Here is a 71,884-nt window from a genome sequence, read left to right as displayed (position 1 = left end):
AGTTAAATTAAAAATGGAAAAGTGATGATTCTGTGAGAGGTGTATTGATTCTTTCTTTTTTTTTTTTTTGTCAACAAGTTACGTGAGCGCATTGAAACTATTGTGAAATCCAGCAGGAATTTCTCATTGCAACAGCAGACAGATTAGTCTCACTGAGCTCTCATTCTCCCCCTCCCTCCCTCGTTCTCTCCCCCTCTCTCTCTTGCTAACATGCAGTTCAGTTCTCCATCAGGGAATATAGACCTTCAGATCAACATATGGTCATGTCACTCTTTCGTGATGGGATACTCGAACATGTGTACCCGGCCTTCTTCAGGGCCTTGAGTCACCCAGACCACATCGGCATTGCTCTGAGCATTTCCATGGCCGGCTATGTGCTAGGAGGCAGCTCCTACTTCCAAGCTTTACTCTTTGGCAGCGCATGGGCTGGCCTCATTTATTACTGCTGCTACGACATCTACGAAGGCTACATGTTGAGGCGTCTGAGCACAGACATGGCCGACATTCAAGCCAACTACCTGGAAAACCCAGATAATGGTTTCTGGGTGGCAGAGGCAGACATTAACGGCCAGCCCAAGGTGGTGGGGGTGGCGGCGGTGATGGGGAAGAGGGGGGAGGAAGAAGCTGAGAGGTTTGACGACTGGAACGGAGGAGTGATGGGAGAAAGCTCGGAGTTTGTCCAAGATGCCGGAGATGGGAGTTACGCTGAGATGTCCCACATGGTTGTGGTGTTTCCATGGCGCCGCAAATGCCTGGGCTCACAGCTGACGCGGAAGGCCCTGGACTTCTGCAAAGAGCAAGGCTACGCCCGCCTGGTTCTGGACGTCAGCTCGCCACAGACGGCGGCCGTTTCCCTCTACCAAAAATTCGGCTTTGTTCAAACTGCATCCCACAGTAACACACACGCTAATCGCTGGTTCTCCAAGCTGGCCCGAATAAATGTGATGCGAATGGAGAAGTTCATTTAACCCTAAATGGACTTTGTACCTCGGCACCTGATTCAACCTCAACTGTACAGCACACGAAGAGTATTTCAGTTAATTTATGCTTCTCGGCTCATTCAATGCAAACACCTCTCTGCTGAGTGACACCTGGTCACTTACGTCTCCAGCTTGCTGTTATGGTAGTTTGAAAAAAAAAAAAAGAGAAAAAAAACATTAAATTTCATGTTTTTTCCACAAAGCAGCATTAATGATCTCAGTTTCCTTGTATTTCTTCTTGCCTTGATCTATTATGTATTCACCCCTGACAGTCCATTGCCCACAACCACAGAGAACAATGAGATTAGTCAACTTCTCAGTTTGGTCAAGCTTATTTATAATTTGCATATGGAAGAAAAAGTAAATCTTGATAAGATATTTTATTAAATTAATCATTGGACCTTAAACAGAACAAACTATATTCACATTCAATTATCTATTGTTCTCCCGTCCACTGAAGAATATAAAATTACATGTGAGAAAGGAGAAATTTTGTCATTTGGAAGCAGGAGAACTTTCTTTTAAGCCTCTTTCCAGGGAGAAGTTGAATCCCTCTGCCTCAGAGGAATTAATGCCAGCTGACTTCTAAGACCTCACAACTCTTTGCTTAAAATACCAATGAAAAATGCAATAGTATCAGGACATTGGGTGGTTTAAAATTCTTTGGAGCTAAAAGAGCCGTGTGCGTGTGTGTGTGTGTGTGTGTGGCATAAAAAGAGGATAAAGAGTTCAGTATACTGCAATGCATTCAGGTCATCATTCACAAGGCAAATACTGAGATTATCGACACCAAACAATGGAGAAAAGGCTAAGTGTTTCCATATTGGTGGTCTTATGATATGTGTGAGGAAAGACTGGACAAAACAGGGGTGAAAGGGCCATGGGAATTGTCTGCCAACTATACTGCCTGATGCCAGCAGTATATTTCCTTAATAAACCTATTGTCAGCCACGAGCATTGTGCAGCATCAGCTGAACAATGTAGATTTACAGATTTTTTTTAACCTACACTGCCTCTGAAATTCCCCAAAGGTGATTACAATTTCCAAAATATTATCAGCACCGCGCAGTACCTGCTTATCTTGAAAGAGTGTGTGCCCATGGACTGTAAGCCTATAAGGGAAAACATCAAGCATCCAATGTGTGCAGTGACAGGTGTGGCCTAAATGAGTTTCAAGAGGGAGTACTGTATGGATAGAGCAGCTTGGCACTGAGACACACACACCATCAGCGGCCTTCAGGCATCAATCATTCCTGCAGAGGCTGTCAGAGAAAAATTAGGCTGGTGGCCAGCAGGCAGGTGCTGAACTAGCCAGAGGAAGATGAGCCTTAATGCTGGCCAACCTGTTGTCATCCTCTCACAATTACCAGTACAACTGGCCTCAAGGTAATGACAGCTCGATTGTAATTCCTGTCATACACATGCTGCACGACTGAGTCGGCTGCAGATTTTTGGGTATGTTAGACAAAAAACCTTTGCAAATACTCTCACAGAAGTCGGAATTGCTGTAGCCACAGTTCCAAGAAAAGGTGCTCACCTACTTAAAAGTTTTCATCTTTTATTTTCTTACAATATTGAATGAAAGTAGGTTTATTATGGCTTTTTTTTTAAACACTAATCAACAAAATAAGAGCCCTTCTATTCAAAGTGAAATCTAAATTAACTGCAAATATGAAATGCAAAGTATAGATTTTTATAAGAACTCAGCCCCTGCAAGCCAGTACTTAAAACTGTAGATACATTTCAGGCAGGAAGTGCAGCTTTGACTCTGTGTGGATAGATGTCTGTCATCTTTGCACATCTGGTGCAAGTTTCACAACAACAGTCAAACACTGTGTCAGACTTCAGATAGACGTCTACATTCACTGCACAAGGCTGTCTACTTCTTTACTTTCTTGTGTAGGAATAATTTGCCATGAATTCTCAATAAATTAATCCTTTTTTTTTTTCAAATTAAAAGACACGACTGAATCAGACCGCTCTGCTCAGTTTACTCCAACAAAGAAATCTTTTCCTTCTAGAAGAATTCAAGAATTCAAGTATTTTGAGGACTGGCAGCTGCCATCCTGAGTTGTCCGATGACTTGAACACACACAAGTCGAAAACACAGGAATCTTTCCCATCATTACCTTCCTTCCCACAGGATGTGCATGCAGCTTGCACTGCAGACCAGTCCATCATATCTGTAAAACTGCTCAAGATCTGACTGGTTGTATTGGGATTGTGACTGAACAGACGTTATTAAGTCTAGCCACAAACCAGACATGAACATTATTGTTTTTAACCCCTTCCTGTGTGGCTTTAAAAGTTGTACTTTCCAGATACAGGTGTATTTATGCGACAGGTGCATCAACCGAAAGCCCTCAGATCCACACAAGTGATCTCCATTTATGTGACTGCTAAAACCAGCTGGCTACACCCGTGATGATTCAGCTGTGTCCTATTAAAGAAGATAAATATGTACTTGTAAATATTTGCTCACCAGGAAGTAGACATGGACTTTTATATTTAATATTTGTAATTTATTTAGATCACTTTGCAGAGATGTTTCAGAAGGGTTTTAAATCTCCTTTGATTCAGTGATGTAAAACAATAAAACATGAAAACTTTCAAGTGGGGTGAACTATAGTGTGAAATTTCATTTTTCATGGATGCATGGATGCAACAGCTGAGAGATAATTGGATTTATTAGCATACGTAATGAGAGTGCTGACTTCAGAGAGTAGCTGCACAGGTTTGTCGTGCAACTTTACTCAAATTTTCTTTATTTTTTTATTTGTGCCTTTCTTTCTTTCTTTCTTTCTTTTTTTTAGGCTGTGGGTTATACATAACAAAATCCAAAGGGACTTTCCATCCATCTGTCATTATTGGACTGGAGGTCTTCCCAGTTTTGTGGTAACGTGAGATCAATGAAAAAGGCAGACTCTCATCAAAGGATGAGCTCGAGAAATCCAATTGGAAAACATTTCTTTGTCCACTGTTTTTAGGGTGGGGTGGTGAGTGTGTGTTAATACGAGTCTATGTGTGTGTGTGTGCGTGTGTGAGTGTACTTGTTTGTGTGTGTGGGCAGGGATTATCATGACCATTCCTGTGCGCATGCATTCTCACCATAAGCTATTTCTTGTGGTATCTTACTAATCTGCCGCGCATCATGCTTGAAGCCGTCTGGCTTATCACAGGAGAAGAGTTAATATATCTTAAAGCAAACTTTGGTGATACTTTCAGAGTAATAACAAAGCAAGTAATCAACATTACAGGCAGTGTCTGTGAGTCTCTTTTTCTATATTACCACCCTTATTGAATGGGCAAAGATTGTGGAGATTAATTGCATCAGGATACCAGTCGCCTGTGTGTTGTTGTCTGAGAGCCAGAGGTAGATTTGTTTGGATCATACATCATCATACGCTCCTCACCACCGCCTTGCATAATCACTTTTCATCTTCTTTGTTGCACCACAGGAAGTTTCTTTTTGGCCGTGCCACCGAACGAAGACAACACCTGGCCAATTACTTTAGGTATTAAATCACAAGTAACAAAGGCATACCACGCACTTACACAAACAGATAGCTTATCCCACACTGTCAATTTGCTGCATTTTAGGAACCTGACATTATGCAGAATCTGCACTTCCTTTTACTGAATAATTGGTCAATTATTCGCTGCATGGTTCAAGAATGATAAATATGTTTTTCTATAAAAGCAGAATATTAGACCACAGTGCACACTCTGAGACAATAACAGGTAAAGAATGAGAAACAGGGGAGACGTGTTAACTGGATCCTTTAAATTACCACTTACAGTACGACACTGGAACATGTATGGAAGCTTAATTAGTGTCTCATTATCATTCAAAACTGGCAATCAAATTGTGGGGATGAAATATGGGGATTAGGTGTAGATTAAATGTTTGCACCGCAGTGAACCTCTACACTGTGGATAAATGTTCCAGACAATATTAGGCAGTGGCTTGTTTGCTGAGCTCCAGCTCCAGAGCAAGAGGACTGTGGGGATTTGGTCAAGGAAGTAATTGGACACAACAACAAGCGAAAAATTGATCACAGATGTTGTAATTAGGAGAAATGTGGGACAATCAATTTTTTTCATGTTTCATGCTCAATGCTGAGTTACTCACAATAACTGCATTCCAATATACAATATACAAACATTGTGCAATAATCCTCATTGTGTGATCCTCTTACGGAAAGCCGTGCTTAACTGATTCTGTAGTATTTTAGGATAATGAACCAAGAGACACGTCTCAATTAAAGCAAGATTTTTAATAAGAGAGACTGTAGAACTGAAATTCAAGTTTAAAAGGAAAACCTTTGAGGGACTCTAAAATTATTGGGTTGGGGAAGGGGCATGGGTCTTATCTTTTATTTAATTAAAAAAAAAAAAAAGAAAAAGGGAAAAAAAAAGCAAGACCATCCACAATGGCACTAACATTTTCTGGACCCACTGCTTCATGTCAGGTGAATCTTAGCCCCCAAATCATCTATTACAATCATGAAACATACAACTTGATGGATGTTATTGCCTGAATAAGCAGCTGTTTGTGTAAGAAAATGGTTGTTACTGTCAGTGAGTGAAAGCGCCAGCTCTGTGGTTGACTGACTGGAGAACCACAACGTTTTTTGTCCCACTCTAGATTCCAAATATTGGAAATAAATATGAGTTAAATCAGGTGGTGTTATAGCCTGAGATCAGACGTCTGAAGTCTGTTTGTCACGATCCAACTTTTGTAATAATGGTGCCGAGCTGTATTGTCAGGTATGTTGGAGATGTTTCCTCGGAACAGCTGAGGAAACAAACAAACAGCACAGTGTTAAATATCAAAACACACTAAAGAACAAGAGCTGCATTAATGACTTGATCACACTGACGTTCCAAACTGTAAACAGCCACAGTCAGCATGTTTCATTTACACTCACCCACTGGTTGAAAAAGTTGGTGACGTGTGATGCTGAATTTAAATTATATCATGGGTTGAAACTGTTTTCCCAAGAAGAAAGACAGAATAAGCCATTTCAGTTTGAGTTTCAGGTTTACCAAACTTAACCAAAGTGGTCGGTTTAACCCAAACCACCATGTTTCCCTAAACCTAACCAAACCTTAACCACAGTGTTCTCATGTCATAAAATAGATTTTATTTTTTTCAGCAGTGGTTTGTAACAGTTTTTTTGGAGGACAAAGACAAATGTTGTCCCATCGAGAGTGATGTCAGATCAGAAAATGCTTGTGTGTGTCATTGTAAAGGGCAGGGACAAACAACGTCTTTTGTCATTTGATTTGAGGGACTTATTGATTGAATTGGTTGGTTAATATTATATGACACGTTTTACTTTGCTGTACTTCTGCTGTCTGTTATGATGCAGCATGAAATAAAGCTCGGAGGCTCTGTCGTAAAGTGAAAAATGACGCACTCTGTTGAGAGATAATGTCCAATCATTAATAACTATGAAGACTCACATCTGCCTCTATACAGTAAAGACCCGATACAGACACAGAATTGTTGTCCTCTCTGCTGGGCCAAATACACATTTGTTACCTGTCTTTACTGTGTTAAATTTACGATTAAAGAGTTGTGTTTGTTAATAACACTATTTTACTATTTGATACTATTTTGTATTTTACCGTAAATCTCATAAGGACAGACTGAAAGAAAATCTGAATCTACCCCCTAATCAACTCCATCCCCTAATACTTTTCGGACGGTCTCTAATTAACAGCATTTGACAAGCATAAGTCATGATCCAATATATCTTTAGAAATCATTAATTTCCAAAGATATATGGCATAATTTCATCATATCTCTGCATTTCCAGACGTATTGAAGGAAGTGAAGAAAATAATCCCCATCACAAATGGCCAGCAGAAACCATTAAAATCCAGCTTTGATTGATCTCTATATTAACTAAAGACTTCTGAAGTTATTTGACAAGGAAGTTGGAAGACAGTCCTTTATCACGCACATTCAGTGAGTCATGGATTAAGTTGTGCTGCAGTGAGGATATCTGGCACGTGTCACAGTATTGAAGTGAGGAAAGGATAATGTCTCAGACTCGCTTGATGAGATTTGTGTTTCAAGCAAGAGAAATAGACCTGTTATGGTCTTCGATTTCTCCTGGAGGAAACGACTGCGAGGATACGCAGCCGTCGCCCGGTTATAGAGCGCTTGCCGCCATCTGTTATGTAACTCCATACATGCCAGCTGTCATATCAAGACAGATTACATATTCGTTAGCTGTGGTGCTGTTTGTATTAGGTGCTACAACACCTGATATCTCAGCATAAGCTTCCTGTTGTGTCTTCGAGGCTGCAACTCTACCCCTTGTTCTCATTTTAGCCGGTTTACACGTATGAACAATACTTACACCTAGTGCATATTTCAAAAAGACTATTAAAATGTCAAATTAAAGCTATTACTGTCTGGGGTGTTGACATTTTGTAAATTATTGCTTTGAAGAGAGCACAGTGGGATGTTTATAAATCCTAAAAGCTGTCTGTTGGAAAGCTTTGTGTTTTCCTCATTCGAGTGTCACTGTCTGCACTGAGCATCAAGACAAAACGCAGTGTGACTGGAGAGTGTGCAGATGTGCAAGGTGAGATGTGATCTCTAAAGTGAATCAAATGGTTCAGACGCTGGGTATTGACCGCCTTTGGAAGCTTAATAGGAGATTTAATAGGCGCAGGCAGAGAAACAACTTACATTTTTCATGATGCTATTTCTCAGGGGCATTAATGTTTGGACAAGCTGACAAGCCTGTGCGATATTTATAAACAATCTGTTGTGGACGCTACAAGTCAAGTGTCTCTGAGGATCATTTTGGGTTGGATTCTTACTTCTCGAACAGAGGGCCGAAATGGATTTCTCTCAAAATGAAACACAGACATACCTGCTTGAGGAAAATAGGCTCTACAGTACAGTGCCTTGAAAATGCAGCTCTATGGATAAATACCTTTTGAAGAGTTTATCGTAAAGAGCCTCCGAAGGTTGATCACAGGTTCAGTACAATTCCCATAAGTCAGTCAAATAAGAAAAGACGAGACGCAGTCAGAGCTCAATGCAGTGTGGAGGATGGATGGATTCATACATAGACACACAGACTTCTTTTAAATTTAGAGGCAGGTTTTCTTGCTGTCTTAGTGAAGGTTTGATGGAGTGTTGACATCAGTCTGTGGTTGGACCTGTCCAGGGCCTGAAGGCGTGACAACCCTGTCTCCCAGACATTAGGTTTTAAATGCTTCCAATTTGCAGCAGTAAAGATGTTTTGAAAGAAACTTGATGACGTTTTCGACTTAATAAGGAAACATTGCTAAGTAACATGTAGCAAAGTCACTTGAAGGACGAGACAAGACATGTTGACTTTATTGACACTTAACAGAAACCATAAGCTTTCTCAAACCTTAAAGACCTTGACAAAATATTTTGCCATTTTGTTTTTTTCACACGAGAAGTTTCTGCTTGTTTCTTTCTTTCTTTCTTTCTTTCTTTTTCTTTCATTCTTTCTTTCTTTTTCTTTCATTCTTTCTTTCTTTCATGTGTTCTTAGTGGATGCAAGTGGGAGGGTTTCAGGTTGGGAAGAAGGTGATGCCTCATATGTTTCTGAGCACCAATCAGAATTTTGCATCGTTTGAATCAAACTGTGACTGCGATAGCTGTGGGGCAGTCAGCTGATGATGTGTAGATAGATAGATAGATAGATAGATAGATAGATAGATAGATGTCCTGAGAATTGTTCAATGACAGGTCAAGCAGGCTTTCACAAGGTTCGTGTCACAGAAAATGAAATGCATCCCGCCTGCAGACTCTCATCTCTCTGGCTGGGCTGGCAGCAGTCTCAGCCATCCGATGCACTCTCTCCTGCGGGAACGGATTTAGTTGGATTTTTAATTATCCGACTGATTTCTAAATTAGTTTTTTATGCCAAAACTAATAATAACAATAGACAGCAATGGATCTTGAGAGACTTGGATATGCTTATGAAGAGACAGATTGTTCTCTACCCAAGCCGTCAGAGATTACCACCCCCACTTAGAGGGATATAAGCAAATAAAAACACTTGTAAGACAATTAAATGACACAATCACCACCAAGGTCTTAATTATTATTCTTGATGGCATGAGCATAAGAATCACATCTATTCACATCTTATTGATACTCTCTTTGCTTTATAGTTATTTTTGGTGTTTGAAGCACCTTGACTTTTCCTGCTACACTCTAATTGTTGGATGAAAATCACAAAAAAAATGTTTTTATAGTAACTAGGCTGTAAGCTCACAAAGCAAGCAAACACGCTGATGTGATGCAGAAAAATAAACATGACGATTTTTAGAAATGTAGCACCGGGGTCTGCAAGTGAAGCAATCCTGGATGGTAGAGACAGTGTCTTCAAATCACAGCAATAAGTCTTCCTCTCCAACTGGCCCACCCACCTGTCCACCCACACACAGACTCACTGTCACCATTGTTTTGTACACATACACACACAAACACACACAGACTTCTAGACAAACCTTCATCCTTCATTTACCGGCGCCGTCTCCATCTGTGTCCCACTGTACAGCTGAACCACCACACCAATATCACTAAATTTGTCCAAGCTACACCTGGAGGCTGCCTCCACCGGCACTCCGAGGTGAAAACACATGATTATCATCCAAATACAACACACTGTATCCCAGCAGCTCGGACACCAGCTACAGAGCAGGATAGACAGATGGATGTTTGCTAATTCTGTGTCCTGCACAGAGACCGAGCAGCCTGCTTTGGATCTCTTGGTGTGTATCATCTCCGGGTTTGGCAGCAGAGTCCTTGCCGAGACCCTCTGAATAAGCACATCCTCCTGCTCTCTTCTCTGGAGACTTAATTGTTGCTGGACATTGTTTGTGATTCCTGCCAAGTTGCCAGAAAGTTTCCCCTCTCTTGCAGCTTTTTTGTAACCCCAACACAGCAGGGTCCCTGTGCTGTTATTCTCAGCCCATCATCTGATTCATGTCTGTGGAAAAAGCTGATGAGACCAAAATTACCACCGTCCGAGGGGCATCATCAGTCATGTTACCTCCTCAGGGTCAAACAATCAAACCACGATGTCCTGATCGTGTTGTGTCTTAAATTTGCTTCAATCTGCATGTCTGACTGGATGTTTTGTACAGTTCATGAGCAGGCGAAACTTGGATGAACTATGCAGTGAGATGTATGATATTTCAGATCTTGCTGTTCTTTAGGATTAGGCTGATCAGGCTGGTTTGCTAAGATGAAAAATATCCTCTATATTAGGTTCAGACACAAAAAAAAAGCTTTTAATCATTTAGTAAGAACAACACAATATAAAATATATCTCAAGTATAATCTCAAAGGTTCACAGTGTCACTGAGGCACTGCTGCGAAAAAGTGCCAATTATCCATATAACTATTAACAAGATTAAAAGTTTATCTTTGTCAGATACGATGTTTACCGCGGTAACACAAAGTACGGCTGAGTTCATCTGACCTGCTTTGCTGGTCATGAAGTATTGATCAAAAAGATGATGCTGCCAGATGAATGTCTGTACAAAACTTCACAGCTGTACATCCAGTAGGTGCTAATATATTTCATATCTTAACATTTTTCATGCCACTATTAGAATAAGAACCTGAAAGAAAAAACTGCAGTGCTGTGAAAAAGCTTCAAATATCCATGTTGGGGTAAACAGAAATTTTGGAGGCACACCATCACAAACTCATTCAGTGGGATAAGAGAAGTGAGGCAAAGCCCGTGAAAGCATTTCAGCTGCTGGAATTGATCTTGATCAGTGTTTCAGTTATGCAGTGACATTGGAAATACATGAAGAATCATTGTGGCACAGAGTGAAACCGACACACACTTTTATCTAGTCTCATAAATATCTCTGTGCAGAGACACAGGGAAATGAACTCTTAACAGTGCAGTAAATAACAGCGTTCAGAGTCAGACCCGACCTGCGTGCACGCTGCTCTGCTCTCAACACTGAGCCAGACCTTGAGGAGTTTCTTCTGTTTACACTGGTACATCATACAATATCACTAAATCAGATAATGTTTCTCTTTTATTGTACAATTTAAAATGTCTCACCAAGAACATGATTACTGAATATTAGCTATAATATTAGGTTATTGTGGTCCCATACGGTAACAGCCCAAAAACCTTCTCTTGTTATCTATTCTGCACTCCAGTCACAATGTCATACTGCAGCTGTGTCAGTGAAAGCTGAGCCACTGCCTTCACAATGAAGCCATCCAAGTGTTACTGACATTATGCTTTGTATTGTACAAGTCAAATCCCACTTGGGTCGCCGATTATAATAATAATGATCTGATGATGTGTTATTGGTCTCGGTGGGAAGGTTCTCTTTCTGGTTGCCCACTCTACTGGGAAATATGAGTTTAGGATGCAGTGTGTTGCTGAAGGACACTTCAGCAGGGCCGATGATTGTTAATAAAGGAGTCTGAACCCAGATGCCCAAGATGATAAAGCTCCCTGCTTGCTAAGCTAACATGCTGCTCTTGGTGTGGTGTACAGATAGGGGATGCTGTGTTTTCTGTGCTGCTTCCTGCACTGTGAGAGATAAGGTGGCTGTGGCCCCATTAAATTTATTTCTCGATTAAACGCAGAATTTGTTTACTCGCACTTGTAATTCAGTTCATGGCAACCCTAAGCAGGTGAGAGAAAGACACTGCAAACTTATTTACCAAATAACAAATGGATATCAACCTATTTTAAGAGTCACCCAGGCGACGTCTCAGATAGTCATCCCAAGGGTGTTTTAGATTGAGATACTGTCTTGAATGGAGGGAGGAATTCATGTGGGAAAGCCGTCGGCGAGATGAATAAACCCTCCCAGTTTGGGGATTTAATTGTTGTGGCATGCCCGTCTCAGTAAGGGTTTACAGAGACAGCTATGTGGGTGCTGATAATTATTCACATCACATTCGCATTATTCTCATTTACATTTATATTTTGTCAAACACTTAGCAAGAAGATCCACAGTAAAGTAAGACAGGGTGAAACTTGAATGCAGATTCTGATAAGTTTTTACTCAACAGGAGGTACAGTATAATTAGGCTGAATGTTACAGCGCTAAAGCCTGATTTTTTTTAGCCCCCACTTGAAAATATGTGAGGCTAACACCACAGGAAGCAGTGAAAACCTTTGGAAGCAGATGTTAGTGGCTAATTGAGAATGAAAAGCAATGGGAAAATGTGCACCGCAAGTGGACGCCTGTGGTGAAGCGTTTCTTTACTTACCATCGAGATGAATGGCCTCCAGGAGAAAGGTGATCAAAAGCCATGAACTCTGCTTCATTCAACATCACTGGAGGCCATTTTACAACAGACTTATCATTATAATCATTTAACAATGTATTTTTAAGCTGCTTATACCATTTAAGTCTGAAGCCCTAATCTTTGAATTACATTTCTTGTTAATTTTACCTAACTTTTCCACATATAGCCAGGTTTAAAAAGTTCCTTATTTATAAGTGAGCAAGAACAGCTCTCTTTGAAAAGATTTAAGCCATCTCTCAAACTAACATTTGAAAGTTATTTGAAAGGTTACTAGCATTTTTGAGCAAGTTATTTGGACTATCCTGTTCTGATACTCAGCTACTCATACGGTCAAACGTGGCACTTTAAAGCCTGTTTTGTTTAAACACTTAGGCTAAAGTCAAAACTGAATCACAATTCATTTTTGCTTAGAAATACTGTGCCTGTATGTTGGTGCTCTCTGGCTGACGATGCTAGTACTCTCACTTACCTCAATGCAGTTTCTCATTCAGTATTTCTTTCGTAAGTGTGTTTGAAAAATCATGAGGCATGTTATGTGAAATGGTGTTCGTTAAAGGCCGCTAACCGAGATAGCAAAAGCTGCTGTGGCTACGCTGGCAGTTAATCAGCTAGTTTAAGCGATGTTGGAAATTGTTAACTGTTACGTAGTCACATTTATGACTTAAGCACCTCAGTGACTTCACAGAGTTTTGACCTGGTCAAAACTCCCGGTCATTTGCCGTCACCACGTGTAGACCCGATGCTAGCTAGGCCACCCTCAGTGCGAACACAGAAAACTGAACTGTGTGGGAGCTGCCAATGAAATAACATCAGCAAAACGTAGCGTCCATTGGGAACCAGTGCTAATACAAACAAGGCTAACTAACACCCACCTGGAAAATGGAAGGCAGTTAGCCTAGCTTGCTAGCCTCCACTTTAGCAGAATATTGGTTCTCCCAAATGTTGATCGTTATAAAGGCGCAGAGAGCTGTAACAGAACATGACCAACACTATGTGGGCTTGTTGAAAGATGAAGAAGCATTGCCTCCTGGTATGAGATGCTTAAATGCTATTTCCACAAATATGTCTGAAAACGTTTTTATCCTGGATGTATTATCGCTGCAGTGGTAGATAATTCAAATTTCAGTTCAACCTTAATATTAGTAACTAGGTTTAGGTGTAAAATTGGCTCCGTGTTTGTAGAGTTCAGAAAACAAGGCGAGAGACACTTAGCTGAACATTTGTGCGAGCATCAACACCGGACTGTTCAAATAAAGCATTATGAAGCAGAGCTGTTTTGACAGGACACGATCGAGCTCAGTGTCTTTCAGATTGAACACGATTCCCCTTAATGAGGCATTGAGATTTCCCCGGAGACTGAAAAATAAGTCAAAATCAACAACTAAAGCTGTTTACAAAAATGCGGTTTCCTCTGTTCTATTCAAAGCAGATATGAATACACATGATGAGTCAAATCAGACGGTTTGAAAAACAGAAGCACTGTTCTTTTGCTAAACTCTTAAACAGATCAAATGACATGAACTGAACTTCAGTTCCTTTCCTTGATTGAATTCTTCGTGGGGGAAAAAATGATTAATTGCTGGATTTGAGAAATGTCACAGCAATCCACGTATGACTGCTTTTGAACATTTCTCATTGATTTTCAGACTGATTAAGAGGCACTTTGAGCCCTCAAACACAAGTGTGGGTAATTGCAGAGCACATGAGAACGAGCAATCTGTTATTCAAATCCAAAGAATACTTTCCTTTAGATAGGAGTTTTGCAAATTGACATCAGGGTTTCAGGTGTGTAGTTGCACTATTTTATTATTCTAAAGTCATATCATTAAAACATCACAAGCCATGCTGACCCATCTGACTCTCATATAAGTGCTGTGTGACGCCACAAAAATAAGTGAAGCCCATTTTGCTGCAGTGACATGTAAATACGTCAAAGGTAGACTTGAAGAGCTCTCAGTTTTGAGTGATCTCTTTTCATCAAAGCAAAGGTGTTTGTTCAGCCTGTAAAGGAATCTGTGAATTTAGCACAGATGACTTTGATGTCTGTCAAGTTCCATAGCAACATCGGCTAAATAAATGAGTCACAGCTAGAAGTCTAGATGGCATGCTTTTTTCAGTCATTTAAAAAAACATGATTTCAAATATTCTGGAGTGAAATTAAAGCATGTTTATGTAAGTACATCACTGCCACATTAATTTTATAAAAAGAAACAGTGATTCACTTACAAAAACAAAACTACAGAATTAGTATATCAGTACACTGCATCAGTATATCCAGCCAGGTGAGATTTCATCGACAGGTTTCTTTATGCCGCTGAGTTCTGCGTTAGATTTAGGTAACAAAAACACTTTTGCTATGGTTTGAGAAAGATTGTTGTTTCAGCAGAAACAACTGTCTCTGTTGACTTTTTCAATATTAAACCACAATCTTTCCCTAACCTTAATTAAGTGATTTGCGTGTCTAATCATAACCAGAATTATATAATGCTTTTGTTTTTTTGTCACATTTTGCAGATATGTGTGTGAATATTGGCAGATATGGTCTTTATAAATGTTTCCTCATTATGTTGATTTTTTTTTTTAAATATATTCAGATGATATTACATTTCTTGCTAAACTTATTTGAGGTTGAAAATGAGTAGCATACAGCAGTATAAATATTTCTAGGAAACAGGGTGGAACACACAGCACCTGCATTGGCTAAAGTTTTGCTCCCAGAGACCAGAGAGGACATGTTTTAACTCTGAGAAGTTCAAATTATTCTTTCTTTATGACACTTTAGGCCACTGAAGTCAAACAATGTGCTCACGGTGTCACATACTCTAATTGTCAGCTTGTTCTTGCTAAAACCTATGAGAGCACAAAACTGAATCATGTGATATGTATGAAATTATAAAGTTACTTAAGATCTGATCAGTGCAATCAGCTGAAGTTGAACAAGTGGTCTAAGAGTTGTCAAGGTGCTGAATGTGTCTGTAAACTCCAAACTCATCATGTCAAGGACCATCAAGTCAACGCACTGCAATTACGTCTGTGAAACCATGTTGGAACACACAGATTTCACTTCTTCTGTTAGGGCTTCATATTTTAGCATAACAGCTCTTTGAAATGTAGATTTGACTTTAAATACGTCTCAGTTTTGGTAGTTTGCCATGGTATTTATCGGTGATCTACCGCACCATAGGAGAAGAACAGCAGGAATCAGTTGTTAAACCTTCACCTGGGTTGATAAAGTTCACTGTTTAAGAGCACACATCAAACTCTGCGTCTACTCAGCTTCATCCTAGCTTCAGGAAATTTTTAAAGGTCACCGGCTGATTGGTTGATGCTATTGCTATTTGCTTATAAATCCACCTTCAGGCTGTCTCCATATTGGTCTGTCTTTTCTGGCTGGGAGATGCTTTATATATTCATCCCCCTTCACAACTTACATGCTTATTGTCCATCAAAACCACTAATGCACTTTTGATTTGAGTCATTCTTGAGCTGCCATGCCAGTAAGTAGCCGCCTCCCCCTCTTTTTCCTTGCTTCTGGGTTTCACAGGAGACAGATGACGAGACAATGGCAATTCATCTTCATCATGCCGTCCGAATTAACATTAACGTGCTGCTCTTTTCCTTACATAATGCAGCTCGCCTCACTCACAAATGCATTCAGAGGAAAAGTACAATAACCTGAGAGGTGGGCATGTCATGTGTGGTTAATATCATCAAGACATTGAGGAGGAGTCGAGAGGAAGATGATCGGGCTGAATTTCCACAAATCCTCCGCATATGTTTTTAATATGAAATTACCTGCTATATCTATCAAATCAGGTTTCAAAAGCAGATTTAGAATGATAATTTAAAAATAACCCATATGGAGCATATGGTTTATTTCTCAGGTGTAAAATGTAATAACAGAACATAGAATATTGATTTATTCTATGAGGAAAGCCTTCTGTGACTGCTCCCCTCCCACACTATTTCAGATACCTTACAGCGTGCCAGCGTGGTGCACAGCCTTGAATTGAGATTAATTTAAAGGATAGAATTTTTTAATCAATAGATGGAGGGAGTAAGATTTTTATGTGTGGGATAGTTTTAGTTTCCATTTGTTTTGGGGGTTTTTTTCTCTCTATTTTAATGGGCGTTTTGGATGTAGAGGATGTGAGACAAATGCAGGATGCCTCATGTGTAAGGGATGTATTTTGTGCACCTTTGTGAAACACGGTAAAGCTGAAGCATGAGAAACAATGGAGGATAATCCAATACATGCTACAATGCTCTGCACATGCCATAGTCACTGACCAGGTAAATTACACTATTATTGTACAGACTTTACTTCTTCAGACAAAAATAAATGCCTCTCTGTAAGCTCCACCGCGGATTGATGGACATATTGTGATTTAGCTCCTCTATTCTTGCCTTTTCTCTTCCTGAGAAATGCTTTGCCAAAAATATCTAGCTTCCTCTCCCCAGCACTCAGTCCCTCTGGGTACTGACAGCTGCCTGAATTACAAAGGTAGCAATGTAAGTAATGAACCAACTGAAATCTCATCATATAGAGTGACTTTGAGTTACTCTGAGCAGCCCCCTCGACCCGAACCCCAGCCTCTGAGCCTCACAAAATGAGCTTTTCATTTACTATTCAGAAATCACAATGAGGCATGTTGCAGGCACAGAGGTGCTCTGAAGAACTGCGCTGCATGCAAACGTGGTTTTGCAATCCTTAAGCCCAACAAATCAGCAATTCTGTTCCAAGCCTATTTGCATACAGTCTTCACATATTCTGCCTATGTGCACGGCATGAAAGTACAAATTTCACAGCAGTCCTGTTTGATGCTCATGAAATTGTTTGGAACTTAGTTTAAAGTGAAGTGAAGATACGTGCTTTCATGAATATCTTTTCTGGATTTCTGTGAAGCAAAACATGTTATTATTTAATGACCAATGCTTTGATCCGACTGATGTATAATGCACCAGCATTAAAGACCAAGTTTAGCAGGGCCGATAAAGAGTTGTCTGGAAACACCATTAAATTCAGGTTTGGATACAAAATGACAGCATTTTATTGTAGCAGGGACCAGAAAAGATGCCAAATAAAATGACTAACAGCATGAAGCATGATATTATTTGCAGTTTGAGCAAATGAAAAACATTCTTTTAAAAAAGAAGACTTCAGAATTACTATAACCTACACAGCAGTTGTGGAAATGCATGATCAAAGATTAAATGATGATACATATCATGGACATGGACATCACGTTGACACATACGCTTAGCGACTGAAGTTGTTTATATTAAACAACTACTGAAGTTGTTTATATTAAAGCTCACAGAGGAGGGAGCATGGTCTTTGACAGTTTGAGGCTGAAATCCAACAATTGGTTTCCAAACAATTCAGCAGTAACCGATTTTTGGCCACTTGGGGGCAACAGAAACAAGCTGTAAACACAACATGGACATATTATTACTTTTTAAGTAATAATATTAACTTCTTAGCAAGCAGTATTCTGTTTACACGTCAAACAGAAATGAGAAAGAGTTGTTTTTCAGCCACCTGATAAATTATGTACAATATTTGGTCTTTTTTTTTGCTTTAGTTTTGGTCTCCACTCCAAAGAAAAATATCTGGCGCTTTAGCTTGTAAATGTTCCACTGTCTTCCACTGTCCCCTAGCACATTAAAGTAGTAATGTGATCCTGTGTTAAGGTACAATTGTTGATTGTAGCTACTTTAAATCTGGCTGGCCAGTCTTCAGTATTCATAATCAAGAGGACAAACTATTCATCTAAAAATCTTGTTATGACAAATGCCCTTTAAGTGCATCATTATCCCTGCGGCTGCATTGCTATTAAAGAGAAAATCTTCAAGGCATTGTGGCGCAGCGCTGAAGGTCAGGAGGAAGTGAGGTTAAAACTGTGATTATCCTCTATTGTCCTATCCTTTTGTGTTATGTCGTGTTTCATGTCTCTTGTGTAATGAAGCATCTTCCCTCAAGTCAGGTATCCTACAGGTTGATGCCATAACAACAGCTGCGTGGCGGCGTTTTTTTCTTACTCCGCTAAGGATGAAATCAAAGGTTTCAAATCTCACAAGTAGCCTGGCACTTTCTCTAACAATGCCTGCTGGAAGGCTGGCTGCCACTTTTTTTTTTTTTTGGTTTTATTTGAAAACAGGTCATTTCTTGTCTGAAGGTGCTCAAAATTTCAACTCTTTCTTTCTTTGAGACAAGCGATTAGATAGACAGATAGGTGAGTAAATTCTGACTGCGGGGCTGTGTAAGGGGTGTTCACAATAACAGGAACACCTCTACAATATGATGCCATCCATCACTAACGTTACTCTAGAAGTGGATCAACTTCTTTCTCACATAGTGTCAACACAGACTGAGCAATGGAAGCTTGATCACAAAGTCTGTTGTTCATTGTGGAGCTCTTATACTAGATTGCATTAAAATGTTTAAAAGATTTAGATCCTACTCATGAGTCATGCAACTCTCATCTTCATCTTTTGCTACCTGAAGCACGTAGCCATCTTATCTGCAAAGTTGTTTACTTATTCAAGACCTGACTGCTGCCTCCAGTCATACAAAGAGGAAGATTATGAGGAATTAACACTTTTTTTTAAAAACACCACTGGCATTGTCGTTTTTTTGGATTCAGTCACTGTGCTTGAAGATATAACCTAAAGAGAAAGCAACTGCCACTAAAAAAAACAAACAAAAAAACAAAACAAACAATAAACACATTTCAAAGCTAATGTCTCACCCACTGTAAAGCCAGACAGTAATGTGCTATGTCTCATGACAGTGGAAGAAGGATGGGGGACAGATATGAAAGGTTATTTTTTTTTAAATAAAGGTGCCTTTACTGTTAATAAGTGTCTGTGGCATCAAGAACATGCTAATTGTCTGTTTGCTTTACGTCAAGCCCCTCGTTTACTGTTGTTATTGGCTGGCCACTCACAGCGTGAAGCCTGCGAATGTTGGATCGTCAGATTTGGTAAAGTTAGTGTAGTGTACATTAGAGCAGATAAATCAATTCTTTATACTTTTGTCTCAGTATTTTTGGTTTTGGAAAGGGTAAAAAAAAAACAAGAAAACCCGACAGGTCTGCACTGCCTGTTTACAGTTGCTTAGCTGTGATTGAGCAGTTGCTGTTCATGTGCAGGGTTTAGCCAACCGTTGGCTAAATTCTTTTGATTTAAAGACAAATATCAACGGAAATGTAAAGTACAAAAAGTGCTTAGCAACATCTGCACTTTTTAGATAAAAATCAAGATTTTCTTGCAGCTGACATGAATGTTTTATATATACATGACCTTTTTTGGTGTTGCGTAAAGCTATGAGAGCAGAGCTGCACAGTACTAATACAGTATGCAGTATCCACCTAACAGGATTTTTTTTTTTTAAAGCAGAGCAAATCCATAATGTAATACAGCACATGCAAAATAATGTATTTCTTAGTGTGTATTGTAAACACTTTTTGCCACATCTGCAATGATTTTTTATTTATTTATTTATTTATTTGCTTAGTTTAGAGAAGGCTCATGTTTTGTTTTACTTGGATTGCTGAGTTATAATTCAGTTCAGGGGTTATGTGTCCCACCGGATGCAATCAAAGTGAACGGTGCTCTGCATATCTCAAACCAAGTGCTGGAAACAATCTGCGCAAAGTGCTACACTGTTTAGAGACAATATATTCAATCACACCTCGCTATTGTCCTCTGAAATGCCAGCAGAAAGGTCAGAATTAAGTTAGAAACTCTACGCAGCACACCTGGCACCATGGAACTTTGAGGACAGTAGAAACCCGCTTTTTGCTGCACAGTTTTGTGCCACAGCTGCATGTCCATAAACTCGCAGAGTGTAAAGTTCTCCAGACAACCTTCTGTGTGCTGTCTAATGAAATTCATGTAAAGTCGAGGGATGTGCACTTTACTTAAAATGACTTTCTGGCAGGCTCTTTCTTATCTCGTAAACAGTCATTCTGACAGCCTGAACGCAACTGGAAACAAATCAAGCTGCAATGGCAGATAATCTCTCTGTAAATGATTTTAGGATCAGATTCATTAACAGAGGGTATTATTGCTTTTTCAAGACAGAGCATGACACAACAAATCGAGATTCAACACAGATAACGCCGATTCAGTTCCAAAGAAATACAACGTCAGAAAAAAAGGCCATTAGAAACCTCTGTTCACCCATTAATGGTACCATGTAAGACTTACTAATGACACTGTCAGCATGGTTTTTTATTCAAAATGTTTGTTATTCATGGAAGAGGAGCATTTGTATGTAGTTATTTGTGAATTTTGGTGATACAATTCCATGGATAACCAGCCAATCAGCTGTGTTATATCAGTTCAGGCTGTTTGCTCGGGACTTGCCCTCATGGATTTTGAGCTTTTTTTTTGTGAGTGATCAATTCCCAAAATTCTGTTTGGTTTTGATGATTTTTGTTGAAAATGATCATCAGACTCATCGTACTGTAAATGAATCAACGTCAACATCATTTGGGAGCCACAACATAAAACTGTAAATATTTAATATTCACTTTATATTTACAGCATTCGGTGCATTTCAAACACTCAGTCTCTTTCCCAAAACAATAAGGAACATCTGCACAAGGAAAAATCAACCCAAAAAATAATTTTAGGCTCATATTTACGGCCTCATGATAAAATCAGCAATATCTGATGTGAATATAATTTAAGTACAAATAACAGTTTCCACAACAGGTTCCACAGAGGGTGGGCACCCACTCAGTAAATTCTGCAATGATTTAGGAAATGTCCCATATCCCCATGTCTACTCATCACTGACTTATTTACAAGGAGACAGAAATCAAACAGCCAAAATGAAAAATAAAGAGTTTCAGTCTTTAGGGTTTAGGATAAGTGTTACAGGATCTGAAAATCTGAGGCAACGACACGTAAATACAAACCAACCTGTTGTTCTCGGTGCTCTGGCCTTCTTTGACACCTTCTTTCAAGACACTGATATTCTCACACTAATCCTGTTACAAGTGAAATTGTACCAGGAAGACTGTTAAAATGTGGATTCAGCTGCACAGATATGGATAGTCAGTGTAATGAGGAGACAAAACAGGGCAAAACAAATGACCTTGGTCAAAGTATAAAGTTTTATCCAAGTTTATCCAATTTAGATAGCAGAATTTAAAAGGGAGGAAGCATGAATCTTAAGCAGCGCAACACATTACAATTCTGAAACATTATATGAACAGAAGGAGAAGAAAAACAAAATTTTGCTGTAATAGCAGCAGCAGATATGACTGACGATACTGAAGTGACTTGATGCAGCTGATAAATATGGGCTCTAGAGTCACATTTATTCACAATGCAGAATTCCCAGTCTGTTTTGTACTACAATAAATGAATGACCTATATGTTCATACAGCATGGTGGCCATGACAAATGGACCATACAATAACTTACCCAGAATTAGAGTCTACTTGTTCAAAACTGTAAACAGCTGAAATAAAAACTTTCTGCAACCTTGACATTCTAGTAAATGCCATGTTTATATATCAGATACTGACATTTGTGGAGGCTGGAGTGTACTATAAAGGAAAATTATTTAACTTCTTATTAATTTATCCATTATAACAATTTATGAAATTAACTATGAATTTTATGTTTACATAATATAATTAATCAATTGATCAATTGTGTAAAAAAATCTTTTAAATGGTCATTAATCGATGGTTAATACATCCATAAAAATAAAATCATTCACAAAATGTTAAATTTTTGTTGGTTTATTTACTAATGAGTGCTCTTGTCTCTTTAAATGGAGGAAATTCAGTTCGTTTGTGCTAACCTGAAAACCAAATCATGCCCATCCCAATGAACAACAGCAGCTCTGATTGGCCAAATGAAAAGTGAATTTTGTTGTCAAAGTGTAAATGATGACTAGCCAATGAAAACTGAAAAATAAAAAAAAAAAAACGTTTAGGAATCCTTTTTAAAAATCACAATTTTTATTCATCATTAAAAGCCAGAATTCTCCAGTACATTAATTAATTGGAACATCTTCACGTTAAAAGTTTGACCCCATAGATTTACATTTGCATCATTTGAATACAAAATGAACTACTGAAACTACAATCATTTCAGTGACACTGTCCAGCTTCCTCATTATGAGTCAACCAGTGTGAGCACAGACACACGCAAGGTAATGTAAACACAAAAAAAAAAAAAACATTTCAGTTTAGCAAAAGAAATACAGAATGTCATAAAAAAATAGCAGGGTGATTTAATACAGAACGCCATTCGTGTTCTCTTAATTTAAACAATACTGCAATATTAATATCAGTGGGTACATTCGCAACCCTGTTTCCTTGTGCAGCTGTTGCAATGAAGTGTGACACATCTGTAGCTGTAAATCTTCAGAAGGCTTATTCAGCTGCGCAGTGATTTCATTGCTTCTCTCACCTCTTTATTCACAACCGAAAGCTGAAAAATCGATTCCCTCAAACATTGTCCTGGTTACAAAAAAAAATGACAGTGATGCCAAGGGCAACTTATCAGTCACTGACAAAAATTTCAGCAAACAACACGTAGCAACTTAAATTTGATAAGTGAGAGTGAACGCACAAAACACTTCAGAGAGGAAGCTGATGAGGGAGCAGATTATTATTATTTCGGGTCGAAATAATGTTTTAAAATAAGCCATGAAGAAAAGCCTCTGCAAGCTTCTAGGCTGACTTTTTAACAATGCAGCTGCACACTGCACCAGCAGCACAGACTGCAGTAAGGTCAACAGTAACTCTGCTGTGGACCTGAAGGGGACAGCCATCACCCACTGTAAGCACACATTGAGCTCAAGAGCAACAATTACGAGATTTATTAATTCATCAGTTATCCCAGGCCGCCTAGTGAAAGCTATTTATGCTCACCAACTGTGACAGGAATCTGTTTATTATCAGCCTGTTAACCAATTATGGTTCTCAGATGCCCATTAAACTTTATTAAGATCCATAAACCATGAGTTGACTTGTGCAAGATTTATTATAAATACACAGGTTGAAATTACATTTATATACCACACATTTTCAACAGCAGATACGTTTTAAGAGAAATGTAATGCTGCCCGAACTAATTGTAAAATGTTCCAATAACAGCATATTTTATTTGTTTTTGCTATAATATCCACTCTTGCAAAACAATATCCACTTGTACTGTAGCAAATAAAGCATCATTAACATTTTTTTCTTTTTTTTTTGTTATGTTTAGGCACAAGGTCAGGGAAAGATTATCGTCTTATGGTTAAATATTCAAAAAGGCAACAGTGACTCGAAACAGCAACTTTAGAAACATATGACCAAAATGATTATCTTTCCCTAACCTTATACCTGCAATTACTGATTTTTTTTCTGGCCACTTGGAGGCATCAGAAACACAATGTAAACACAACACTGACATATATTTTCACCTTTTAAATTGTTAGGGTGAGCTTGTTAGCAAACATTTGTCTATTTACACATCCGGCAATGATACGGAGCAACACTAGCATTCATTTGGACATTAGCATTCATTTGGACTTGTGTTTCTGGCCACCTGACAAATGTAAGTCCAATATTCACTCTCCTTTTTGCTCCGGTTTTGGTCTCCACCAAGTCTTGCCGGAAATATCTGGCTCTTCAGCTGCTAAACGCTCCACTATGCTCACCAGCTGTTGGTTTATTTTATAGATCACTTTATGCTTTTTTTCCTCAGGTTTGTTGAAAGAATAGAAATAAGTTAATTAATGGTATCTACAGTACATATACAGTATTGTTTTCTGTTCCTTAATTTAGAACAGGAACTACATTATATGGTGCACCTTATTAAGAAAGGATTGAGTTTATAGTCAACACTAAGAGTAAGCAGCTTTACACCAACATTGTGCTATTTGGTGCCAATGAGAGCAGAACTTAAAGTGAAAGGCCATAATACAAAAACAATGAGCTGAAAGACACTAAAACGTTGAGCTGAGTGGAACTGCATAGCTGTGGGTTCACCACTATGAGCAACACATGCAGTCATGTGATCAGCAGGCAAGAATTACATTTCCCTTGATATGTATTTGGCAAAACTAATTGGTGGAATATAAATGTAACTTCAAAGAGTCAAGGTGGACAGGTAAGATAAACTGACCAGTCAAAAGCAAAACATCAGCATCAGCTACGAGGCTAAGTGATCAGAAACATGATGAAATCTGACCTCTGATCATGGACACAGTATGACACAACGGGCCCCTGGGCACAGACATGTACAAGGCCCCTGAACAACCCCCAGACTGAAAGAAACACAGAATGGCGACAGTCATTTTGTATCTCTTAGTGGTTGTTTGGCATCTTGGTGTCTCTTTGTAGTTATTTGGCGTCTCCTTGAAGTTGTTCTGCCGGTCTCTGTGTTTACTTTGTGTCTCTTTGTAGTCATTAAATGTCTGTCTGTGATCATTTTGCATCAGTGTGTGGTAGTTGATCGTCTCTTTGTCATCATTTGGCGTCTCTGCCTCTATCTCTGTTTTGCGTGTCCCTTTGTAGTTCTTTTGTATTTCTTTGTAGTTATTTGAGGTCTCTCTGTGGTTGTTTGGTGTCTCTGTAGTTGTTTTGCGTCTCTTTGCAGTTGTTTACATCTGTCTGCCATCATTTGGCATCTCTTTGTGGTCATTTTGTGTCTCTTTCAGTGACATTTTGCCCCTCCATACCGAGCAATGTGAAAACTGTGGTGATGACAAGTCACACGAGTAACACAGGCATATATAATTCACATCCAGATGTACTAGAATGCAACAGTTGCCATGAAAAAAAAAATCAGTATGCTAAACATATTCCAACAAGTCAAAGTTTGAAAGGTACTTTTGGGATGTTTTAGTGTTCCTCTCTGTGGCTGCTTGAGTGACAGGAACATAGAGTAGGGATAGAGAACATTTCAAGTCTCTTTCATCTGGACAGGGACTCAGCACTTCAGAGAATGTGAACGATTTCCAAAGTCTTATTTCCCCTCTCTGATGTTATCCATTTCCATCTATCATTTTTCAACGATCTGGCAGGATCCACCCGATGCAGCGGCAATGTTTTGATTATACAGTGACAACACGTTATGAAGAAGTCAGTAAGCCTACAATCTTCTTTTCTTTACAGAGGGAACACGAGAAAGCCAGAAAATGTTGAGTACTGCCATCCACCAACTAGGTTTCCCTTCTCCAGCTTTAGGTAGACTTTGTCCTCCTTTTCAAGATAAAGCAGAACTCCATTGGTGGCTGCCTCACGAGTTACATCTTTGTCTCCTGCAAAGGCAGAGATGACTGGTTTCCCATTCAACATCAGGTTCACCTGGACAATCCAGAAACAAAAAAACATAACCATCAGCAACAGTAATGCAAAGGGAACAGTTTAGAAGATGTGTTTACTGTTATTTGCAATATCTTAACTTGAATTCTTGTTACATTTAAATAGTGTTAAACCCGTCATATAACTACCAGAGTTTATTTGAAGAGCCAAACTACTTGTCACTTTCTTTCCCCAAGTATCTTTGCTATGCTTGTTATTATCAATTGGCATTTGTATTTTGTATTTTTGTTATTGTTGGCAAATACACTGGTTATTCCAATTTTTTTTTTTCTATTTTCTTCAGCATTTTGTGCTACCAATACATTTTGATTTTAGGTGTTATTGGTTTTCTGTTCCATTTGGTGAGACGTTTTCATAAGCTCCATTTTTGTTTCTTTAGATCTTACAAGCACAATCGTTTTTACTCGTTTAATGCATTGTCGGGGTTTTTGTACATCCGTTGTGTTAGTTGTGCAAAGAAAAATATGAAACTAACCTAAAACAAACGAGGGCATACCCTCTTAATTTTTTAAGCTGTGTCTCTTTTAGTGGTGAATAGAGTTGTACCAATACAGTTATCTTATTTTGAGATACTGGTGGGAGGGTATAGCAATAGAAGGGAGGGTCCAGATAAAATAATAGCTTAAAGAGATGATTCAACGCCCCAGCATATATTTTGCCCCAGTCCAATACTAAAACAGGTTTACTACTGAATCAACTGTACAGCCGTGTGAAATCAACAAAAACAATACCTGTATGGTCTGACTCTGGTACACTTTAATGACATGGAAGTTAAAACTGTAGATTCCTTTTCTTGGGGACAAGAATACTGACTCAAATGTGAAGTAGTTTCCTATATTCACAAGAACCTACGAGAGAAAGGAAAAAACACATTGTGACAAAGGCGTTTAGATAGTCAGCAGTTCAACAACAGCTTTAATTTAAATGAGGCTTTATAGGATTATGTATGTAAATAAGGAATCAGCCATGCACACAGGATTCACTGTTGTGACTACCAGGCTTCCCTCCTGTTCACACACAGACAAGTGAGCGAAAAATATTTAATTCAACCTTTCTTCTCAAATGGACTGAACCCAGTATTTAACACAAATATAAAATGATTCCTGACCATAATAATTAGATGAGAAATGGATCTTGTCGGTAGATTTTAGAGACAAACTCTACTTTGAGGTGAAATGAAGGATTTTTTTCCCACAGGTCACACTGACAAGACAGTGAAGAATCAGAAGCTTTCTTCAGGCTGTGACACGTGCAGAATATCATGATGCAAATTATAGACTTGATTAATATAAATACGTTTTCTTACTTTTGCTTGCTAGAAATGATGCACCCTGAATATGTCAGTCAGAATATACAGCACTGCACTTAACACCGTCTCCTGAGGCTCACTTTCTAATTCTCTCAAGTCACATTAGACATACAGTGTTTACAGTAACAGAAAATGAACTTCTTTAGGTGACGATTGACGGAGGCAGCAGAAGCTCTTCTCACTACCTGCAGTGCCTCTAACACTTGAATCCCACCTGTTCAAGACACCTCTGCAGGCTCAGCCAGAACCTTTGACAAATGTTGCTTTCATAGCAACAGCATGCACAGCGTCCACACCAATCAGATCACTTGCAGTGCGTTATGACAGCAAAATACCATGTTATGTAATTGAAATGAGAGGGCAGAGGATCAGTTGAGTGATGTCGTTACAAACACCTTACACTGCCCACCGCTGTATGACTAATCACATTCTTGTTGTTTGTGCTGTTGCTTGATTTGTTTGGGTGTATCATGTAGGTGACTGTCTGCGCGCGCGCGTGCGCGCGGTGGGGGGGGTGTAGCTCAAGGCAAACTGGTGAGTGCGTGTGCGGGCTCTGCAGGATGCGCGCCATCAGACATAATCCAGTCACTTTCAAACCTGCTCGCATGTGATACGTGAACTTGTACAGTGTCTGCATGCTCAAACCGAACTCTGGGGTTCAGCTGCACTCAAAACTGCAACGACACTTCACTGTTCTGCAATAAAAACTCAAGGGCTCCAGAGCTAAAACTGACCACTAAAGACAGTGTAAGGTTTTTGGCAAAGAGGCAAAACATGAATGAACTGCAAAATTATATCACAGGCGAATTTAACCACTTTTTTGTATGGTTTAATAAAATTGTCTTAACCTGGTCGAAGTAGATTATTCTTGTTTTGTTGCTCATCTCCGAGGGCTCATGGTTGTTGCTCCGGACTGCAGAGAAAGCCACCTTTGAGTTGGCGGCGCGCACTGAGATGCCGAGCGGAGAGGACGAGGTCTTCCAGTCCGTGGCCGGGTTGGAGTCGCAGACCACAAGGCATTTGCCCTCCAGGACGATCGGCTCCGTGTCGTTCTGAGCTCTGGCCACCTCAGAGATCACAGTCCAGCTGAGTATCAGTATGAGGGAGTTCACCATGGCTCGCTCTCTGTGATAGCTGTGACAGCAGCGCCGATTCGAGAAGAGAGACCGTCTCCTGCACCACACAAGTTTCCGAGTCCCTCCACTGGTCTCTCCCGCCGCAGACGCGTCTGACACTGTGGAATTCTCTTATTGGATCCACAGATGTCCCATATCCGAGTGAGGCATTAACAAAAAAACGAACCCTTATTAAGTCAACCGGTAAACAGAGAAATCACCGATTGTTGTCTATGCGTCTCATTTTCAGAAAGACTTTATTCAAAGCTCGTGGATGAGACAAAAGTAGACCATATGAAATGTTGTAGAGAAAACTGCTCCAATCTGAGAGGCGAGTCAGTCCACGAATCGTCCATAGCCCTCAGTCCCACTCCGAATAACGCGTCTGACAGCTGCTGTTCCCCGCAGTGATGTGCTGCACGTGTGCGCGCCCAGCCATCCACTTTACGCACGCACGTGGTAATAGTTATAATCAACTCTCCCCCCCGTAATTTGCCAAAGGCTTCCTCTAATTCTCTATAAAATAGCCTCGGACCAAAGTATACATTCATTATGTGGCTGTAATTGTGTGACTATAGATGACACACTGCGCATGTAATCTGACGGTTCATTTCTGAGATCCTGGAGCAAACCCATGAAATAATTATCCCCAAACACATTTCTGATGATTTTTCGGTTTTGAGTGACTCAGTAATCTATAAGTACAGAACTGAATCTGCCCTCAAGCAAGAGTTCTACTTTTTTTTTTTTTTTTTTTCCCGGTCCACTGTGCCTCAAAGTTTCACTGTAACGCAGTGACTCATCATAATCTCACTGCACAGGTGGGCTGAAAATTTCAGGTTTGACTTACAGTTACACAGCACAGGGGTGTTCCACAGAAGTCACCCCTGAATCCAGCGCTGTCAAAACATCAGGTGTGTACAGCTTATCTGACTGAAACTGGACGGCAAAGACTTTTGTCACCTAGTTAAGGAGAGCTTCGCATCAAATTCGTTATCAATCAATCAAACTTGATTTGTACAGCACTTTTCATACAGATAGGTTGTAGCACCCCCACCCACCATACACTCATGCACAGGGCCTAAGTCCATTAATAATCACAGAGTAAAAGTAAAACAGGGAAAACTGGATAAAAATCTTACAGAGACACAACCAGTGGCTCATCATTAATCTCACCTGTAATTTCCCCAGTGATCTGGAAGAACATGAATCTCTGATGTGGCAGCTGTTTCACTCTAACCTTACTGGTTCAGTGGGTTGTTGGATTCATGAATTCATCAGCTACTGTAAAATGTACTTGTCTGTCCTTTTATGGTGCATTAAATCAACACGTCATCCAAAGTGCCCTATACCAGAATATTGACAAGAGATTAGAAATGTGAGCACATCACCTCTGTCCTTGTGTCACTACAGGCTTCCCATAAAACAGCAGATCAATTTTAATGCCCTTTCTCTGACTTACAAACTGCCACGTCCTCTGGCTCCATCAGGTTTTAACCCAAAGGAGTCCACTGCAGCTTTAAAGTCCAGGTAGATAGACAGATAGGTAGGTCTGTAAGTTCCAAGTCTCTTAGAAATAATTGCATAAATCAGGACTAATTGTAGGTAAGTAGAGGAAAGTGTTTCAACATGTGGCGGGGTTGTTAGATAGTAGATCGATCAACTGATAGAAACCAGAAGCTTTGTTTTAATTATTGTCATTGTAAAGTGTGCCTTGTACTGTTAAACTTAAAAAAAATTACACAGTACAGCTTGTCATCAACAGATTTCAGGTGGTGCCCTGTGCATGAAAAAAGTTGATATCAGTAAAGTCAGAGTGACTGCCAACATCTCTGTCATGGAAAAAAAATCAGAACACCATTCAGCAGGTTTTTAAAATACAAAACAAAGCTGACACACCGTCTATCTAACTAACTATCCTATACATCCAATATTTGCCATTTGCACTGGGTGTTTTAGATCCTTGAATGCAGCTGTACAAATATGTCTTCACATGTCAGACACTGTGTTGTGTTTTTTTGCCATCAGTCCGTCTGCAAACACTAGACAATCTGAGTATATCACCTCCCCTACCTGAATAGCTGCCATTTTGTGAGATTTGTGTCATCACCCAGCTCTGACAAATGGTTCGGTGCCTAATGTCGTGCATGTCAATATGTTTCCATGGCAATAAGAGTTTTCAGAGCTGAGAGGCGCGGGCGATGGTAATGTGCCAAGAAACACTTTCCTTGGAAATTTTACACAGGAAAACAAAGTTGTCTAACTTTTATTTGAAGAGCGTTGCCTGTTAACTGACCTAAGGCCTCATCACTGAGAAAACCTCAGCCACTGATGCCTGAGGGGTGTTTGATTATCTGAATAATCCTAGGAGCTTTAGGTCACATTAACTTTTTTTTAACAGACTAATTTAATGAGATAAAGAAAAAATAAATCCTGGAAAAAAAAACCTAAATCTGTCGTGATGAGTCTAACATGGAAAAAAGTTCTTCAAACAGACACAATTGCCACCAACTCCCATTTGGTCAGATTTGGTTGGGATCCATGTTGGAAATGTCTGTGTCACTGACTCAGAATTGAATCATACAGCTATTTGTGCAGTGCAACATTATACTGGCAAGAGTGCAGCCTGTGATTACTGTCATAATCTTTCATTTACTTTCTCACAGAGATGATTTCCAAATTGTTTGTGAGAATTTAAACGCATTGCTTATTTAACTGAAATCCCATTAAAAAAAAAAAAAACCTTTCAAGGCTGATGGAGCAGCATAACCAGGACTTCTGAGGTCACATATGACCTTTTCTCATATGCTGTTATTTTGACTGAAAAATGATCTTAGTAGTAATATCACAGCAGCCTTTATCTTTTAGTCAGTGTCTTTGGTGTAAGAAAAGCACCAGCAGTTGTTAAAAAATACCTTGGACGTTGCCTTGTTGTTGTGACGGCGGTGCTCCTCAGGGTCCCTGCGCTGAAAGCTACTTCACCGTGGATCACACAAAACATTATCTCAAGTATTTGTGTGTCACAGTGTCAGGCTTAGCTGAAGTTCAGTAATTCAATGATTAGAAATCCAGTCAAAGCAAAAATCCTTTCATTAGATTGTGTGTGTGTACAGCAATCTGTGTTGCTACCAAACCCACCCTCCAGGTGAGAAGATGCCTCTAAAAATATTTTCACTTCTTATCTGATAGGAAACAAATCGCATTAATATTATACCTGCTGCCTCCAGCAATTATTTCCTTCTAAAACGCAGTCCATAGGGGACTTGGATCATGTTATCATCCGCTAAGGACAAATGAAAAGAAAGGAAAAATAAAATAAGACCCACCGCTGAGTCCTGAGAAAAAGAACAAGTGTCTGAGCGATTTAATTAGTCGTCAAAAGGAGAGTTTGCACTCTGCATATAACACGCTGACCATGTCGAACAGCCCTGTCGCACATAATGAGCGACTTTGGTAATCTTCAAAAAGGCGCGGGCTCATTTTGACACTGTCATTGTATATACTTAAACACTAATTAAACATAGATCCACAGTGGTGCTTGTACCACTTCTCAAAGCAATAAAATATGCAATAGACCAAAGTTAATCAGAGATGAACTGTCAGTCACTGACTGAGGCACCTGCTGTTCTTCATAGTTAACATTTTGTGTGAGTGGAGATTTTCCAAGTTTGGCTCAACAATTTGGGAGTCTCCAAATCAACATCTCCCAGACTCTCTGTTCAATTTACATTTCAGTGTTGAGCCTTGTAGATGGAAAAGGTTGCAAAATGTTCTCAGATTTGCTCCTTCATGGAGATCGGAGGCTGCGATCAGCCTGGATTCAACCATTGTCTGTATGCTCAGTTTATTCCAATCACTGACATTTTCACCAAAATAGGATTCAATTTACAGCTTCTGTCTCAATCACCTCACTTGCTGAACTCATAAGAAGGCGTTTACTTGGGTTTTTGCACGTCAGAGAGCCTCACTTTTGCTCTGTCATTGGTCAGAACTGCTCAGTCATTCATTGAGCAAAACAAACTTTTCCTACTGATGACACTGGGTCCTGTATCATGACGGACGTTAATGCCTTTCGTAATTGATTTTTCTGGCCAGTTTGGGGGCAGCGCAACAGGCTGTAAACACAACATTGAGATATTAACTTCGGCTCAGAAATATTGCTCTGTGGTTGCTAAACGCTTCATTATGTTCACCAGCTAGTTGATAACTTTGTCTGTTGTTTGGTGCAGTGGGGTTATGTGGGGGTTTTTTGCTGAAAAATGCTACCTGCTGTGGCTGGAAACTAGATTGATGGGAGCAGTAAGAGTGGACCAAAACAGTAAAGTTGTGGGCAAGAAAAATAAAACAATGAGCTGTAGGAAACTAAAATAAACCATAGAGCTGAGACGGTCATTCGCTGAGGGTTCATTACTATAAGTGACACCTTTAACACTGCATGTAGTCATCTGATCCGTTATCATTGTAAGAAATATTGATTAGAGCAGCTTTAAAGTGATAGGCAGGTGTGCTGAAGCTGCTGAAATGTGACCCTGAACAAGTTTACTTATGTTCAATGAGAATTTGTTTTATTCCCTCAGCTGCCAATTAAGCAGGCAGAATACTCAAGACAAACATATCCCAAAATAGAAATGCAGTCCAACATGGCACCAGTTACAGATTTGCATTCAGCGTGCGTCTCTGTGTTCTTAAGAAACTGTGTAAAATGGATTTACGTTACAAAATAAAGCACTAACAGCAAACCAGTGAATAAAAGTCAGTAACAACACACCTTTTCCACAGAAGTCACTTTGACATGTCACAGTAGGATAAGTAATAAAATAATAAAATGAATCCAGTTCAGCTGTTGTTCAGATGCAGGGTCCTGGCATTGTACCCGCTGGCTCACTGTCACAGTGTCATGGCTTAATGGGGACACTTGAATAGAACAGAGCCACCATTGATGGTATTAACAGCTGTGCTTTTATGAATGTGTGCTGTGGAACAGACCTATGGCTGCTGAAATAAGTGTTTCGTCAGCTGCCTGAAAATAAGGATTTAGGAATTAAAATAAAGAAGAAGCAGGACAGGCAGGTTGGAGAAGTTGGCATGCAACGATGGCACGGAGATATAAACAAAGGCGGAAAAGCTGAACAGATGGTTTCCCACACAGTAAAAACAAACAGATGTGATGTTTTAGATCTGTTACAGACATTCAGCCATCGGAGGCGGTTGTACAGTTTCGTGAAACTGCTTGTTTTTCTGCTGCCAAGATGTTGCCGAATTTCGTTCTTGGAGTAGGAATAATAATAATGAACAAAAACACCTTCTCACCAGCAGCTTCCTGCTCCAGCTGCTGGCTAATGAACTTTCTCCACTGGAGCGCAGGAGTGATTTAGTGCCTCAAAGACCAGAAATTCAAACCACTGATGTACATACATCTTAATTCTTTTTGAAAAAGGCTTAAAGAGTTGAGGGTAAGAAAAAAAAAACACCCAAAAAAGGGTTTTGCATACCAAATAGAACTAAAATATTCTGACATGTAGACAAACATAAATGAGCGGAGGAAAAAAATCTGTTAACTTTTTATATCCAGACCCCTAAAACCTGGTAATGACCTGAAAATTTTAAAGTAAAAAAGCTGTGTACAGCACAGTCCATGCAAACTGATATTTAACCACCGTGAAATAAAGTGTTTGAGAAATAGAAGAAAAGTGGAGCAATATTGACTGTGATGTGTAACGAGGGGGCATTAAATGCACAGTTATTGTATTTACGTGTCTGTGGTTCTCTATAAAAGTGAAACTAATCCCAGACTGAGAGAAAATGGAAACCCGTGTTATCTGAAGTGACTTTTAGTGTTAGGTCACTTATCCTTATCTCTTTTTAATTTCAAAAGCGACATAACGAAGCTATGTCCAAAAAAAAAAGAAAAGAAAAAAAAAGCCTTGATGATCCATCCAGCTTCAATTCTAACAAACTGGAATAAAAATAATAAGATAAAGCTCTGTGAAGGAAACATTACATTTAATGAAATAGTTTTGCCTGTTTCCTGCTAATGAATCACCAGTTTCTGCAGATGCAAAGTTTTAATTAAAATCAGTGGTTTCTTCTTTCTTGTACAAAAAAAAAATGTGCAACTTTTCCTTCTCAGTGAGGGGTCTGGTTCATTATACCACCATGGTTCACAGTTATAACTACAAATAGTGTTTTTGCTGTCAGCTGATTAAAATGTCAGACACACAAAAGCTATGCGTTACACATAAATCAGTTCTAACCAGCGCTGAGATACCTTTGTACCTTTTGAAGGAGGAATTTGTTGTTGCGCATCATGTCACGGCCACAGTGCAGATGTGGTCCTGAATCGGAGGCGGCCTTGGAGCTCCTGCTGCAGCGCCGCGAGAGGAAATGTCCCTGACCACAGCACGATTACATATTCAGAATAATGACGCACCCAAAGTACACCAGCCTCAGCTGGCCTCTGAAGTGTTGACTATTTATTCCTCTGCCTCAGAGCATCCAAGTGCTTCTTACAACCGAGGGGTTTTAAATCCCTCATTACTGATTTGTCTCAAAGTAAATGTGAAGTCAACCCAAATCAAACCAATCTCCGACAGGAAGTAATGCAACTTTGATCAGTTTAATATTCTCTGAATTTATTTCAGATGACATCCTGTGCACGAGCATCAGTATACACTTCCCGTGTCTATACAAGGATCAAGGATCAAGGATCAAGGATCAAGGAACTTTATTGTCATACCAGGACATTTACATGTTATGGTACGAAATTAGTACTCAGGTCCCAGTTTAAGCCATTCAGAGCCGTGAACAAAATGAAGTATAAGTATACAATGAATCACATTCTGGGCACATTATAAAATAAAAAATCTGTGCAACAATAACAGTGACAAATACAAAAGTTCACAAAAAATCAAATCGAAGAAACATTTTCCTCCATCATTAATATTTGTAATGTCCTATAATATTCTCATTGTTTGAACAGTTGACTAAACCTTTTCTGTTTGATAAGCATCAATGCAGTCTCAGTTGTTGCTAACATGTGCTCCATACAGTACAAGTTATATCACTTCAGCATGTGCCCTCTTGAAATCGTGGATGAACTGACAGATCAGCCCAAAGAGCTCCTGAGAGTCTTGATCCGCAGATTCTCCGAATTTAACCTGGGCAAGGGAAAGAAAGGATTGGACATTAAAACCTTTAGTTTGTATGAATATTATGTGGTTTATGTAAGGAAGTTCAATGTTTATTTTTAATTCTGAATCGTGTATTTGGAATAACCCAAAGTTATGAACTGGTGAACAGGGTAGAAAAGAGAATCACAACATTAGCAGACTCATACGAGGGAGATGGTCTGCAGTCGTATGAGAGGCTGGTTAATGAATACAACCCGCCCGGACGTAGTTTCTGGAAATATTTGCAACTCCGACGCCTGCTAATCTACGTTACAGGGGAAGGAATCCCACCTCAACAGTCGGATCTTCTCAGATTACAAAGATAATGAGTCTGGGACACGAGGCATCTATCTATTATGCAAGGATCTTCCAGCAGGCAGCTTCTGTATCTTATACCCCAAAGTTAACTTAGGCAGCAGATTTGAACATTGATGTTACAGAGAAAGAGAGAGATCATAAGTGTGAAAACGTTACAAGGGTATCGAGAAACATCGAAATTAGATTGATCCACTCTAAGATTCTCGATCAATGTTACTGGACCCCCTCCAAATTATTTAGAATTAAGCCTAGGGACAATGCTGACGTTGATGCTGGAAGTGCTGCAGCTCTGAAGCTACTCTCATTCACCTACTCTGAGAAGAAGAAAAAAATTAATCTATTGCTTGTGGAAGGGATTAGACTGTGGTGTGTATTCTTGATTTGCATGTTTTTTTTAAAAATATATTTATATCATTATTGTTGTTGTTAGCCTTATTTTTAGAGCTATTTTTTATTTTAATTCATGTAGGAGTCATTTGATTTATTGACCAGAATGTGACCATGCTGATATAAAAATTAAATGAAGTTTTAATTACAAAAAAAAAAACAACAATTAAAGCTTCTGACACCTTTTAGCTTATCAAACTTCATTTACAATTAACAACTGTATTCACTTTCATCAGTGAACTGGTGCCGGGGCCGTGCATATTCTTCTTAACTGTGGTCTTTTGATGTAATTACCTCATATCCTGCTTCAGCATGCAGTCCATGCTTTGAGCACACTTATACAATGAGGTAGCCGATGCACTGCTGAATTAACACTTACACTTAGTGGTTAAGGGTCACCAGCGTAAAAAATGTTAGTAATTCTCAAGTCAGACTTTATCAGAAAGGGTCACAGTGGCTGAGCGCGCTAATTGTCTCGTCGCATGCTGTCGCCTGTGCAGGTTGAAGTTCAGGCTCAAGCGGCTGCCGTCACTCTCTCCTCATTTTCTTGACTCATTATGTTTTACTAATTTCAAAATGCCTGCACATACCACATTTCCCTATTATGTAGATGTGATTACTGATAAACAAGCATTATGTGTTATAAATTTCATAACACAGACAAAGAGCTGCTTCCCTGCACACAGACAGGGATGATATTTTCTCGCCAAAAATCAGTTCCACAAATAACCCCCCGGAAAACCACAACTTGTTGTTTTTACACTTTGGTTTTGTACCGATTGAACAAACAAGATGTAATATGTCCGTTAGAGAGATTTAGAGAAGCTGGTTAGCAGAGTTTTTTTTAAACTTTTGGACAAAGCCTGGCTAGCTGTTTCCCCCTGTTTCCAGTCTTAGTGCTAAGCTAAGCTAACAGGCTGCTGTTTCATATTTACTGCACAGACATGAGACTGATATCAATCTTCTAATGTAATTTTCAGCAAGAAAATGAATAAGTGTATTTCCCAAAATGTCAAACTTTTTTCTTTAATTTTAAATACTCTTTGTCACAACAGTTAGTTCTGGCTGGTTTGGATAAATCGAGTTTTTCTGGAGGCAGAAATAACATCATTTGTCAGTGGTGAAGCCTAAAAACAAAGGTTCAAGGCACCTAATCAAAGCCCAGTAGAAATGTGGAGCTGAGCTGGCATTAGCTGATTCATTCATGCTCCACAGTCACTGACTCATGCAGGTGTACATTGCAACAATCATAACCTCACACTTCACCGGTGCTCTGCTCACACATTAATGCGATCTCAGTTTGCTGCAGCAGCTCCCTCCACCAGCCCACCTGTGTGCTCTATGCTTGGTATTGTCCATTTCATGTTTATGTGTGTTTGTTAAGGGGGATTAGTTCTCCCAGCAGAATCCTCTCCCTCAAACAGCAGAGCCTCTTCAGCCAAAATCTAACTGTATAACCGTTTGCTATACACGCTCAGTTCCTGCAACCAAGAACTGCTTTTTAAGAGATGGACAAATGGAACAATCACAAACTAGATTTGCTTTAAAAAAAATGTGCTTATAAAATTATGGGTATTAAAAAAATACATTTTTAAAGTGAATGTAGTTAAGAAGTGTAATAGCTGACTGAGTATGTTTACATTAAAGTGTCTTCTAACATTTCTAAAGGGTTTACACAGATGTAAGACAACTGTTTTGCTGGAGGGAGATGTCAGTTGATTATTAACACCTGTTCTCTCTACACAATATACCCTCCACGGGATTAGATCAGAATCCTGTGTATTTTTACATAAACATGCTGTGCGCAAAATATCAAATCTAATACCGCACTCCAAGGAGGCTTTAGGAAAACATACAAATCAACATGCTTCCATTTTAACAAATGAGGATAAGAAGGCTAATGAGAGTGACTGATGGTTGTACTGGTTGCATGTGTACCGTACCATGGCAGCAGGCGCTAAGCTTCAAAATAAAGAATTATATTTAAAAGAAAAAAAAAAACGGTTTGTGATTATCTCCAAACTGGCATCAGACATGCATAACTGGAATCTACCAATGTCAGTAGTAGAAGGTAGAGGGGTGTTCATAACACCCAGCAGAAGTATGTTGTATCACCTCTAATCTGCAGGTGGGAACTATTTGAAAAAACAAGATTAAAAGGAACTTATCTGTGCTTCGCTGAGGTGGAACTGATTTTGTTGTATCGCGTCTTACTGAGTTGGTGTATTAAAGATGTTATGAAGAGAAACTGGTAATGTGACACAGCTGTCAGCCTTTAGTGTTGATGTTATGACAAGGCATGCAACATGTCAGACTTGTGCGAATCTATCACATTATGAGGAATTAGATGTGTTGCAGCAAAGCATGTTACATCAAATGTCTCCTCCCATTTAGTGCTGTGAGCGGTTTTTGAAATCGTGCCTCCAGAGAAACAGCTACGAAAAAGACCTCTGCAAAAATCAACTCCTCGAAAATTTCATGAGCCCCTTCAATGTTTTATACATTTGAATGTTGGTTATTCAGGGGCATCATTACGAATTCTCCCCCGTGACAAGATGTGACTAAATATGACGCCTTTCCCCCAACCTGCTGCTCTTTCGCAAAACACCACAGCCCAGTCAGTCTCAATCATTTTCTCCAGTGCTCCTGAAGGGGTTTATTGTATATTCAGGAGGTTTCACACACACAATATTAGAACACGTTCCCCCGCACAGTGATATCGAGGCAGGGCAAGGACGCAGGTGGGGCAAGGGACTGAAAATTGGGCTGTGTCCATCTTCTCATGCCACTGGTCTGATTTTGACTAAACTTTGAGAAATGATGCTTGATGGCTCTGTGCTCTGATATTTAAAGAGGACACAGAACGACCCAATAGGGACGCTACAATTCAAAAGCAACATTTCAAATTGTATTATTTATTAGAGCAAGAAAAATCGCCTGAACTACAATTTCTCAGGATTCGATTGGTCCGACTGTGATTTAAACATGCCGGGATGATGGTGCGTTTTGGCACCGCTGCCTGGTGATTAAAAATATAACTCCTGGCCTGAAGGGGACACTAAAGGTCAAACTGTTAAACTTTAAAAGGTCACAGCCACTACACCACAGGACCGCTTTTAATGATACTTGGAGGAGTGATTTATGTTAAGGATAAGAAATAATATGGAATTTAACTTGTGAGTATATTTCACTTAAAAGGTGCAGTTTGACATTTTGGGAAATACGGTTATTTGCTTTCTAACCAAGAGATAGATGAGAAAATCAATACTACTCTCGTATCTGTACAGTAAATAAGAGGCTGCAGCCGGGGAGGAAAGTTCACTCGTCAGCATTTGAGACACGTTTCTTTGAAGCTCTGTCAGATTGTGGCAAAAAATTAAACTACAAGTAGTTTTATTTGCAGATACGTTCTCTACTCGAGTGAAAGCAGATCCACTCCAGAGGAAAATACCACTCCAAACCCTCACCCTGAAGTGGCCCGAACTCCCTCCACAAATTAGATCCTGACCCGTTGACCATCTTGACTGGGAGCAGCTTGAAACAATGCTTGCCACCATGACAGGTAACATTTGTGGGTAAATTCACTTCAGTCAGGCGAAGCAATGAAGTAATCAGAAAATTCTTGAGCTGGAAAGCATAGGCACTGTCTTCATGCTAGGCTAAGCTAACCATCTGCTGGCTGCAGCTTGACATGAAAGGCAAGGAAACTAATAAGCAAATTTCCCAAAATGTAAAACTATTCATTTAGCTTATGAAAGCCTGGACAATACATGTAAAATCCCCATTGTTAATTTCTCCTATTAAATACACACCAGTCACAAAGGAAGAGATGTAGATAAAGAAAGGTAGAGAAGGGTTGTGTGGTTTCGAGACAATGATGATTGTGACAACTGGGCTTCAACTGAGCACCAGAAGGATATCCCATACTCTCATTTTGTAGCACACTGACTGTGCTCAGTAACCCGCCCCTTTGTTTGGTTGTGCACAAGCTGTGGAAAAACTGTGGAGTGCACAGGAATCTAATTGTGTGTCCTGGGTAACGCAATTCCTTGCCAGGCCTAAAGCTCACAGCTCATGCTATCATATCTCAGTGCTCAAACGCAGCAGGAAGGGTAAATGGGCTCTATGATGATGGATTGTCCGTAGAGATATGGGAAAGGTGAGAAAATAGACACTACCTTTGTATTGATTGTTTTTGGTGGAGACTCTATAAAAAGAGACATAGCACCTGTTAAGATGTCAAAAAGCGACTTGAGCTCTATAATCTAACCAGGTTAGTGAGCAGAGAAAATATTTTCCCTTATAGACAGTGTGATAAAAGAACACACAGGGACCAGTGTCTCCACTAAATCTGATGATATGTGTGGCAGAGGAGTTTTCTTGCAAGTGCAGTTCTCAACAAAACTCATCAAAGACTATCATCATGTTTGGTCTCAGAGAGTCCAGCCAGCATCAGACAGCACTTAAATCAAATACGTCAAGTATGAATGAATGCACTGTAACACATGACCTATATATTTAAAATGAGATAACACTAAATGAAAAAAAGATTAGCCCAAATATGAACAATTTTTCCTTGAAAAAAAATAAACAAAAAAAAAATGTGGTATGTGTCTTTGTGGGATAACGTGTTGCTTTTTTTTTTTTTTTTTAAACCACATCAGAAACCCACCAGGGGTGCTCTCACAGCTTCTCGTTTATAATCTTGTGTCGACCATTTGTGGATGCGACATCACACGTTAAGAGTCAGGATGAACTTGTCTCTCACACTTTCTGGCTACAGGAGAAATGGCAATAGTTCCCCAATCCTGCAGAAATTATCCAATGGACTAAGTATAACATGCTTCAAAGCTGCAAATCAGTGGTGCTTGCTGTTAAATGATGTGGAGGACACGGCTGTACATTCTATATCAGATGCATTATATCCTCATGAAAGACTTCAAGGACACCTGGTGCAAAATAAGTAACCTTGGGGACTTCCTCTGAAATATATGTACTCTCCCAGTGTCGGGTGGGGAGATAAGATGACAAATAATTGAAGAGGGTCATCTAGACACCACTGGAACAGAGGACAGTCCATCTCCCAGGCTGTACAAAAGAGATATTGAAATAATAACTCAAGGATTACCAGTATGACAGAGTAGAGTTTTTTCATCTCCTCACACGTCTTCGTCAGCGCCGCGAGATCCGTGTTGTATTTCTCAATTGCTATCTGGGGTTTAAGGGAAAAGAACAGGGAGCTCCCGGTGAGTTTGTCCATCCATTCACATATTCATTTAGTCAATCAATCACAGCTCAAACTGATTGTTAAAATGGCTTCACTGTTATCTCTCAGGGTTACGCTCTTCGCAGCCTATACTGAAGGAGGGCATAGAAAACAATGTTTGGTCAGAAATTTAATTATTTTTACCGGAGCTGCCAACAATCAAATCAATTAGAATTTGATTTGCATAATTTGTATGTATGCTGCTTTGTCATGATTTGTGACACATAATCCAAGAGTAATTTAAAGGAAAAGTTTGTGTGTTATGTCAGAATAAGAGTATAGGGTTTGCTACCTCACCTTCAGATCTTTGGAGAAGTTTGGGTGATGAGCAGCATTTCTCTTCTTGGAAGTTTTTCTATACTGAATAACTTTCTGCAGTTCATTCTTCAGGACTGACGTAACACACACACACACACACCTCGGTTACCATCCATCATATTTGACCACTGAAGCAAATAGCTGCTTTAAATCAGACGCTGTCTCCTGTGTGATCCTGTGAAGAGTTTCATTTGTGCTTGTGGCAACTGTTTGTAAGCCATCATATAGACAGTATATTGGACTGAGCCTGTATAGCACCTAGACAATGAGCTCATGGTGTTTCACAAAAGTATACTCGAACTACAAATACAGAAGTAAATGTTACTATCACACTTCCTCACAAATAACTTGCGTTGGCACAAAAAGGAGGGTCAGTTTTACAGTGGTCTCAGCAAATTTAAGAACAACAGTCTTTGGACACAGTAGTAAAATGTGATCTACTCACCATCTACTTCTGCGGTCAGGCCCTTGATGGACGCTATCCAAAACAGAGAGGGGGAAAAAAAAACCCACAGTCGACTTAACAGACCTCAATTGAAAAGTACCACACAGATTTTTTCAGCTTCTATCAAATCTTGATTAGCAAATACCTCCAGGGACAGTTTCAAATTCTGCCAACTCCTGGGTAAAAGTGGCCAAGCACGGTTCATGCAACATGATCTGCTCCACAAGGGCATGGAGCAAGGTGAACTTCCTGTCTCTCCCGCGGAGCTGAGAGAGCTGGGGAAAGAGAAAACAGAGTTTAAAAAAAAGCTATAAAAGCTATATAAAGGCTATAAAAACCTGTAGTTCCCTGCCACACAGCACAAGGACTTATAACATAAAGGGAAGGCGACATACTGAAATACTGTATGTGCACTGAATATCTACTCCTATTTGTGCTGTGACAAAAAAAATGCAGCCTCCTTAAGGTCAGGGACAGAATAGGATGGCAGCACACAGATTCTATTCACACTTGTACTGATTGTAAAACAGTTTGTAAATACCACGTATGTTTTTGTAGTTTTTCTATTTTTATTTTTACTCTTAGTAGTAGTAGTAGTAGTAGACAGTGGAGTGCGAGCAGTAACTGTAGCAGGAGTGACTGTGATTGCTTTCATATTGTGTTATATTTGTATAAAATGGTAATGATGACTCTAAAATTCAAGCCATGCTGCATTTGATGGTGCCCCATAATTGAAATGCAAGTGGGACCTCTCTAATCCTGTGATAGGCACTCATAGTCTTTTTCTAGGCTATGTTGTTTACCAATTTAAGGCTCAGGCCAGCCTCTGAGGGATACGTATACAAGACATGCACCAAGTATTGATGCTCACAAGTGAGAAAAAAACAAGAACCCCCCAAAATATCTTCAGTAACCTCAATGCATTTTTCTTGGAAGCAGTCAGCCTTTAATTTGATGAGAGTCTGTCTCGAGCAGCAACAGTTTACTCTTCTCAATTAGACCTGGAAACACCTCCCAGGGAACACGGGGCCTTGGCTTCATTAAATGGAGCGGAGAATGTTTTACTTCTGCGCTAAGAGCACTGCCCCTCAAACCTTCCCTGTAGATGGTCTTGCACACAAAAGAGTGGTTCAAACTAAATTCAGAGGAGGGAAGAAAACACTTTCACAAACCCCTTAGTAAAAACTATACATTCATCATTTAACAACTTCTGAACATTAAAAGAATCATTTTGAGGAACGTACTTATTTGCTTTCTTGCCCAGAGATAGATGAGACAATTGACACCACTCTTATGTCTGTCCAACAGATGAAACTGTCCTCTAAAGAAACAAGCCCTTAGGTCGTCTGTGCAAGCAGCTTGTTACAAGCCATAGTTGCGTTTTATTGTTAGGTGACCTCTAGTGGCCGTAGTAATCATGACGGGGGTGAAGCAGGAAGTCAGGTGGCCTAGTAGAGAGACTACATCAAGGTGGAAGGAAGGGGCATCAAGCTCTTTGCTTCATTGTTCCTTTGGACCATGACCGCTTCACAACCTTAACCATGACGACGGAGATCTTCTAACATTAATGAAGTACTTATTTTAACCCAAACCACGATCTTTCCCCAAACTTAACCTCACACACAGAGTCTGAGGTGTGGGGAAAAAAGAAGTTACTGGTCCTGGCCAAGGAGTAGTTGTCATTTTTACACTTTGATTTTTGTACAAATTAAGCAAACTTTTTAATTTGTGAGGTTTAAAGGTGCTGGTAAACTAAATCTACCTAGCACCACATCTAAAGCTCGCAAATTAACATGATATATCTCATTCGTTTTACTCCATGTTTCCAGTCTTTGTGCTAAGTTAAGCTCACTGGGTGCCGACTATAGCTGTGGATTTTACTGGACAAATATGAGAGCGCTACGAAGCCAATAAGTGTATTTCCCAAAATGTCTAACTGATGATTCACTTCTGAGAGATTCAGCCACTTGTGGCCATACTATGGGCAAAGTTTCATTTCTCCTGTGAAGCCAGGCAGTGATGCAATCAGAACCTGTCAGAATGATTGTGTCAAAGACCTGAGTGAACCCAAATGACCGGAACAGGAAGGATGAGACAGAAAATTGAAAGAAGATGCACAGAAGCCCTGCTGTGTATATCAATGAGTAGTCTTATTAGCCTAGTGCTGCAACTCAATCAAAGGTCAGGAAACAGCGGTGGAGCCGTACTTTAGTTAAGGAGGAGAGACGGAATCCCTTGGCCTTTTCCTTTCCGGCATTCTCGTTGAGGTAATTGCCAATGCCAAGGAGGTACTCCAGCACGGAAACAAATGACCTGCAGTTGTACAGCTGCATGCACATTTTGATCTTCTGGTTAATCAGCTGGAAGACAAACACAAGGGCACAGAGCAAAGTCATTTCGTTCTGTAATCCAGCCGCACACGGGCTCTCACATTCATTTCTCCACACATCAGCTTTATGAAATTTAAGAGGAATGAGTGTGAAGCTTGTTTGTGGGTTCTCTGTGCTGACAAAAGTGCAAACAAAAATAAGTATTTTTTGGCTTGAGTATTTTATATCATGAAGATAAACAGCCATCTCTCAACACCTCATTTGACCCCGTAACATGAATAATCAGGGTCTTGTTTGGAAAGATTATTACTTGGTGTGCAGTTGTGTCAAGTACAAATATCCCTCTAGAATATTGCACAGTTTCTCTCTGTCATGTCTCTCTCATGTTGAATATAGAGAGAAATCACACTGAAAAACTGAAAGAAATGAAAGTAGAATTTTACGTTTTGCTGTTGGTGTGTTGGAGGAAAAAGGAGTTGACGCTTTGGGAATCGTAGTCCTTGACAAAGAGTTAGCTATTCCAAAGAAGGGCCGTGCCAGCCAGCCAGCAACAACACTCCCACCATATGCTCCTGGTTTAAGAATAACTTCCCAAAACCTTCCAGTGGGACGTCCTTAGTTACACAGAAGAGAAAGCAGATATCCAGCTACACCATATCAGCTGGCTTTGCACAGGACCATCTGCACCATTGTGGTAAACGCCTGTAGTTTGTATGAACAATAACTTCAAACAGCCCAGCACATGGTATCATTTAAGCTACTTTTAGACGGGCTCTCTGATTTGTCTGGGAAGGTAATTTGACAAAAATAACTCAAGAATTAAATTGTGTAATCATTATAGAAAAAACTGGAAGCGTGATGTTGTGTGTTGCTTGTTACTTTAAGGGTTTTATATCACAATTTTGCATAAATGTCTCTAATCAAATGAGACCTGTGGCAGCTGGCCAACCCCTCCCATCAGGTAAAACTTGACTGTTAGCTCATGTGTCATAACCATGAGCAGCAAAACATGAGCAACATTCCCTAAACTTCTTTTATGGCAACCGTCCACGAGAGAGTCCCAGATAGGGCTAATGAAAATTGAGGTCAGCAGGTCTGCAGGTCAGTATCTCACTACGGCTCCATATCACTCTGCATTTGCATCCATTCTCACTTTTGAGCAAGCCAATCAAACCCGAAGAACCTGATTTAAAACACTCATATGACTGTGGTCAGACCACATTTCAAGAAAAAAAAGTTTCATTTGGATTTGCTTCTGCACTGGACAGCTTCAGGGAATACCTGCCTGTCCAGAGCGCTTCCTGTTTACTGCATCACTGGCTTTGGTTCTGTGTCTTTGACTCTCTTATTTATATTTGGAAATGGGTGCAGACGGAGCACAGCAAACAGCTGAAGGAAGGAGCCGGGTCCACGATGCAGTGTAAAATCTGTCATCCTGGCAGTGAAACTTAGCACCAACAAGCACCACTGTAGGTGAGGAACATTCCCCAGGTGGTGGCTTCTCCATTTTCTCTTCTCAAGCCCTGACTGTCAGGTGGTGAGTAAATCCTCCTTAATGTGAGGGCCTTAAGAAGTCTGTCATGTCAGAGGATCGAAGGGATTTTGCAACAGAGAGGACCCTAACCTCTCAATGTTTAAACATGTACTGTAAGATAGTGGCACTCTGTGGATTATAGATTAGAGAACAGCACACTTTTTGCTACAGAGCACAAATACCAATGTTTGATCGAATTTTTTTTTATAATATATAAATCTAAGGCAGTAGAAAGAGAAACAACATCAGGAAGAAACAACCAAGAGTAAATTGAAACTTAATGAAATTGCTAATCTTTCTTGTCGAGTCATCTCGCCAGCACACAATATGTTTGTCTCTGTGTTTTAGACAAAGAAAAATTACTGTCACAGTCAATGGATTACAGTGCCATCATTCTTATCCATTGTTTCTCTTCATTCTCAGACAGTCAGCAGACAAGAGATTAGGGCTGAAGCACTGATGCTGAAAGAAACAGAAGCTTGAGAGAATCAAATAAAAAGAAAAGAAAGCAAAAAAAAAAAAAAAGCGACAGAGGAGCTGGGAGGTATTCTTGTCTGACTGCAATATCTTCACACCCTGCAGTCCCCAATGCCAATAAACAACAATCCTCTATAAGAGTGTTAACGATTAGTCTGACTAATGATGAACCTGGCATGTCTAAATACTTACGCTGCACCAGCCTTAAGCACTTGGCTAAGTGTGTGTGGGTTAAGAAAACGCTAAAATAAGCTAAAAATATATATATATATATTATGTTTAAACTGTAACTTTGTGTATGTTTTTTTTTATTTAGTTTTACCTGTATTAATTTAAGAGTGTCTTTCTTTGAAGAGAGTCCATAACTTTGGAGAATGAAGTTAAATTCATGAATTCTTTCACAGTCGTCCCTTGTGAAAACCCCAAAGTGGGTTTTCATTGGGTTTCTGATGACAAAAAAAAAAACTGTTTTACACCACCTACAGAAAAAAAATGGGATTTGATTTGATTAAGATCCACCTTTTCTTCCCTCCATCAAATGAAGAGAGGTGTCTTAAAGTGCCTCTCAAACCTTTCTGTTTTCAAGACACTTAACCATCCAGCAAATAGAATAGAAACTACTTCACTCACCACTTGAAACATAAAACCCAGACTGGAGAGAAAAAAGCTTTCAAGTATTAATGTCAGTTTGTCCCCAGATGTGCTTTTCATTTATGTCTAAAGCCACCATGTATCTGAACATTAGCATTTGCATTACGGAACAAGTTCGTGTTTCATCGTGTGTCTGTGGTTTTAGCCTTTTCCAGGTTGTGGGAACTGACTAGGCTTTAAAACAGCTCAACATGTGATTCAACCTTTGTGTCGACTCTGTAGGTGATCGAGTAAACTCACAGGCTGCAGGTCGTTCATGCTGATCGGGAGCTCTCTCAGAATCAGGAGCAGGTCGAGTTGTGTGCTCAGGTGCGGTATGTTGCACATCTGCATCAGGGAAAAGTGAGTGTAACAAACTGTGTGAATACAGAAGAGAGTGCAATTATCGCATCATCACACAAGCTATTTCCATGTGATTATTCAGAGCAATCTGAACGGCGGCGGCGCTGCTGGGAGATGCTGCGGGGAGAAACAGTCTGTGAATGGCTGCGGCTTGTTCTCGCAGACTCGAGTTCTTCGGCAGGATTACCTGAGGCGAAAGTGGAGTGCTGCGGGCCTGTCGACAGGCTGATTTAGCAGAGAAACTTAAGGCTTGACACCTTGAAACGATTGGCTGAGCTGCCTAGTCGACCTTTGTGTCGGTGCTAACCTCTAATAAATCACTCCACGTTGTCAGACCGTCTCGCTCATGCACGGCTACCATCTCCCAAAAGCCAAAGGGCACCTGCTCTGACGGATAGTCAAGGAAAGATGTTAGGATTACTGTTAGAGATTCAGACCATGTAATCATTTGGCTATTAAAAAAAAAAAAAAAAAAAATCCCAGAATGTGTCATCCTCCACGCTTTCGAGCACCATGCTCCTCATCTTGTCACATTTTCTGACACATTTTAAATTTCTAATGGGAGGTTAACAGATTCCACGCCAAGGCAGCGCTGTTAGAATTTAATTCCTCTGGGCTAAAACTGCATCCACACATTAGTCACCAAGTTGAAAGTGATCACATCAGGTGTTTTGCTGATTTTATCTTAGATGCAGGAGCAGAAACTCTCAGGGTTAACAAATTTAAGCTGTAAGAGGGAATACTCTGGGATTTCTGCAGTGAAACGATGACTCAGCTGACATGGTTTAGTAACATTCAAAGACCTCACAATCTGATCCGCCACAACATTAACACCGGTTTTAACACGGTGGTTTTAATGTTGTGGCTGATTAGCTCATAGCCAAAAGTGTTGGTACTCTTACACCTCAGTGAAAAAAAGGCTCCGTTCTTCCTGAGTGTTGAAGTGTTGAAATTAAAAGCTGTTCTGTCACGCATACCTGCATACCTTTAGTTTGCAGCAGATTAAAACCAGGAAGCTGCGATAAGAGTTGAATTATCGCTAATTTTACAAAGATTTTTTAAGATGGCCGGGAACAAAGTCATCGACTCCCCTTATCAGTGGTGATAAATCAGTGGATTGTGGTGATAGTTCAAGCAGAGTACTCTCTTCACTTAATGCCACAGGTGTTTTCAATCTCATAATCAGTCATTCAGCCTGTTTAAATGGAGAAAAGTGCTCATTGTGCTGTTTGGTATCACTGTGTACACCACACTGAACATGGACAAGAGAAAGAAAAGACTTGTCTGAGGAGATAAGGAAGAAAGTAATTGCCTGAGCATGGTCAAGGTAAAGGCTGTGAGACCATCTCACAGCAGCTTAATGTTCCCTGTGACCACGGCTGCTAATTTTAGTAAGAATTTCGAGGTCAGTGTGACTGTAACCAACATTTCTTGGCCTGACAGGAAGAGGACAATTAACCCCAGATTGAAAAGAAGGATAGTTTGAATGGTGGAAACACAACCGAGGAAAACTTCAAAACAGAAACAAGCTGACCTCCAAGATTAAGGCACAATCCAGTTCACAGTCCGTTCACACCATATGTCAAAGCAGGAAACCCCAGGAAGACCCCGCTTTTGAAAGAAGAAAGATAAGAAAGCCTGACCGGAGTTTGCTAAAATGCATGTTAAGAAGCCACAGTTATTGTGACAAATGAAACAAAAGGAGAGGTTTTTTTTTGTGAAGTCATATCAGCTCTGTGTTCACAGAAGACAAAATAAAGCTTTCAGAGAAAAGAACAGGATCCCCACTGTGAAACATGGAGGAGGCTCAGTTACGATTGCTTAGCTGCGTCTGACACAGGGTGCCTTCGGTCTGTGCAGGACACAGTGAAATCAGAAGATTAACGGGATGTCAGAGAGCTCGTAGCTCCTCCAACGGGATAATGACCCAAAACATCACGTCATCTAAAAGAACGGGTGACCTCTGAAGTGACCTGCTATGAGTCCCGATCTTAATCCAAAAGATGCCTCAAAAGGGTGTGCCACAAAATATGTTCCTGATATTTTTGTCCGTAACATTTTCATTTGTACTGTATTATTTAAAATAATTGGCTACATCAAAAATCAAAAGCAGCATGTCTGTTTTATTGATTACGGAAAAGAGTTAAGTGGATGTCAATTAATTTTGTCAGTTTCCACTTATTTTCAGAGAAAATTGTTTTTTTAAACAGAAGAGTATCAACACTTTTGCCCACATCTGTACAGTGTAGAGCTACACAATAGAGTATGACAGCCCACAAAGCATGATTAGGATTTGATTGGTTCAATTAAGGAAAAGGTCAGTACTTCAGTGCTAATATATTGAACATTTTCTGTAATGGTGTAAAATTTGTCCTCAGATTCCATTCTTAGGTCTTCCGCAGAAAGTGATTATTCAGAGCTGTTAGATAATCAGACGATTTCCAGCTGTCTAAAGGAAAACAAGACTGAGAGCCTACAGCCATGCTGGCAGCTCTGTGAGACTGTATTTAGCAACAGCGGCGCTTGAAGCTAAATGCTAATGTCAGCACACTAACAGTGACCTGCTTAGCAGGTGTAATGTTTACCATGTTCCTCATCTTAGTTTAGTCTGTTTAGAATGCAAATAGTGCCGCAACTAATGATTATTTTCATTATCTAAAATAAAATAGTGGCATTATGATGATTCATAAAGAACGTGTCAGCCCTCTCATTTCCTTTAATAATTTAATGGGTTTCAGTGCGAGAATGTGTGGAATGACGGTGAAAATTGCAGAACATTAGAGTGAGAAATCATTTCTAATCTTAGAAGTTTCGACTGATGGCATTTCAGGGTCTGTTAAGTGCAGTATTTGAGTACCTGCTGTAGTTGGCAGCAGTAAAGAGGACTGATTATGTTGTCTGTTTACATGAGGTTTCTGTAAGAGTTGCCCTGACTGACTCTTACATATGAAGTATGTTATGCCTGGTGTCAAATATTCCTGAGAGGCACTGTGGGCTGATCCTGCTGTTCATCTGTTACCCCCCCCCCCCCCCCCCCCTCCTGCAGCCTTGAGCCAACCACACATGTGTCAGATGACTGCCAGGCATGCTGGGAGGTGATAACCAGATGAATGGTAAGAGCCTGTCATGACACCCACAGTGTGTGAATTAGGACACAGGTGAATGAAGGCTCAACAAGCCCTCTCAAAGAAAGCCCCGCACGAGCAAGAGCCGCATTAGATTTTGCTTCAGTCGTGCTGTTGCAAGTCAAATTGGAAGGAAGGTGCAATCTCAGCTCTGTAATCACAACTCTGTTCTAATATGGGGAAACTATACCTCCATCATGTACTGGTCCACAATGTGCAGTTCTGTCACGGGTCCCTTGTGGGATTTGTACATTTCCACATCATCCACGGTGGGGACATACCTTAAACATAAGAACAAACATGACAGTATCTTATTAAATGCTAGTTTTAAAAATAAGGCCTTGAAAATGTTTTTCTGTATTTCTTTCTTTCTCTGTGCTCTTCTCACTGGTCTGAAAGCAGAGCTGAGTAGCTGGTGACAGTTGCTGGACTGTTTGGTCACTGTCAATCAAATCTGATCAAACCACAATCACCCAGTCCAGAAGAAGCGCATTAGCTGAGTTTCGAGTGTTAAATTTGTAATAGGTAGTGCCTGCAGACATTTATTTAAATTCTGATGCTGTTTACTTAGTCACAAATATTTAATGTCATAGAAAAATATTAGATTCATTTATGTTCTCAGTCTTGCTCCTTCCATGGTGTCTGTCAATAGAAGTCAGTGCATCATACCAGTAACAAAACAAGCTTAGTCTTTTAGCCAGTCTGCCTTTTGTTTCCTGGCATCACACGTCTTACTGCAACAACCTCCCTCTCATTTATCTCTCCTTTTTTTGTCTGCTTTCCCTAAGTTGTGTTTGTTTTACTATTGACCTACCCATTTATCCGTTTGGCTAAATCTGACCCATTTACAAAATAAGGATTTTAATGAATGTGTGTTGTCCCTTTCAAGTAATTGAATACAGTAATGTAAAGATATGGTGAACTTGTTTGCAAGCAGTCGCTTTTTTCTTTTTTACACATTCAAAATTCACTCTTTCTTTAGCTCTGTGTTTGGTCTCCACCAACTCCTGACTGAAATATCTGGCACTTTAGCTGCAAAATGTTTCACAACGTTCAGCAGTAGCAGCTACATTTAGAGATTTTTCTCCCAAAACAGCTGCGGCCAAAAACGATGGTGATGACAGAAGTGAGTTAACCGAGTAAAGTTTTGGATAATGAAATGAAAATTATGAGTTTAAAAAAACCTTTTGAGTTCATAGAATTGAGGGGAAACTGCAGAGTCTGGTGAATACACACTAAGGTTATCGCGCACGCGCACGCACACACTCACACCCACACACACACACACACACACACACACATATATCCTCAACAGAAAGAATGGAGAAAAAGCTTTACAACAGTCATAAAAGTAAAGAAAGTTTCCTTGCAGAGCTGATGTCTGTAGTTGCCATAGTGAACATTTTTGTATGGCCTCCTCTAATAATCTGCAGTATAGGGAGCTATGGATTAGATTCCTGCTGCTGAAATACAATCGGCTATAAATTTTTAATGTTTGATAAATAACTACCTCCTCGGCCACTCATGGAATTGAGACAGTGAAAACCTCAGAATCAAATTTTTAGGCCATCTCAAAAAAAATTAAGCTCATTTTCTTATAATGTACAATATTAATATGTTCATAAAAGTATATTTATTCACATTTTACATGATGTGTAAAGGAGCAGCACAGAAACTGTGGCCGACAGTGATCAGCTGCAGCTGCTGGGAAATACCAGCACCACTGATTGCAACTGTGCAAACTGTATATGTCGGCTAATTAATACGTGATCGTCTGCGAATTTGAAAAGCCCCATTTATAGCTTCAAAGGCCAGAAAGCATTAATGAACCTATGTGCGACTTATCAGTCCTTATTTGTCCAATCAAAGAATTAAAACATAAGAATTTTAGTTGGTGATATTTGTTCTTCTCTCATGTGTACTTTCCACTTTATATCGACACATGTTCTCTATCTCCTTCCCTTGGACTGATGCCATGACATTGATTTCCAGTAGCCTGGAGAAAAGGAAGAGATTAAAAGCCAAGTAGCGCTGATGGTCCCCGTCAGCTTCTAAAAAGCAGCGAGACGCTGATGGGAACAGCCTTTTACTCACTTGCACTGAGTTTGAACCCCGTCATCTTAAATTGGACCTTCTCCTTCTGTCATTTCCATGCGTTCTGACCTCAAACCAAAGACATTCACTTTTTCATGAGCCAGGCTATGTGCCGCTGGAGTAGCACCGGTCATTAATATTGCAGCACCTGTTGGGAGTGGTTCTTTCAAGATTGTATTCCTCGGGCCTACGCCACGGCGTATTAAAATATATATTACACTTTCATAGAATAAATAAAATTCTCCACACAGTACATTAGATCACTCTCGCCATCCAGGAGGTCAGTATCCTGGGCCACTGAGTAAACTGCAGGTAAGAATCAGGAAGCATTTTACCAGCTTTCAGTGTTAAATTCCTGAGGGCATGTCAACAGTTTCCATCTCCACAAATAACCCGAGATAAAACTTTTATTAGTAAGCTGCTCTGGTAAAAGGTTCTGGCAGCTGCTCTTTAGTATTAGAACACCGTGAAGACTGCTGTGCAAACCGTGTGTCCTCCTCACATGAACTGGCAGTGGTTTTCCCTGTTTCACATTGTCCTAACTGTGCCATGTACTCTCATCCCTTGTTGAAGATTTGCTAAGCTGCTGGTTTCCAAAGGTTTCGTCGCTGCCAATGAAAACACACATCAACCGCCCACGGACTCAGGCACAAAAAGTCATTCACCTCTCAGCTTCACTGATGGCACCATAAGGAATGAATACAAATCAGAATGCTTTTTTTTTTTTTTTTCTTTTTTTTTTCTTTTTGGCACAAAGTCATACCTCCTCAGAGAGGTGATGTGCTCATCAGACAGGCCTCCATCTTCCTCGTTAACGATGAACAGTTTGTCCTTCAGCTCTCCCGGCAGCACGGGAAAACTTTTGAGGAAAATGTCTAGAAGAACAATACATTAGAAAAAGTCAACACACTCAATGGTACATGAAAGCTTTCCTCTTGACAGATAGTCTTCTTATCCTGCGATGAAATGACTCAAAAAGCATTGTGAAGACAAAGGGTCCTTTGCTTAATTACTTTCTCCCAAATGCCTCAGGGAAATGCACAAATTTGCATTCTATCAAGTCAAAGCTGATGTGATTTTTTTTTTTTTGGTTTTATAGAGAATGCCTCTGCATAATTCAGGAGCTGAGAGAAGCATTCATTAGGAGTCTGCTTCAGGAATTTTAGACATATATGTGAACTATGCTGTGAATTTTACAAAATATAGCTACTTGAGCCTGTTAGACGTTCAGGCACTGATTGGCTGACACAATTTTCTTTTCCTTTGGAAGCATCACATCCCACTTTCTTTTCTTAAGTCGTGTGGTTGTCAACTAATTTGCATTCAGAACTTTTTCCTTATGCACAGATTGTGTATTTTTCATGTGTTTACCATGTGTCTCTCTTTGGTCATGATCTAAAGCAAACAGAGAAAAATATGTTTATACTCCTGTAAGTTGCATCTTGTTTGTTTAATTTGTTCAGAAACCATACGTAAAAACAGCTGTCACCGACTGAGCCATGAAACAGTCGCATCAGTTTTTGTACATGTATAGTATAACATGTTAAATTGTGAACTTTAGAAGTGTAAACAACACGTCTCTAAATCCTTGACACTAAAGACCTGAGACAGTAATTTTCTCACCAGACATTACAGAGGCTTTCGTGTCACATTTTCAAATGAGGAAGTCACAACAACAAACGTCAAAAACAATGCTGAGCGCTAATAGTGTCCTCAAGAGTGAGGCTGAGACTGTCTCATCTGGCCCAGAGAAAAAAAACATACAAGTGCAAATCAAGGCCTTTGTCGACTGGCACTCAGACAAACTGGGCACTGCCCTGGCAAATTAGACTATGGAGATGGGGAGTGTATCCCACTGGGTGCAGGAAGCCGCAGGTGTACTTCTAATTAGGAATGCGACATTTCCAGTCATTAAATAGGCAGCACACACCGGGGGATCTCAAGGTAAATAACCGAGTTAGTCAGACACGTATTCTAAACAGAAATGTTCAATGATCATACAAAACCACAATGGATCTCATCCACTGGTGGGGATTTACTCAAGTTCTGCACTCAAGTGCATTTTTAAGGTACCTGGACTTTGCTTGAGTATTTCCATTTTATGCTGCTTTATTCATCTACTCCACTACATTTCAGAGAGAAAAGACTGAACTTAGAAAAAGCATTTTAGCAATGCAACCAAAGAGACAGACGGTTTCATTTAAATAACTGTTGGATGCCAAGAGAAATAAAACGATCCAATACTTCCCAGAAAAGCAAATATTCAGTTCAAAGTCTAAAATATTAATACAGATTTGTGTGACAGATCTTTGTTTTGTCTTCTTTCCAACCCCTTTAATCATCTCACAGCCCCCTCAGATTTAGGATTTAGTTTGTCACCCTGGTTTGGAGCGGCCAAACCACTAGGTTACAGACCACTGAACTAAATTACCTGTAAGGTACTTAAAACTAGCTCCACTTCAATCAGCTACAACAGTAAGCTGATGATTACAAACTGATTCATCAGTGGTAAAAATAAAAAATAGTGGTAGTTATTTTACTTTTAAAGCTTATTGTGCTGCTGAAACTTCTATACTTTTACTTGTAACGGAGTACTTTTATGTTTTTTTTTACTGGTACTTTTACTCAATTGAAGCATGTGACTATTTTTTCCACCACTGATTTCATCAAAGGTGACAGGTGACTCCAACATATTGCAGAAGCCTTTCTGTGTGAGGACATTTCATTTCATTAGACTTTATTAAAACTGACTTAAACGTTGTGGTGGCATGCAGGGGAGAGCCGGTCACAGCCATTAGTGTTAAAGAATCCCATCACCGCACACGCAACCCCACACACACACACAAACTTTCCATCTCTCTGTCTTTCATCTGCTCTGTAGGTATTTTTCGACCGAATGCAATCAAAAACATCAATATGAGCTACAATCCTGTTGCCAAAGGTCTTTTGGATTCCTGTAGAGCACTTAAAATTCTATAAATAAGTACACAGATCATTACAGCATTGTCCTATGGACTCTCGACGCAGCTGATGTTCTTGCTTGCCCACAAGGATCATGCTGATTACCAGAGGAAACCACTCAAAACCGCAGTACAACAGTAATACAACCACCTGCTCAAGCTGTCCAACTCCATCTGCCTCAGCGTGTAACTGCAGACATTTTTTTTAGAGTCGCTCGGGATAAAGTGGGCTGGGCTGAATAAAGTAAGAGCGCCAGCTTCATGCCTGATGCTAATTAACAGCTCTGAGGTTGTTCATCAATTATTGATCACATACTTGGTACACATGTGATATTATCTGATGGAGGTGGGGTCTGACTGTCTGCTGAGCTCGTGCTATCTTTGTAAAAACAATGTGAGCCTTCGCTTGCACACTGGCTCCCAGTGTAATGAGATCAGATGAATAAAAAGTGTGGCGAGGAATGAGATATGAGCTGAATAAACAGCACAAATTTAGGGAGGTTTGTGGTGATAAACATGCAAACAAGAGCAGGGAGGGCATGTGTGAGTGTGTCTGTGTGAGCGATGCCAAGAGACAGACAGAGAAGGAGAGAAAGCAAAGTCCTATTAACAACTGATTTTTTTTTTTCTTTCATATCTGGCTTCATCAAATCCCTGGAGAGTTCCTGAGTTTTTATAGTGTAAACAGGCAGAATTCACCTCCAGACTGATAATGTTCTGTTTTTATTACAAAAACAATGCACTTATTGATTAAAACATCCGCTTAAAGTCAGATCCGAAATGCAGAGCTTGTAATGTGAGTTCATTTATTCATGTACGGTACTTAAGTCCAAAATTCAGGCACTTGTTCTGTGCTGGAGCATTTCTGTTTTGTGCTACTTCGCACTTGTATTCCAAAACACTTTGGAGGGAAATATTTTTACTGCAGTACATTTGTTCACTGCCACAGTCACTTGTCACTTTGCAGATCAAGATTTTACTTTATTTTAAATGCTGGATTTATTAGATTATTTGTTTTTGCCTCTTATGTTACTTCATAGTTCTGCATCTCCTTGTACTTTTTACTCTACTACATGTATCTGACAGCTATAGTTAGTACAGGTAGATGATTAGGTTTTACGTACAAAACATATGAGCTTATAAAATAAGAAATTGAATACTTTTGGTACTTTAAGCACAATTTGCTGATGATACATACTTTTACTTAAGTGACATTTCCAATGCTGGACTTCTCCTTGTAATTGAGTATTTTTATCTTGCAGTATTGCTCCTCTTACTTAGGTAAAGGATCTGAATACTTCCTCCACCACGGCTGAAATGTCACTTTCTATACTGGCCTTAATAGGACCAAAGTAGGACAGACAGCAAGACACAGTCTCCTTTGTTCTTCAAATGTCTAAATTTTTCTAAGGCTTGCAGCAGAGAGATGTTCGGCTTTGGGTTGCCTGCAGGCTGTCATCACTCAGCTCCTGCTCCAGACACAACCAAAGTTTCCAGGTCAGGGAGGAGCACAAACTCAGAATGTTAGTGAAATCGCTGTCGTTGTCGCTTAGATCCCCTATCCATATTTTATGAATGTGTGAACTCTAATTATGTTGCCAGTCTGCACAGTCACTCTGATCCCATTTAGCAGCCCACCACCACATCTGTATCGCTTCACAGTGTCTGTGCCTCTTGGAGGACCAGTGAGAGGAAGCTTCTGAAATGCTCTCCCCTGGCTTGGGTCTTGAAATATACAAGCCACATACACTCAGTTAATCAAAAGTGAAAAGCCATTAGATAAGAAATAGAATATGTTCCACTTCACAATGGCTCTGCAGATTGCATGGGCAGTTGTGGCACTGCTGGATTGGTGACACACTGCCCCCTGCAGACAAATATGAGGAACACCCATCTGTCTGCTTTACTGCTGCCTCAACATCGTTCCAGTTTCAGCCATTATTCTAAAAAAGGAGCGAAATGACAGCATTTATAGACCCTCCCTAAACAAGTTCTCAGGTCAGCTTCCTTTTAATTGGGCAATTAAAGTCTAATTTATGAAAACTAAGGAGCCTGACACGACCACTGTTTCTGCAGAGATCCTGTTTACTTTTTATGTGTGTTGCCTCCCTCTGGTGGTTGTGAAATGAGCGAGCTTATTTCACACCACAACTTCTAATTCACTGCAGAAATGAGAACCTTTATTTGGCTTAATCAAGAAGAATGGATTTTCATTATCACGTGGAAACAATACTTGTTATTTTAGTGAGAATGTTTTGTCTCCCTCCTAAAATGCTGAAAATTGTCTGTTAGAGAGGACAATATTTATAAGCAGCTTCACCAAAACACTCAGTAACATATTCATTGTTGGGCTACTCACTGAAGTTGTGTGCAATCTTCTGGTTGAGCATAATATGCTGGGTATTAGTCTGCTCAGCCGCACCAAAAGTCCCCAGATCTTTAACGGCAAATTGCTCGTACAAGCGTGATGTGTCTATTTCAATCCTCGCTGTGCTTTCTTGTATCCAAAATGATTTTGCAATCTGCCAAGAAACAAATTAATTCAGTACCGAGACACTCCATTTTATGAGGAAATCAATGTTAACATTACAAAGGAGCAACACTGGGGAAGGAATAACTGACAGACAAAACAAGGAATAATTCCCAACATTGATGCAATATGAGGAATAATGAAGAGAAGCTAAGCTGAAACTGACCTTTCTGTGTTTGCCAAAATAACAACACACTGCTTTTAATCATGAATAATTCACACTAATAAGACCCTTTGTAAGTTTTATACTTAACTGTGAAAATATGGTAAATTAGTGTCTTCAGATGAATGAAGTTTAAAGTGAAAAGTGATGTGTTACCTTCTCTGAGCTGACTAGGTCCCAGTGGAAAGCCTTGGTGCGTGTTTTTCTTGACATTGTCCTGACTTTGATGGGTAAAGGCGGGGGGGCTGGGATGCTGGGGGGTGAAGGCTTTTTCACAACTGATGAGACCAAATCATTTTTAAGAGACTCTGGGACTGTGGAGGAGGATGTGAGGGGAGTATGGGGGGGCGAGGGTGAAGGAGAGGTGGGTGAAGATAAGGGAACAACACCGGGAGAGGTTGGCGACGGGACGGGAGGCAAAATGTCAGGTCCAATAACTTCAGCAGCATCTTTCCTAGGTTGGCGAGGTTTCGGAAGAGGCTTCGTATAACCGGCTGATAAATGGTCTCCATTGCTGGAAGTGGGATCTGCATTTCCATGTTCAACTGGAGGACAAGTGACAGTCACGTTCCCTCCATTAAATTCACCGCTTGACTCGAGATCTGTATTGGTGTCCTCTGTGTCTTCGTCTGTTCTGAGATTCTGCTGGCTCTTGGTTTCCACAAACGTGTGTTTGCCATTGGACTTCCTCTTCCACTCGGAACACAGTTGGTCAATGGCTTGGACCCAAGCGTCTCGCTCGCTCTGGACAGCCTCTTGGGCACTGCTTTGATCTGACACAGGCACCTTGAATCTGCAATAAATCAAACCACCCTCATTAGCGGACGTAAGACTATCACTCAGACAAGGCTGCGTCATAACAGAAACCCTCACTCACTGGTACTCGTTTTTGTGGGTGGTCAGGGTGAAAGAGTCCGAGCTGTGAGGTGCCTGTACGCTGGTGCCACCGTCGGACAGGTGAATCACAACGGACACGGGTGCCACCGAGGATGTCACCTCGCCGTTGGCAGGGCCCTGACACCTGAAGGGGACCAGTGTTAACTGGCCCGGGTGAAGCTGGACCTCGTATCTGCAACGAAATGAAGAATGAGTGATGCTGAAAACAACTAGCTTGAAAATCCTCCTGCCTCCTGCCTCCTCTACAGATCACTGACTGACAACTTATTGTTGTGAGAAGTGTTATGAGAAAACCAGGAAGAGGACCCAAATGTAGACTCCCAGCCAGAACAGGTTCAGTTGGAGGAACTCTTCTTTAAAAGATGGGTGATAACAGGCTTATGGGTACAAAGAGCAGGTCATTTCCTTTTATGCTACTTTATACTTCCATTCCACGACGTTTATTTGACAGCTTTGGTCACGATGAAAGAAGGACATTTACTTGTTGCTGCAAAGGAAGTGAAAACTTCTTCCGCCTTACAGATGCAGATGCTGATACAGATACAGGCTCAGGTACAGTCACTGGAATGCAAAGGCATAAGGCAACACTGCCAACCTGTCAGGGTGCAGGTAGAAATTAAGTGGTATATACACACTGAGTGGCGTGATGTGGGGAATGAGGAACAGGTGAGCAGATGGATTAGATGTGCCACGCAGACAACAGTTAAGTCTCATTTTATGGGGAGTTATGTGCTAGAACTGTTTCCTGGCTGTGCAGATTCACATTTTGGTTTTTAAACATAATAAACAATCAGGAATAAGTAAATTAGTGAACTTCAGAGGTTCTGGTAGCTGCATTTTTTTACCTCTGGGCAGAGCCTGGCTGGCTGTCTCCCCCTGCTGCTGCCCCGCAAGCATTTTTTAGTCTGTATACCTACTTTTACACTATACTTTAAACTCAAAAATAGGCTTAGTTATTGTTTACTTATTGTTATTTCACTTGAACTTCACTGTGCAGAACTCTGCATGAGCAGAGTGTGGTACTAGAAGGCTGTTTTCATGTTCATGTGCTGAGGGGAGAAAGTTTTTTCTGTGCTCACCTAAAATCGGAGTTGAAGACATGTACACACATGATTTTGTGACGTCACAACAAGCTTGAAAGCCCATTGTGATCCAGTATGCAGCTCACACAAGTGTGATGTGGAAACTTGAAGCCACCAGTGCACATACACTGAGAGGGGACTTGTGCCTTGTACTTTTGTAAACTTTTGAAATTAAATGTATCTGAAGATCGATGGTGGATGCTGGATTTTCAATGAGACAGAATGAGCAGATGTCATTTAAAGAATTTCTAAGTAGATAATTGAACCTTCCACTGGAAAAATGTTATATCAGAAGTAAGTCAGAGTATTTTAAGTCAGAGTATTTGTCTGCAGAGGATCGTTAAGCTTGTCACTTCTCCAGTTTGATCACAACATGAACTCAAACCCTGCTCAGAATCCACATGTAGCATGGAGGTGAACCACTGTCCTGATTCAGGAAAAGATTTGTGAAGTTAAATCATAGTATGTTTTTGTAACTGAGAATGTGGATGTGAACATGTAGCCACAAATCATTTCTTATCACTGACTGTGCTGCGCATCTGTTGCGTAGCTTTTGTAAAGCACCAGTGCTACTACAACAAGGATACATCCGTACTTCACCCATCTGAATGACGCCAGGCCTCCTCTGTGTAGTAGCAAGACGCCTTCCCGAAGGCTCTGTGTTGCTCGAGGCTGCTGACGAGTTTCGGAATTCCCCTCATTGGGATCACTGTATATGTTCCCATAAATGATATGATTCACAAGTTGCATTATCTGTTTGGAAAAAAAAAAAAATCATATCATTCCTCATCTTAACTACTGCATTTAACTTCCTCTTTCTTATTTTGACAACAGGCCCAGTGGTTTAAATGTAGCCTCTAAGGATTCACCTTGTGTTTGTCCTCCCGTGATGTGGCCTCCAATTCATAGTCATGATGTCCTTTAAAGGAAATGGAGAACCTGGAGCCGACTCCATCATCACAGCTCTTGACGATAGAGAACGGAAGCTGTCGCTTGATGATGCCTTTCTCTATGCTGCACAGCATTTTGGTCTTGAAGTCAATCTGGATGGTCACAATAACAGTGTTTAAGTTAGGGTATTAAAGCAGTAGTGCAGTATATACACTCAGTTGCCAGTTTAATAGGCGAACCTCACTCAAGCTAATTCAGTAATACAACAAATCCTACCTCTGTGCAGTTTATAATACGTAATGTTTTATTGAAGCTGTCTTGTTTGTTTATTTTCTTCTATTTTATTGTAGTTTAGTTTAGTTTAGCTTAGTTTAGTTTAGTTTTTCGACTCACCTGAAGAACACGCTTCTGCCACCTATAATGGCTGTGCTTATGAACACTGAAGTTGTACTGTGAGGGTTCCTGCAGCCAAAAACAAAACAAAAAAATCCCAGATGTCAGACATGAACTCTCGATGGGAAAACACCTTCTAATGAACAATAGGTAGGATCATAACATGGCAATGTAAAAGGGTAATTTGTCCACGGACTATTTCCTGCTAAGGCATAGAACAAAAGATGCCTTGTGCATTCCTTTGGGTAAATCAAACTGGCCAGAGACAGATTTATTTAAAAACCGATCCAGCAGGCTGAGCAGCTTATTAACACAACAATGTTTAAAGAGCAGAAGACAACACACATGTGGGGGAGCAAGTCTGTCAAAAAAAAAAAACAGGTTTCCTTGTTTCCAATTAGGTCATTCACAAAGCGATATAGGATGTAAATAATGCCTTTAAACTGACTCTGTGAGAAAGACACAGAGTTAAATGAGTTACGTCTGTGTGCTAAGGAGCTGGTGGCAGGGGGAAAAAGCTAGTCTGCTAAAATCCTCCCTACCAACACCTCCAAAGCTCACTAATTAACACACTGCATTTTGTTTGTTTCAAATTGCAAACAACAATTTGTAGTTTTAAGAAACAGTGCCGCCTAAAAACTACAGGTTACACGCTACACGCTAACTGATGTCATGTCATGAGAATTTTGGAATCTGATTTTGGGAAGTTTTGAGGAAGCTTGGTTTGAAATGTTGGTACCTCTTCAGCCAGGCTCTGCTGTTTGATCAGCTGGTCCCGGTCTTTCCGGGCCTGGTTCAGAGCATCCTCGATGGACAACTCTCCGTTCTTCACCTTGTTCATGATGCTCAGCTGCATCTCATTGCTCAGCTGAAATCACAACATTCAGTCGTTTAGCTTTCATACAGTATTTGGCGTCACGGCACTTCAGTGAAGTACCTGTGAGATGTTCTTATAGATAAGCTTGATGGTTGATAAGAGAGGCGGGATTGGATGGTGCTTCCCTGCTTTACACAGTAGCAACAGATGCCAGCATGTGTCAGTCTCAGCTCAGTGGAACAGTAAAGAGGAACGGCTCTGGTGCAAAGCACAATCAGAATCTGTATCTGGTGCGCACATGCTATTACTGGAACATGCTGCCTTCCTTAAATAAGTCAGTGTCTGTCGATTCTGAGTAAGTGAGTGCTCCTGTTATGGGGAACTACAAACAGCAGGGACGTCAGGCTGAATAGAGGAAGTAAAAAATGCTTGACAGACTCCTATAAACTGTACCAAAACTTTGTCTCCTCTTGCTTGACGGACTTGACGTCAGTGAAAGTGAGAGGGCTGTTTTCTCTGGAACCACTCATACAGTAAAGCAGCTGTTATTTAGTGACTCATTCGTAGAAATATTTATTTAACACTTTTATAGATGGTAAATTAGAGTCTGGCACTTGCTGTTAAAATAACTTACTGCCTGATGCTGGCTTTCTTGTCTAAGTGCATGAACTGAAATCTTACCTTTGGCAAGTCCTCAGTGTATCTGTCCATTCTGGATAGATTGTCTTTCTTCTTGGATCCTGAATTTGGCATCATAATCTCCCAGCTTTCACACAAAAATCCATGCAACCACTGTTTCTCCGTTATAGTGAAGATGCAAAGAAAAACTGTCTTATTTGTAAGACAAAACTTAGAGGTCTGCTTCTCTGGCTGGTGAGAAGGAAAATCACTATGATTTGTGTTGCTTTCTGCTGCCGCCCTCTCCCGGCTCAGGTTACATTCTTCCAGGTAAAACAGCCTGTGGTTCCTCAGCCACACCCACAGCAACGCAGCCCTCTGCAAGGCAGCAAACACTTCCAGTCAGTTTACATGTCACCACTTGCAGCACAATGCACTGCAAGCCTGTTGCTCACCTTCTTTTATCCAGGAGAGAGCGCTAGCAAGCCTGTAGCCCCTTCACAAAATGCACAATAATGCAACACAATACAGTAGCACACTTTACAGCTCTCATTAAAAACAAGTTCTTCAACTTCTCATGGGTTCACACTCATAATGTAGTTGTCTTCCCACCTGAAGTATAAGCAGCCTGAATATGACAGTAAGACAGCTTCATTTTAATGTAAGGATGTTAAGGAAAATAGGTAAAGTCACCTGCAAACTTAAAAAGCAGCAAATTGCTTTTGCAGCAAGAACTTTTCAGCATGTTCTTCTAAAGCGTTTTCCCTTGATAGACTGGATTGAAATCCATGTGCAGCCCTACAGAGGCACACAGCATTTGTCAAGCTGCCCCACAAACTGCGCTGACAGATACAAAGATTATAATGCCTCAATTTTGCTGTTTCAGGTGAATTTATTTTACCCTGAAAGGGTGATTGCCATGGAACCCACACCGAGATAACCCACTCTGCCTTAGAATAATCTTCACAGAATGCAAGGGGAACTCCCAGCATCCACAAACAAAATGTGTTCTCGCTTTTTTTCTCCAAAAATAAATAGTGATATTTTCTTAATTTCCTGTCTGTCTGTATGAGATGTAATTATATCTATTCCGATAGGTCAGTCTGTCTGCTATTTATACATATATCAAAATATAGATAATGCATACATTTACAAGTTAATATGTTTAGATGTGTGATTCAAGATGACAGCTAATGAGATCTGCTAAACTAAAGCTAGTCACCTTTAGCAGGGGTCTTCCTCTGTCATGGCTGGATTTAAATGGGACTAACTGAATTACCCAAATGTGACAGCTAAGAGACATAGGTTTAATTTGTAGTATGGAAACAAACCACAGTCCTGATTTATAAAAAAAAAAGATTTATAAAATTCAATCAAAGTATTCATTTGTAACAGAGACTATGGGTCTGTTGTGTATTTGTCTTATTATTCTCATATTCTGAAGTTCAGTTACACAAATTATTACAACAACCAGTGTAACAACGAAGGTGAAAAGATCATTAAGAGGACAGAGAATATGTTCACATCAAAGCTTATGTGGGGAAAAAAACACAGCAGAAACAGAATCTGGTTGAATTCTGTGACAAGTGACATGATTCCCAGGCAATGTGATATTAATGTAAATAACATGACTCCTTCACTTTGCGTTGGATTTTTCTGGTAATTTAGTGAAGATGTCAGTTAAAGTTGTTGCTGTTTTTTAAACACGTGTGAGTATGTTACCATGTTGTAGACACTGTTTAGTGGAAAGTTTGGACTGTGCTTCAATAATTTGCCTATGAATTAACAAGGAAGCAGAGCTTATTATCAGTGACAGCAAATAACACCACATTTAGCACTGTTACACTTGGGGAATTCACCCATGAAAGGTGGATTATCACCTACAACAGCATAGTTTCACACCTTATTAATGAAGAGAAATTCAGAAGAATTTCAGCAATAATGCACAGAACCTTTCATGAGAAGTCTATTGACTGATATTGGATTTTAACCTAGTATTGAATTCTCAAAAAATCATCAAAAGAAATAAAACAAGTTCATATTTTGTGTAAGAACAGAGAGGCACATGAGTAGGATGAATAGGACAGATTTTACATTTATATTTATTATTCAAGACAGATGCCAAAATGGGTAGTAGAGAATTTCAAGAATAGGGTGGGGTTAGCACCCAAAAGGTAAGTGAGTAAGAAAATGTCAGCACAATGGATGAAAAGAAAACATTTAGAGGGGAAAAACAAACAAACAAAAATAAAATCTAAAGTCTCCAGGTCCTGTTATGACATTTAGATCTCATGTGACAGCCCTGTAATGGGAGGTCATGTGTTCTCAGTGGGAGGAGAATTCACCTTAATCCAACTTGATTTTTTTTTTTCAATTGTCAAGTGTCGAGAATTACAGATTACACAACCAGGAAATTAGGCTTCGTGAAGTCTGTGATTGAAGCAGTATTTTACAAAACCTGAGGTAACGATTTAATTATTTTCACTACTACTGCTGCAGTGATATGAATCATTTTTGATATGATCGTAGACAAGGACATGACAACATCCACAAAAAATGATTTTGTTTTAATATGGGCACAAAAAAAGACATTAAACAAAATAATTTGGAATTTCCAGCAAGGAAAGGCTGATCAGAAATTAGGAGCTTGTGTTGTCTTCACTCAGTACCTGTGCCTTAACTGCACAAATACTGAACATAGCAGCCAGACTCGGTTTTACAAATACATAAATAAATAAATAAAACAAATAGCCCCAGAGCTCACTGGATCACTGGATCAAGTGGGCAGTAGGTTTACAGAGCAAAGCTCTTGACTATTCACCACACAGAGGCAACAGATGAGCTTCCTCTCCAGCACCGTGACCATGTGGGAAAATCACTTCTCATGACAGCTTGATGGGGAATCCCTTTATAACTGGTGGGATTTCACTCTCCACGTCAGAATGAAAGGGGGTGTGGACCAGAACAATGAAAACAACAAATCTCATCCTATTATAAGATTCCTAAGAACTGACACAACTTTGACTGTGTGGTTTTTTGTTTTTGTTTTTTATATTCTGTGGACATGTTGTAGTAAGAGCCAAGAAAAAAAAAGCTTTTATTTATTATCCTTTGAAACAGTACAACAGTGGCTGAACTTAACTATTTACACTCATTCAGGTACTGTCCTTACATACATTTCTGATATACTTAAAATTTGCTTTTTTGCTTCTTGATACTTCTGCTTCACAGCTTGCAAATGGTGATGTTGCACATTTTGCTGTGGCCTATACCTTGTAATTCACAGCTACTTTGCAAGTGTTAAGAGTTTACAGAGTTTAGAAACAGACAGTGGGTTTATTAGATACAAGGCGTTGCGGTATATGCCACAAACCGACTCTAAAGGAAAGTACTGAAAATTTCCTGCACCTCTGACAACAACAAGAGCTGCAGCAAGCATCACTAATACAAAGTGAATAACATATTATGTTGTATTATAACATTAAAATCGGCGAGTCTTCTCCATAAGTAGTACTTTTACTTTTGATACAATAAGTAAAATGTGTACATGGTAATTTATTTATTTATTTTCTACTAAGTTAAAAACAAATAAATGTAAGTCTATTCTAGTCTTTTTACTTAAGCAAAAGATCTTCCACCGCTGAGATACTGATATGCCAGCACAATGTCGCATAACACCTGGGTATTTCAGCTGCCAAAATACGGTTCGAGATATGACTTTACAGGAAATGGTCAAGAAAAAAAAATAAAAAAAACACACACACACACACACACACACACACACACGGGAAATACCCCGCCCGTCAGCCTCTGCTTACGCGCTCTTAAAGACGGCACAAGCGCAAAACTGCGACAGTCTGGACCCAGAGAGCAACAATCCAACAACATATGCTGCGATACATAACACCAGGAACTACAATGCATTTATTGTGGATCACGATGATGTGCGCTTTGGTGGTGAGCAACCTGATTCACGTATTTCCTTGTAGAAAGGGTCGATTTTGACCTGAGATATCTGTACGTAGCTCCGGTTGTACAGTCGCTGCTGTTAGACTTTTGTTATCCAGCCGTGTCACTGTCTCCTTATTTCAAGCTATTTCAGGTTTATTCTAATCGTCTTTTATGTGTATTTTTGTCAAACGCCCTAAATTGGACGTTTTACTGCAGTGCGTTCGCACGACTGTTGAAACGACTTTCACTTTCGTTTTCTCGCAACAGAACAGCTCTGTCAGTGAAAACCCGTGACTTTGTCTGAATCTTGATACGCGAAATAATGACATTAATAGCGAAAATGTAAAGAGAAAGAAAGAAAGAGATGCACATGCTGTCACCAGGTTTCAGAGTTTACTGTTTACTGCAAAAATCTTTGGGACTTTCCGACACGCCCCTCAGTCCGCTCTGAGGAAGTAAGCCAACTGCCTGTATCGCAGAGAAACCCCACCGTCACTACTGAGAACATGAGGCTTAACTGCTCTTTATTTACAGTAGTTTCATACCTCTTGTTTTGCAGGTGACCACAGCTGCTCAGGGAACTTGTGACCCAGTAACTCAACAGGAGGTGGACGGCCAGTGCTGCACAAAGTGTGGCCCAGGTACATACAGCCATTCTCTCTCTGCTGAGTTTGCTGCTGAATGAAAATCCAAAATATTTATGACAGTGTTATTTCTATTATCGCCCCTGATGCATTGGATTGCACTAACACAGACACTCAGGCTGCATCTCATTCACTTGCCTATATAATTTTATCTTTGTGTGAGTAGATTAAATGTGTACCTTAAATAAACATCAAATGTACAGAATATAGGAGACAAAGCTGGCAAAAGGCAGCACAGGCCAAGACCCTCCATCTGCACCAACACTGATAATAAACCCATTTACTTTTGCTTTCAGTTTGCTTCCCTTTTTTCCTTCATTGGATTTCACTTTCATTTTTTGTCCATCCCAAAGCCCACAGCACTTCACAGGAACAGTGAGAAATGCAGCTATTTGCTTCCTTGCCGACAGTTAGATGAGAAGATTGACACCACTCTGCTGTCTTTTTGGTTAATATGAAGCTACAGCCTGGCCGAGTTGAAACAATTAGTCGATTAATCGATCGGTCAAGCATCAGAAAACGTATTCCCCCAAAATGTTTAAACTATTCCTTTAAATCACATATTTGCCTGGGCATATTTTACTATGAAGCATCGATGTGTTTTGCAGGCACCAGCCGGTCAAGCCGCAGCACATGCCTGGATCCTCAGTGCGAAGAATGTGGGCAGAATGAATACCAGGACAAATACACATACGAATCCAAGTGTCAGCGACAGCCGTATTGTGATGAGAGTAAGACCTCAAGACAAAACAGTTCCAGTACATATATGGACAGACTTTTGTTGTCTGTAGCATAACTTACAGCCTGTGTCCATTCTTCTTTCAGATAGACACTTTCAGCCTGTTGAACATGAGAGCAAGAAGAAAAAAACCATCTGCTTGTGCAAGGTGGGATTCCACTGTTCCAGTGACGCCTGCATAACCTGTGTGCCACACACAGTCTGTAGGCCAGGATACGAGGCTAAATCCATAGGTACAACACGTCTTTCTGATGTAGTGAAACAGTATTTTACGCTCAATATAAGGAAAAGATTTGTTTTTGCAGTGTGATGAATCTTTTTTGGCTGTCACTCTTTCAGGCAATCACACGTATGACACAGTGTGCCAGAAATGCCCTGAAGGCTCATTTTCCAGCATCGAGTCATGGAATAGTTCCTGTAAGAAATGGACAGAGTAAGTATAGGATCTCCAATACATTTACATGTGAAATGAGGCAGCAGCGTTCCAAAAACACACCAAGAAAAGCAGAAAAAAAATCCAATATTTTTAGTAAACAAACCTTATTTACTTACCTACCTATTTTTCCTTCCAGACTGTTATACATAATCATGAAAGTTATTTTTCCTCGTTTGGTTTTGGTTTTGTGTTGCGATGGGCACCTTAATTGGTACAAAAATCAAAGTAAAAATGTGTAAAAATGAGGGATGTCAGCCGTGTGTCAGCAAAAGTAAATAAAATAGCAAACTGGATGCCGTTGTGGCTCGTAGTGGCTCAGAACCTAACTACCTTATCACCTCCTCCGAGGCAGTTACGTTTTCATCCGCGTCGGTTTGTTGGTTTGTTTGATTTTTCTACAGGATTACTCAGAAAGTGCTGAACTGATATTTGATTTGTCTGTTGAGTGCCATCTGTTTCCCTTTAATTTTTTACCTGTCCGAATGAACCAAACTGTTACTAATTAAACCCTGTAGTATTTCTTTCTGTCATTTACATGAAAAACCAGGAATTCTCCTTTAACGCCGTGAATTTTTTTTTTAACAGATGTCAGGATGGATACCATACTAAACAACGTGGAACAGACACAACAGACAATGTCTGCGGTGAGTTCTGTGTAGGAAGATAAATTGAAAAACTTTCTCACTTCTGCAGCTGTGTGGTTAGGGGTGGTGTGTTCTTCAAAATGAAACTATCGAGGTGATGAGACAATACGTCTCATAAATCTCTTTTGGTCTGTGGTTTTGAGCGTGGGATTGACGGCTTTCACCTACACACAATTTACACTTAATTTGTGCATAAAGTCCACCTTGATTTAATGGCTAAAAAAGAAAATCACTTTTTTAGACTTAAAAAGTAGATATGGACTGAAAATCCCTGCCCTCTTAACTCCACACCTTCTAGTTTTGTGCTTCCCCTGCTAAAATGCAAATATGTGGTAGATACGAAAGTTGTTGTTTTTTTTCACAGACCTAGAGTTAACCCATTTCCTGTTGTGAAGTACATCTACTGAGGGCTCTGCATTTATCTAAAGAAATATCCACATTCTTCTCAGAAAATGCAAATATCATTTATTGTTGGAGATTATAAACGGTTAATGTGTGTTTGTCACTACTGGAACAATCAATTTATGTGCTTAATTTTCTTCTCTTTTCCTTTTCTTGTAGTGAAAACTACACGATATCACACAATCCTGGTCTTGGTTTTTCCTGTGCTTGGGATTGTACTTATAGTTATAATCACATTCTTTCTATGCAAAGGTACGTTGTGCTCTAAATGCTCTTTTTTATAACATGTTTAATGAGTTAAAGTTTCAGTAATCCACTTAATGTACACGTTCTCTGTCTTTTCTTTCTTTTATGTTGGGTAAACCAGGAGGCGCACAACAAAGGGTAAAGGTGAATGTGATTTTCTTTCTTCCTTTGTTGACTCATGCATAACATATAGCTAAGTAACCACATTATTCCATATTATTGCATCAGAGCAAAAAAGACAATTTACTGGGAATGATTATGTGGGAAATCGTATTGCTGCTGTCCCACACAGGTGTCTTTTTGCTTTGTGTGCTTTGGGAATAGTTCAGTGTTTTGGGAAATATGCCTTTTCACCTTCTTGTAAAGAGCTATAGTTGGTTAGTTTACTTTTCGGTAAAGCAAAGCTAACTGTTCCCCCTTGTTTCCAGTCTTTATGCTAAGCTATGCTAATCAAAACCTGTCTCTAGCTTGAGACAGACATGAAAGTGGTATCGATGGCTTGTCTTCTAACTCTTGGAAAGAAAACAAATTCGAATATTTCCCAAAATATCGAACTATTCCTTTAACTAAGGATCTGCAAGGCATCATTCTTAGTCCCTTAACCTGAAAAAAGGAAACCAGGTTTTGTGTTTATGTGGAAGTTTCTCAAGTAAAGTGATCAGAATAGTATTCATAAAAAAAACAGTTCCATAACTGACACTGTAATTCTCTATATTTCTACATTTTAACACAATTTTGCTCTTGCAGAACTGTTTTGAATCATGTCAAGGAGGAGAACAGGAGGAACTGAAAAATCACGAAGTGCTAATCCTTCCCCCCAGTGATCAGAATGAAAATGAACCCATGTTTTCTGAACAGCAGTCACAAGAAGAGTGTGGTTCAAGGACACCAGAGGAAAACGAGGATGAGCTAAGCCAGGTGGTGTCCGCAGGTGGTGTCGCGCTCACTGATAACGGAAAATATGTGATGCAGGAGAGGGGCAAAACAGAAATCCTCTCTCGACAGGAATCACAAACTCAGACATTTACTGACTGAAAACGGCCAATGATACAAACTCTGTAGATATTGTAATTATGAATGTACTCTGTTGTGTCTCATATTTCACTTGCACCTCATCCTCCTGACGTAACGGTGTCCATATGTGCCCAAAGTGTGAACATTAAAAATTTAATTGTGCTGAAATGACGTAGTTGTAGTGCAACGATAGCGTGGCATGCTACATGACATTAGTTTTGACAGTAGCATTTTGTAAGTTGTAGCCGTTTTTCAGTGTGTGTTTATATTGTGTTTTGATGTAGTCAGCATGTTCAGATTTCTGTTCATATTTGGGCATGCTACAAAATTGTGTAACTGCTGCAGTGGTGCAGCGTGTATGTTAAAAGCTTTTGCATTAAACAGTACTTTTTCTGCTGCTGGTCAGTGTACTTGTCAAATGCAGGAGTTTTCACAGTGTGACACCTTGACCACCATCTCAAGCAAAATCAAGACAGTTCCCATCAAGCTTTGGGAGACGTAAACAGGAAGTAAGCGATGTTGCGGTGGATGCTGTGCGCTACAAGTGGATCTCCCTAATTTTGGCTTCTATTTGTTAACATTTTGGCTGGTTGGCACCATTAAGAGTGAGCCGAATTAGCTACAAACAATTCGTCTTTGCATTGGATCGAAGAAAGCACTGACAACTGTCACTGGATTACTTAAATACTGAGGGAAACTTAAAAACGTGAAGATTCTCTGGGGAGTTCTGGAGTCGTGAGGAGCGTCTTTTCTTCTCTGATTTCTGAGGAGATTTGATCTGAGGATGTCGAAACTGGGAACATGTAAGTTACACTAAATCTAAAACTAGCTGTATCATGTCTGTGTGTTCAAATTTGACTGAGTTATAACCGATTAGAAAACTATTTTTGACGCAAATTGTCGGACTCTAAAAGTTTCAAAGGACCTTTCCTCTATGAACTGTGTG

At 39.9% G+C, this 71,884-nt stretch overlaps 4 protein-coding genes across 5 annotated transcripts in view; 2 read left to right on the top strand and 2 right to left on the bottom strand.

Moving 5' to 3' along the window:
• The window catches only part of LOC121197563 (N-acetyltransferase family 8 member 3), a 1,417-nt gene extending 449 nt beyond the window's left edge, over positions 1-968 (top strand). Inside the window, exon 2 of the mRNA XM_041061236.1 lies at positions 217-968. Coding sequence (XP_040917170.1) covers positions 217-968 — 752 coding nt within the window. The remainder of the gene's footprint in view (positions 1-216) is intronic.
• A 24,447-nt stretch (positions 969-25,415) lies between these two features.
• On the bottom strand, positions 25,416-32,868 carry cbln4 (cerebellin 4 precursor). Its single transcript, XM_041058869.1, has 4 exons — positions 32,855-32,868; positions 27,789-28,065; positions 26,363-26,479; positions 25,416-25,613 (listed from the first exon to the last, which is right to left on the bottom strand). The coding sequence occupies exons 2-4, from the start codon at positions 28,053-28,055 to the stop codon at positions 25,416-25,418; spliced, it is 582 nt and encodes a 193-aa protein (XP_040914803.1). The 5' UTR covers positions 28,056-28,065; positions 32,855-32,868.
• Positions 32,869-34,704: 1,836 nt separating this feature from the next.
• On the bottom strand, positions 34,705-63,141 carry LOC121195407 (formin-like protein 13). The gene is made up of 17 exons (XM_041058856.1): positions 62,926-63,141; positions 62,167-62,295; positions 61,428-61,496; positions 61,013-61,186; positions 60,739-60,896; positions 59,042-59,233; positions 58,321-58,957; positions 57,831-57,993; positions 53,275-53,386; positions 50,608-50,698; positions 47,191-47,277; positions 44,166-44,318; positions 42,104-42,233; positions 41,959-41,991; positions 41,493-41,587; positions 41,058-41,141; positions 34,705-35,212 (listed from the first exon to the last, which is right to left on the bottom strand). Exons 1-17 carry the CDS (start codon positions 62,998-63,000, stop codon positions 35,111-35,113), a joined length of 2,484 nt encoding a protein of 827 aa, XP_040914790.1. The 5' UTR covers positions 63,001-63,141; the 3' UTR covers positions 34,705-35,110.
• Positions 63,142-66,669: 3,528 nt separating this feature from the next.
• On the top strand, positions 66,670-71,339 carry cd40 (CD40 molecule, TNF receptor superfamily member 5). 2 transcript variants are annotated; one of them, XM_041066500.1, is made up of 9 exons: positions 66,670-66,819; positions 67,373-67,454; positions 68,066-68,188; positions 68,283-68,429; positions 68,536-68,629; positions 69,218-69,276; positions 69,838-69,930; positions 70,046-70,062; positions 70,672-71,339. In XM_041066500.1, the coding sequence occupies exons 1-9, from the start codon at positions 66,751-66,753 to the stop codon at positions 70,957-70,959; spliced, it is 972 nt and encodes a 323-aa protein (XP_040922434.1). In that variant the 5' UTR covers positions 66,670-66,750; the 3' UTR covers positions 70,960-71,339. The 2 variants fall into 2 exon arrangements, with proteins under 2 accessions (XP_040922434.1, XP_040922426.1); XM_041066492.1 differs by having other exon boundaries at positions 70,046-70,068.
• Positions 71,340-71,884: the final 545 nt, after the last annotated feature.

Source organism: Toxotes jaculatrix, chromosome 2 (assembly GCF_017976425.1).
Source record: "Toxotes jaculatrix isolate fToxJac2 chromosome 2, fToxJac2.pri, whole genome shotgun sequence".
Taxonomy (NCBI): domain Eukaryota; kingdom Metazoa; phylum Chordata; class Actinopteri; family Toxotidae; genus Toxotes; species Toxotes jaculatrix.
The sequence above is the reverse complement of the archived record's forward strand: the minus strand, read 5'-3'. Positions and strand labels throughout refer to the sequence as shown.

What these genes read in the sequence shown, in the direction of transcription:
- cbln4 (XM_041058869.1), bottom strand. Translation starts at nt 28,055, where the DNA reads ATGGTGAACTCCCTCATACTGATACTCAGCTGGACTGTGATCTCTGAG. An exon ending in GAATAATCTACTTCGACCAG is followed by an intron (nt 26,480 to 27,788) that starts GTTAAGACAATT and finishes TTTCTCTCGTAG; the next exon opens with GTTCTTGTGAATATAGGAAA. An exon ending in ACCAGAGTCAGACCATACAG is followed by an intron (nt 25,614 to 26,362) that starts GTATTGTTTTTG and finishes TGGATTGTCCAG; the next exon opens with GTGAACCTGATGTTGAATGG.
- LOC121195407 (XM_041058856.1), bottom strand. Translation starts at nt 63,000, where the DNA reads ATGATGCCAAATTCAGGATCCAAGAAGAAAGACAATCTATCCAGAATG. An exon ending in AGCAGAGCCTGGCTGAAGAG is followed by an intron (nt 61,497 to 62,166) that starts GTACCAACATTT and finishes TTTTGGCTGCAG; the next exon opens with GAACCCTCACAGTACAACTT. An exon ending in GAAGATTGCACACAACTTCA is followed by an intron (nt 53,387 to 57,830) that starts GTGAGTAGCCCA and finishes TTGTTCTTCTAG; the next exon opens with ACATTTTCCTCAAAAGTTTT.
- cd40 (XM_041066492.1), top strand. Translation starts at nt 66,751, where the DNA reads ATGCTGCGATACATAACACCAGGAACTACAATGCATTTATTGTGGATC. An exon ending in CGATGATGTGCGCTTTGGTG is followed by an intron (nt 66,820 to 67,372) that starts GTGAGCAACCTG and finishes CTTGTTTTGCAG; the next exon opens with GTGACCACAGCTGCTCAGGG. An exon ending in GCGCACAACAAAGGGTAAAG is followed by an intron (nt 70,069 to 70,671) that starts GTGAATGTGATT and finishes TTGCTCTTGCAG; the next exon opens with AACTGTTTTGAATCATGTCA.